At 37.5% G+C, this 72,089-nt stretch overlaps 1 pseudogene; it reads right to left on the bottom strand.

The window, feature by feature from the left end:
- Positions 1 to 49,833: 49,833 nt before the first annotated feature.
- On the bottom strand, positions 49,834 to 54,494 carry LOC138828788 (14-3-3 protein zeta/delta pseudogene; annotated as a pseudogene).
- Between the last annotated feature and the right edge of the window lie 17,595 nt (positions 54,495 to 72,089).

Genomic DNA, 72,089 nt, shown 5'->3' with positions numbered 1-72,089 from the left:
ATTGGAGAGATCTTAAATCAACAATTTAATGAGGCAATTAAAGTTCCTTGAAAAAGAGCAACAAGCTAAACCCCAACACAGTAGATGGAAACAAAGAATTAAAATTTAATCAGAATTAAATGAAATAAAGTCCAAAATCACTCTATAAAAAGAATCAACAAAACAAAGAGTTGGTTCTTTGAAAAAATTAATAAAATTGACAGACACTTAGCAAATCTTACCAGAAAAAAGAGAAAACACCCAAATAAATAAACTAAGAGATGAAAATATAAATATCACTAGAGAAACAACCACAATTCAGAATATAATAAGGAGATACTTCTCAAACCCTTATGCTAAATGTTCGAGAATCTGAAAAATATGAACGATTTTTAGCACTTATTGACATGCCCAAATTAAACCACGATGACTTAAACCAGACCCATATCAAGCATCAAAATAGAAACATCAATAAAACTCCTCCAACCCAAGAGAAGCCCAGGACCGGATGGATTTACAGTGGCATTCTACAAAGCCTTTAAATCAGAGCTCACACCAATACTCCTCCAACTCCTCAATGAAAATAAAAGCGAAAATGCGCTACAGAACTCTTTATATGAAGCAAGCATAGCCCTCATCTACAAACCTGGCAGGGACTCATCAAATAAAAAGAGCTGTACACCCATTTCTTTGATGAACATTGACACAAAACTTCTCAACAAAATTTTGGCCAAACGACCACAACTGATCAAAAAAATCATACACCACGATCAAACAGGATGCATTTCAGGGATGCAAAGCTGGTTCAATATACAAAAATCAATTAATATAGTTCATCACATCAAAAAGAACAAGGATAAAAACCACATGATTATCTCAATAGAGGCAGAAAAAGCAGTTGACAAGATCCAACACCCCTTTATGATGAAAACTATGAAAACTAGGAATCCATGGAACATTTCCCAATATAATAAAGGGTGTGTATGACAAACCTACAGCCAGCACTATATTTAATGCAAAATTTTGAAGCCATTTCCTCTAAATTCAGGAACAAGACACGGATGTCCACTCTCTCCACTCCTCTTCAACTTAGTATTAGCATGCCTTGCTAGGACAATAAGATGAGATGCAAACATAAAGTGGATCCAATATGGGAATGATGCAGTAAATTGCTCCCTCTTTGCAGATGATATGGTCTTGAATTTAAAGAACCCCAAGGACCCCACAACTAGTTTCCTTGAGCTGATAGGAAACTTTGGCAAAGTAGCAGCGTATAAAATTAACCATCAAAAATCAATGGCTTTTCTGTATGCCCATAACCAGAAAAGCCTACCTGAAATTAGGGAAGTAGCCACTTTTTTAAAAGCCCCCCCCCAAAACTATAATATTTAGGAGTTAACTTCCAAAAGTGGTGAGGGACCTCTACGACAAAAAATTTAAAAACCTGAAAAAGGAAATGGAATGGGTGGATTAACATCATGAAAATGGCAATACTGCCAAAGGCTATCTACAAATTCAATGTGATACTTATCAAAATACCAACCTCACTCTTCAACAAAATAGAAGCAATCCAAAAATTCATAGGGAACAATATAATGACCCCAAATAGCAAAAACACTCCATCCTAGAAAGAATAGCACTGGAGTTATATCAATTCCAAATTTCAAACTCTACTACAAACCCAAAGTAATCAAATCAGCTTGGTACTGGCACAAGAACAGACCTGAGGACTGATGGAATTGGACAGAAGGCCCAGAAATGAACCCACATGCCTATAACCATCTAATCTTTGAGAAGAGGCCGAAAGAAATACAATGGAAGAAAGACAGCCTTTTCAGTAAATGGAGCTGACAAAACTCCTGTAGAAAACTAAACTACATCAGAATATATCGCCCTACACCAGAATCAACTGTAAATGAATCAAAGACCTTGAAATAAAACCAGTCAACTGAAAACAGTACAGGAAGGAATAGGAGAAACTCTAGAGCGCCTTAGCACTGAATGAACTTTTATTAATAGTGACCCAGAAATACAACCAATCAAAGAAAGGTTGGACAAATGGGATTGCATCAGACTGCAGGGCTTCTGCATGGCATAGGACATAGCTAGCAAGATCAATAGAAAACCCACCCACTGGGAGAAGTTCTTCACTAGCCATGTAATGGACAAAGGTCTCATATCTAAAATATACGTTCAATTCAAAATATTAAATCTCCCAACAAAAATCCTCAAAGAAAAACTGCCCAATTAATAAGAGGGCTAAAGACTTAAAGAGAAACTTTTCTGAAGAGGAAATAAGAATGGCCAATAGACACATTAAGAAATGCACAACTAAAGAAATGCAAATCCCAACAACATTGAGATTCCATCTCACCCCAGTTTGAATGGCTATAATCAAGAAATATAGTAACAACAGATGTTGGAGGGGATATGGCCAAAAGGGAACCCTACTGCATTGTTGGTGGGAGTGTAAACTTGTTCACCCACTTCGGAAAGCAGTATGGAGTTTCTTCAAAAGATTCCACATAGATGTGCCCTACTAACCAGCAATCTTAATATTGGGGTATGTACTCAAATGATCACAAAGAAGGTCATAACAAAGCTACCAGCATAACCATGTGTTCGGAAGCATTATTCACCATAGCTAAGATATGGAACCAAACATGATGTCCTTCAGCAGATGAGTGGACCAAGAAAATGTTGTACGAGGAGTATGTATTAATTATATGCCTCCATCAGAATGAATGACGTTGCCCCATTTCTTATGAAATGAAAAGACTTGGAGAAAATTATACTAAGTGAAATAAACCAGGCCCCAAGAAACATAAGTCCTGTGTTTCCCTTATTTGCAATAGCTAGTAAATATCTAGGAGAAGCAGAAATTGTCAAAAGCTGTGTTCATATGACCATATAAGATGATGTTAAGAGAAATGAGCACAAGAAACGGACACAAGTGTTACTTTTCTTGCTAGCTATTGTTAACATCCTTGTAATGCATTATGTGATTCTTTTTTCTGTTGTATGTTCTTCCCCATGGTAAAACACCTGTTTTCATTGCATCTGATTCCAGTGTCCTGAATCTTGTATATACAATTTTTATAATTTGTGGTGGGGAAGGGATATAATAAAATACTTAAATAAGGACACAGGTTGTAGAAGACAATAGGGTGAAAATGAACTTTACAATTTCATGGCAGGGAGGGAGGAATGGAGGAGGTGGTGAGGGAAGAGATATTAAAGGAAAATCAAAGGAGGATGTAACAATGCTCGATAGGAAATGTACTCTTTACACTACTCATGTAACTGTCTTCCCGACATACAGGATGTTTACAATAAAAATATATAGGGAAAAATAGAATGGAAGAATCCTCTTCATTAAACAATGCTGGCAAAGTTGATTAAACACCTTCGAACACTAAAGCTAGATATTTATATATCACCCTGCACCAGGATCAACTCCAAATGGATCAAAGACCTGGAAGTAAAAGCTCACACCATGAAAACATTACAGGACGGAATAGGAGAAACTCTAGGGTTCCTTGCCACAGGTTGAAATTTTTTTTTTTTTTTGGGTCCGGTCGTGGGGCCTGAACTCTGGGCCTGGGCGCTGTCCCTCAGCTCTTCAGCTCAAGGCTAGTTCTCTACCACTTGAGCCACAGCGCCACTTCCGGCTTTTTTCTTTTTGCTTATGTGGTGCTGAAGAATCGAACCCAGGGCCTTGAGCATGCAAGGCAAGCGCTCTACCACTGAGCCGCCTTCCCAGCCCCAGGTCGAAATTTTTTTATACAGACACAGAAACATAAGAAATCAAAGAAAGGTTGTACAAATGGTATTGCATGAAACCACAGAGCTTATTCATGGTAAAGGACATAGCCATCAAGATTAATAGTGAGCCCACAAATTGGGTGAAGATCTTCAGTAGCCATACAACAGCAAGGGCCTCAGATCTATTCCAATGCAGACAACAGTCTCACAATGTGCTGTTCCACCCTGCAGGAAGTGAGCTTGTTCCAAGTGTTCGACCAATGCCAAACCCTTGGTCCCAGGAGTGTGTGGATATATGGGGACCCTGCTCTCCCAGCTGCAGAAGCCAAGGTGAGTTCCTGTGATAAACCCCACCAAAAATTCAAGTATCTAAGTTAGTATTCACTGGCAGAAAATTCCTTCTATTGTCTGGTCTCCTCAGAAGTTAGCCTCTTGAATAGTTAGGATTACAGGAATGAGCCACCAACACCTGACTAACTAAACATTTTTTAGTCTATAGTTTTCTTAATGTTTTTTCCTCATATTTAGTTAGTTAGAATGTATTAATTCAACAAAGAAGTTCATATATAATTATTTGTGTGTGTGTGTGTGTATCTATAAAGTTAAAGTTTTTGTAACATATTCACCTTACTTTCCCATATCTATTCCCCCTCAGTGCACCAACTGGTACCTACATCCTCAACAGAACTTATTTTATGTTCCTATTATTTGTTTTTTTTTTTAATTGTGAAAAATACCGTACAGAGGAGTTACAATTACATGGGCAAGATAATGAGTACATTTCTTATCAATCATTGTTACCTCCTCGTTGTTTCCCATTTCCATCCCTTCCCATATTCCTCCCCTGCCCCCACCCTATCCTCCCCCCAACCACCACAAAATGGTTAAGTTCGTTTTTCTACATAAGGACTTGTACATCTCATTGTTGAAATAGGTCCACATGTATCCCTACTTAAACGATTTGTTTTTGCCCTTCCCCTCCACAAATTATACCAACATAAAATACAGTGAAAGTATAGGTTTTACTGTGGGGGAGGGTCATACAAAGCAACATAGAAATCATCTTGTAAATATGATAAAAACAATTACATGAAAGGAAAAAAAACAAATAAATCATTTGAATCCTTATCTTGGGTTTCATTCCACTAACATCAACTTATCTGACCATTTCTGCCTAATTCAGACAGATATTAGTTATTGCAAATAAGGGAAACCATGTTTCTTTTGGCCTGGCTTACTTCACTTAATATAAATTTTTCCAAGTCTTTACATTTCCTAACGAATGGGGCAATGCCATTCTTTCTGGTAAAGGCATAGAATTCCATTGTGTATATATACCACATTTTCTTGTTCCATTCATCTCCTGAGGGGCATCAGGGTTGGTTCCCTATCTTAGCTATGGTAAATAAGGCTGCAATAAATATAGTCATGCTGGTAGCTTTAGTTGGTCTAGTTTGTGATCATTTGTGTAAATGCTCAACAGTGAGATTGCTGGGTCATAGGGGAGCTGTATGTGGAGTGTTTTGAGGAACATCCATACTGCTTTCCAAAATGGTTGAACAAGTTTACACTCCCACCAACAATGCAGTAGGATTCCCTTCTGTCCACATCGCCTCCAGCATCTGTTGTTATTAGAATTCATTTTTTTCCCATAGCTTGAATTTTTTATTTATTTTGGGATATAACAAGTCAAGACATCTAATTTTTCAACCATATCACTCAGATATAGTTTTATTTTACTGAAAACTTTTGGTAGAATTTTTTTTATGGTAAACATACTGTACAGAAGGGTTACAATTGCATGGGCAAAATAACGAGTACATTTCTTATCAAGCATTGCAGCCCCCTACTTTGTTTACCCTTCACATCCCTTCCCAGCCTCCCCTCGCCTCCACATCCAATATTTCCCCCCCACCAAAGTTGTAAAGTTCGTTTTCGACATGACAACTTGTACTTCTCATTGTCGCAACGGATCCTTAAACGACTTGTTTTTCCCTTTCTCCTCCACAAATTATATATCAAATAATGTGAAAGCAGGGGTTATACTGTGGGGGAGGAACATACAAAGCAACAAAGAAATAATCTTATAAATGCGTGAGAAAACAAATGCATGAAAGAAAAAAAACATTTAAATACATATCTTTGTTATTAGAATTCTTGATTTTTGCCATTCTAACTGGAGTGAAGTTGTATCTCAATGTTGTTTTGATTGGCATTTCTTTTATGGCTAGGGAGGTTGAGCATTTCTTCATGTGTCTATTGGCCATCCTGCTTTCTTCTTCAGAGAAATTTCTCTTTAAGTTTTTAGCCCACTTATTTATTGTACAGTTGTTTCTTTGAAGATTTGTTGTTGGGGGATTTAATTTTTTGAGTTCCAAGTATATTTTAGATATGAGACCCTTGTCCGTTGTATGGCTAGTGATGATCTTCTGCCAATCCGTGGGCTTTCTATTCATCTTGTTGGCTTTGTCTTTTGACATGCAGAAGCTCTGCAATTTCATGCAATCCCATTTGTCCAACCTTTCTTTGATTTGTTGTGTTTCTGGGTCTCTATTAATAAAATTTTGGCCTGTGGCAAGGATACCTAGAGTTTCTCCTATTCCATCCTGTAATGTTTTCAGAGTGTCTTCTTTGACTGCGAGGTCTTTGATCCATTTGGAGTTCATTCTGTTGTAAGGTGATATATAAGGATCTACCTTTAGTTTTCTACAAGTAGTTAACCAATTTTGCCAGCATCATTTACTGAAGAGGCTATCTTTCTTCCATTCTATCTTTTTTTAGCTCCCTTATCAAAGGCTAGGTGGCTATAGATCTTTAGGTTCGTTTCTGGGTTTTCAATTCTATTCCATTGGTCCTGATGTCTGTTCTTTTCCCAGTACCAAGCTGTTTTTATTATTAGGGCTTTGTAGTAGAGTTTGAAATTTGGTATTTATATTCCTCCAGCACGGTTCTTTCTGTTTAGGATTGTTTTCACTATTTGGGGTCTTTTATTGTTCCATAAGAATTTTTGGATTGCTTCTTCTATTTCCTTTAAGAACGAGGTTGGAATATTGATAGGCATTGCATTGAATTTGTAGATAGCCCTGGGAATTATTGCCATTTTCACGATGTTGATCTTTCCAATCCAGGAGCATGGGAGTTTTTGCCACTTTCTATGTTCTGTTTTGATTTCCTTTTTCAGGTTTTTAAAGTTTTCATAATAAAGGTCCTTCACTTCTTTGGTTAAGTTATTTCCTAGGTAGTTTATTTTTGTGGGACTATTACGAATGGAGTTGCTTTCCTGACTTCAGGCACACTTTTCTCATTTTTGGCATATAGAAAAGCCATTGATTTTTGAGGGTGAATTTTACGCTACTTTGTCAAAGTTTTGATCACCTTCAGTAATTTGGGAGCAGAGTCCATGGTATTCTTTAAATACAAGATCATGTCATCTGCAAATAGGGAGAGTTTTACTTCTTCTTCCCCTATTTGGATCCCCTTTCTGTTTGCACCTTGTCTTACTGCTGTAAGTTTTACTTCTTCTTCCCCTATTTGGATCCCCTTTCTGTTTGCACCTTGTCTTACTGCTGTAGATGGCATTCTAATACTAGATTGAAGAGCAGTGAAGAGAGTGGACATCCTTATCTCATTCCCGAGTTTAGAGGAAATGGCTTTAGTTTTTCACCATTGAGTATATTACTTTTGCTGTAGGTTTGTCAGATACAGCCTTTATAGTATTGAGGAAGGTTCCATGGATTCCTAGTTTTTCCAGAACCTTCATCATAAAGGGGTGTTGGATCTTGTCAAATGCTTTTTCTGCATCTATTGACAAACCTTGTGGTTCTTATCCTTGCTCTTATTGATGTGATGAATTATGTTAATTGATTTGTGTATATTGAATCAGCTTTTCATCACTGAAATCAATACAGTTCAATAGTAGTGTATGATTTTTTGGATGAATTGTTGAAGTCGATTGGCTAAAATTTTGTTGAGAAGTTTTGCATCAACGTTTATCAAAGATATGGGTCTATAGTTCTCTTTCTTTGATGAGTTCCTTCCTGGTTTAAGGATGAGGGTTATTATAGCTTCATAGAATGAATTTGGTAGTGAACTTTCTCTTTCAATTCCATTGAAGAGTTGAAGGAGCATTGGTGTGCGTTCTGCTTTGAAGGCCTTGTAGGATTCCGCTGTAAAACCATCTGGTTCTGGGCTTTTCTTAGAAGGGAGGTCTCTTATTGCTGTTTCTATTTCAATGCTTGATGTGGGCCTGTTAACATGGTTTAACTCATCTGGGTTTAGTTTCGGCATGTCAATATTTGCTAGGAAAACATCCATTTCTGCCAAGTTCTCAAACTTATTAGCATAAAGGTTTGGGAAGTATTTCCTTATAATGTTCTGAATCTTAGTTGTTTCTGTGGTGATATTTCCATTCTCATCTTTGAGTTTATTTATCTGGGTGTGTTCTCTTCTTGTTCTGGTAAGATTTGCTAAGGTTCTGTCTATTTTGTTAATTTTTTCGAAGAACCAACTCTTTGCTTTGTTGATTCTTTCTATAGTTTTTTTTTTTTTGGATTCAAATTCATTTAACTCTGTTTTAATTTTAATTATTTCTTTCTGTCTACTGGATTGGGATTTATCTTGTTGCTCTTTTTCAAGGAGGCTCAGCTGACTCATTAAATTGTTGGTATCTGATCTCTCCAATTTGTTGATGTAGGAACTCAGAGCTATAAACTTGCCTCTGAGTACTGCCTTTGCTGTTTCCCAGAGGAGCTGGTAGTTTGTGTGTTCACATTTGTTGAATATCGTGAACACTTGAATTTCATTTCTAATCTCTTCCATGACCCACTGGTGGTTCAAAGTGTGTTGTTCAGCTTTCATGTGTTACAGGACTTTCTTTTGTGGCTTTTCGTGTTGAGTTCTAATTTTATTCCCTTGTGGTCTTAGAGAATGCAAGATATAATTTCAATGTTTCTGAATTTGGACAAGTTTGCTTTGTGACCTAACATGTGTTCTATTTTAGAAAATATTCCATGTGCTGCTGAAAAAAACATGTATTCTGATAATGTTGGGTAAAGTATTCAGTAGATGTCTGTTAACTCTAGTTGATCTATGCAGATGTTTCGGTGTGTGGTTTCTCTGTTGAGTTTTTCTATCTAGTGGAGAAAGTGGTGTGTTAAAGTCCCCCACAATTAGTGTCTTTGGAGCTACACGAGATTTGAGAGAAAATAGTGTTTCTTGGATTAATTTGTGTGCTCTGTTGTTTGGTGAATAGAGATTTAGAATGGTAATATCCTCCTGAAGGAGAGATCCCTTAGTTAGTATGTAGCGACTTTCTTTATCTCTTCTCACAAATTTTAATTTGAAGTCTATTTTATCTGATATTAGGATTGCAATCCCTGCCTGTTTCTGGGCCCGTTTGCTTGGTAGATTTTGTTCCAGCCTTTCACAATCAAAATGTGTTTGTTTTTATAGGCAAGTTGTGACTCCTGAAGGCAACAGATAGAAGGATCTTGCTTTTTAATCCAGCTAGACAGTCTATGTCGTTTAATTGGAGAGTTAAGCCTGTTAATGTTAAGAGATAGGACTGTGAGGTATTTGGGGGTTCCTGCCATTTTATCCACCTTCTTGGGGACTGCCACAACTGGGGTCTTCCTATGGTTCTTGTATTCTCAATTTGGGTGCGTTTTCTTGGCATTTATTGTGGTCTTGTTGGTTTTCAAAGTGTATGACATCTTGAAGTATCTTTTGTAGGGCTGGTTTGGTGGTGGAGATATATTGTTTCAATTTTTCTTTGCTATGGAAGGTTTTCATTTGACCTTCGGTTATGAAGGAGAGTTTAGCTGGGTACAGTATTCTTGGTTGATAGCTGTTTGTCTTTAGGGAATGGCATACATCATTCCAGGCTCTTCTTGCTTTAATTGTCTTTGCTGAGAAATCTGAGGTGATTCTAATTGGTTTCCCTTTATAGGTGATTGATCGTTTCTCCTTGACAGCTTGAAGGATCTTTTTCTTGGTCTGAATTGATCCTGTGTGGATTATAATGTGACAGTAGGATGTCCTGTTCTGGTCTGGTCTATTTGGAATTCTAAAAGCTTCTGAATAAGCCTATCTTTTTGCATGTTTGGAAAGCTCTATGCTAGGATCCTGTTAAACAAATTTCCTAGACCATTAACTTCTGTCTCTATGTGTTCCTCTAAACCCATTATCCTCAGATTCGGCCTTCTGATGGTGTGTGTTGATTAGATCTATCATATTTCTTGGAGTTGTCTTGGATGGTTGTATGTTCTTTCTCTATAATATCCAGGCTGTCTTCAATCCCCAAGATTTGGTCTTCCTCATGTTCTAACCTGCTATCAAGCCTTTCTACTTTGTTTGTTATTTCTTTTCCTTCTAGTTTGTTGGTTTTGATGGCTTCAAATTCTTTGTTGAAGCTTTGTTTTAGATCTTTTTTTTTATGAACTTCCTTACTTAATTTGGTGTTCAGTGTTTATTCTTAAATCACTTAGTTGATTGGTTATGGTTTCCTTGGACTCCCATTCCTTCTGTTGGACTCCACTGAGCATTCCCTTTGTGGTCTCGCTGATTTCTTTCAGCTCTCTCTTTATGTATTCCATGAATGCCTCCATTGATCTTTGTCTATTCTCATCCTGATCTCTCAGTTCCTGTAGTTGTCTTTGATTAGCATCCTCACGTTCACGCATTTCCTGTATTTTTCTTTGAGTGTTCTCAGCCTGTTCACGTCATTCCTTACTTTCTCTTTGTCTGTTCAGCCAACTCACGCAAGCCCTGTGTATCTCTTTGACTGATCTCAGCCTACTCACACAATTCCTTTATTTCTCTTTGAGTGTTCTCAATCTGCTCACGAAATTCCTGCATCAATCTTTGAGTAGCTTCCTCATGCTCATGAGACTCCTGTATTGATTTTTGGTTTGCCTCCTCTCTCTCCCTATAATGCTCACACTGACACCTTTGCAGATTTTCACGGTTTTCATTTACCCTGTTTACCTGTAATGTTTGTAGAGCTTTTTGGGAACTCTTTTCTGGATTATTCATTATCTGCTCTGTACCCTGATTGTCATAAATAGGAGTTGAGATCTCCAGGCTTGCCATTTTTCTTGTTTTTCTGGCTTATTCTGCCCATTTGGGATGAGAATAACATAAGTTTTGTAGAACACTATTTTAAGGTAAGCATCAACCAAAGTCCATAGTTGCACAGTCAAAAGTCTGCAGATACAATCTGGTTCAAGAGATACAATCTATTTAAAATCAAACAACGATGTCTTAATTGCCTAAGAACAGCAAAGGAGAATTTGGCAACCAGATATTATTAGGTTTAGGGAAAACTTGGGGAAAAATAGGATTAGATGGAGGTTGGAAGGTGAGGGAGATTGGAATTAACCATGTCCTAATCTCAAAAAGGGAAATGAATTGTACAGAATGATAGCAGAAATAGAAAAATGAAAGAAAAAAGAGAGAAGAAAAAATGGAAAAAAATTAAAATTAAAAAGTGAAACCCTAAAAAACTGCACTTTTGAAGGAGTTGTATTCAGAGAAGAATGGGTATGAAATGAGAGGAGGGGAGAGATAGAAAGGAGACATGAAAAACAAGAAAAATAAAAATGTCTTAACATATTATATGAGTATAAAGAGGTAATGCTGCTATTAAGGAATTTAAGTCTAAGAGGTTTTGAACTGAGTAATAAATTTCTAGATTAGGTGTGTTCACAATGGAGGATAAGATCTAGTAATCGACGAAGGGTATATTTGAGGGTGAGAAGAACAGCAATTAAGTCACACAGAAAAGAATGAAAAAGAAGTGAAAAGAATGAGAAAAGAAAAAGAAAAGAAAAAAGTATCAAAAGTTTAGTAGATATAAAAACACAAACACACATATACACCTAAAATAAAAATAATATGAGGAAGAAAAAAATAATAGAAAAAAATTTAAAAATTAAAAAAAATTAGAAATAAGGTAAAAAAAAAAAAGAAAGTTTTTTTTTTTTTTTATTTTTGGCGGGCGTGGGGGGGGGGGGATGTTAGGATTCTGTATCTCCCTTGTGTCTGAAACCAGTCTCTTGGAGGAGTCTCTGGTCTGCTTGTGGTGTTTGGTTTTCCTGTGGCTTGATTTGTTACTTAAGTCAATTTGTTTGGGAAAGCAGAAAAATGCTCTGTTTTACCCAGGATTTTGTGATCCTCCTCCCAGACTAGTTCAGTGGGAGAGGGATCTGTTTTGAGTATTGCAAAAGTGGGAGATGGCTATTTCCTCTAGTTTGGAGATGATGACATGAGGCTGGGTTCTGGGTCGAGTTGACGCCTTTCAGCAAAGTAGCTTTTCTCTGAGGAGCTAGCTTCTGAGACACCCACAGAGCTCAGCTAGGAGCCTTTCTGATGGTTTCTGTTCACTGAATTTCAATTGATTGTCAAGGCACTAAAGGGAGGGGCAGACTCTGGCTCTGTTTGCCCAGTGAAGAAAGCCACTCTTGGGGGCAGATTTTCCTGTGCCTGGGGTATGTGACTTCTTCCTGGGTTGAATTGAGCCTGGAAGGACTGGGCAGGTTCCTGTGACCTGCTAAATGACTGTTTTGTTTTCTCCCATGGCCTGAGTAGGAGCTGGCAGCTCAGCTGAACCTTTGTCAATATCAAAGATGGAGATCTCCGGTAGCCGGGAGGGGAATGTGTGCCTTCCTTCCTCTGCTCCCTGAGAAGGAGTGAGGATGTCAGTCTTCTACTCACACCGCTGCAGTCTTGGTTCCTGTGTAGTCTCTGGTCTGCAATCTGCAGGGTGAAAATATCTGCTCCTTGTCAGTTCTTGCTGGTGATAAGTAGAATCCACTATCCCACTGCAGCTGGTGCCTTTGTCCCAGACTCCCTGTGTTGCAGGTATAGCAGCTATGGCTGCCCCCGCCGCTGCCACCACTGGTGCTGCCACCAAGTCCACCAGCAAGTGTTCAGATCTGTCTCTTTGCCTAGATTTTCCCTCTCTAGCCACACTCTCTGTACTGTGATGGCACACTGGGTGTAATTATCTGACCTAGGACTATTCACAGGAACTGCTTTCTATGGGAAAGCTTGTTTAGCCTCCAGCTTCTCCTCCACCATCTTCTTCCAGATCCTCCGTGTTATTTGTTTTTGTCTTTTGTTAATAAAAATTCATCATTGAGGTGATGTACGGAGGGGTCACAGTTACACAAGTCAGGTATTTTGAACAGTGATGCTTTCTGTTTTTTGTTCATTTTAGTTTTGCAGTTTGGTTTCACTGTGGTATTACACAATGTATATATTTACTTTAAACAGATGATCCAACTCAGATGTCCTCTATTCCCTTATCTATACCTTCCCCACTTCTATTTCTCAACACCTTTCCATTAGTTTCATTATGCACTCTTTATAAATATACACAAGGGACATCAATATTATTCAATATTTGTCTTTCTCATTGCCTGTAGTACTTCCTCCTTGTATCTCCATACACACATACTATTAAAAAGTTGGTTTAAGAATAATATTAAAGAGAGTTCTGGGAAGATGGCGGAGGAGAAGCTGGAATCTAAACAATCTCTCACATAGAAAGCAGTTTTAGAGTTCCAGTGAACAGTCCTAAGCCAGAGAGTCACACCAAGTGTGCCATCACAGGACAGAGAGTTAGACAAGAGAGGGAAGCCAAGGCAAAAAGACATATCTGAGCACTCGCCAGCAGCCGCTGCGGCGGCGGGAGGGTCACAAGCGGTGGAGACTGCAGGAGGGGCCATTCCTGAGCGCTCACACAGAGAGTCCGGGACGAAGGAGCCAGACGCAGCAGGCGAGCAGATTCTACTCAACACCAGCAAGAACCAACAAGGAGCAGACGTCTTCATCCTGAAGCTTGCAGACCAGAGACGACCTAGGATCCAAGACTCAGTGTGAGTAGAAGCCCGACATCCTCAAACCTTCTCAGGGAGCAGAGGAGGGAAGGCCGCCCCTCCCCCCCAGCACCGGTGATCTCCATCTTGGATAACGAAAAAGTTCGGAGGAGCTGCCAGCCCCAACCCAGGCCTTGGAATAAAATGAGTCATTTAGCAGGTCACAAGAACTGAACAGCGAAGTGACCTGCTAGACTCGGCTCCTTCGAGGGAAAAGCCACCCAGCTCTGGCGCCAGCCATTGGAGTGGCTTTCCTCACTGGGTAACCAGAGCCAGAGGCTGCCACTCCCTCTAGCAGCCTCAACAATCAATTGAAAAAAAACAGAATCCCTGAGAACGGCTCCAGGCTGGGCTCTGTGAGATTTTTTTAAGCACAAAACAGCCCCAGGAAAAAGCTACTGATTGTTGAAAGGCCTCAACTCTACCCAGAACCTAGCCTCACCACTGCATCCCTTTCTTTTGTGATTCTCAAAGCAGATCACCCTCCCAGTAAACTAATCTGGGAGGGGGATCTCAAAAATCTTGGGTAAAGCAGAGCATTTTTCTGCCTGTTCGAACAAACTGACTTAAGAAACCAATCAAGCCACAGGAACTCAAGCTGACCAGAGACTCCAACAAGAGACTGGTTACAGACAAAAGGGAGATACAGGATTCTTCCCACCCCTCCCCCCCAAAAAAAATATCAAAGAACTTTTTTTCTTTCTTCCTCTTCTTTTTTTTTCTTTTTTTTCTCTTTTTTTGGTACCTTTTATATATATATATATATATATATATATATATATATATATATATATATATATATATATAAATTTCTTTTCCTTTTCCAAAAATTTTATTAATCTTTAATTTTTGCCTTTTTTGAAAAAAATAATTGTTTTCCAGTAACTTTTTTTTTCCTGTTATAATTTTTATTTTAGGAATACATGAATGTGTGTATTTCTTTCTTTTCTTGTCTTCTTTCTCTTTTTCCTTCTTTTTAACTATCTTTTTGTTTTTTGTCTAGCTCTATTGAACTTCTGATCTTTTTTTCTCTCCCTTTCTAATATTTTTCACCTTTTCCTCTCTTTTGATCTTCTGTATGTGACTTAACTCTTGTCCTGCACATCCTCAGATAAACCTGTAGTTAACTAGTAGACCCTATCCACCATTGTGTACACACTTAATCCACAAATTTATTACTCAATTCAAAACCTCTGAGACTTAAATTCCTTAATAGCAGTACTACCTCTTTATACCTATATAATATTTTAAGCACTTTTTAAAGTTTTTCACTTCTCCTCTATGTCCCTTCACTTCTATTTATATACTCACATTCCTCTCTAAAAAGATGGTCTTTTAATCTCCATAATAATATTAATTTTTATGTTTCTATTTTTTTCTGGTCTTTTTTCATTTCCCTTTCCCTTTCTGCTTTTTTTCTCTCTACTTGCATCCTACCCAACCTATTCCCTGCATTGGAATTAGGACATAGTCAACTCTCCCTGTGCCTCCCCACACCAATCTATTCCTATTTTTTTACCCACATCTCTCCCTAACCCTAATAATTTCTGGTTTTCCAAATTCTTCTCTGCGGTTCGAAGCCCATTAACATATAGTTGTTTGATGTTGAATAGATGTATCTGTTGAACTAGATTGTATCTGTAGACTATTGACTGTACAAAAGCAAACTTTGATTGATGGTTGCCTTAAGATAGTGTTCTAGCACAAAACTGGTGCTATTTTCATCTCAAATGGGCAGAGTAAGCCAGAAAAACACAAGAAAAATGGCAAATCCGGATATCTCAAATCCCAATCTTGACAATCAGGGGTCAGAACAGATAATGAATAATCCAGAGAAGAGTTCCCAAATAACTCTACAAACACAGATGGCAACAATGATAAATGAGAAGTTTGACAGTCTACAAAGGACTCTGTATGAGCGTGAAAGGGAGAGAGAGGAGGCATCCCAAAAGCTTATACAGGAATATTATAAGCATGAGGAAGCTTCTCAAAAACTGATACAGGATTTGTGTGAACAACTTGAGAATACAAAAAGAGAAAGGGAGGAATGGCATGAGCAGTCTGAGAACACTCAAAGAGAACTGCAGGAATCCCATGAACGAGGGGAAAGAGAACTACAGAAGTCCCATGAACAGGAGGAAGCTAATCAAATAGTAATACAGGAATTGAGAGACCCGGTAGAGAACACACAAAGATCACTAAAGGCATTCATGGAATCCACTAACAAAGAGCTGAAGGAAGTCAGGGAGACCACAAAGGGAATGCTGAATGGAACCCAACAGAAGGAATGGGAGTCCAAAGAAACCATAACCAATCAACTAAGTGATCTGAGAACAAACACTGAACACCAAATTAAGGAAGTAAAGAAATTCATACAAGACCTAAAACAGAGCTTCAACAAAGAACTTGAAGCCATCAAAGCTGACCAATTAGAAGGAAAAGAGATAAAAAACAAAGTAGAGTGTCTTGATGGCAGGTTAGACCATGCAGAAGATCGAATCTCAGGGATTGAAGACAGCCTAGATATTATACAGAAAGAACATACAACCATCCAAGACAAGTCCATGAAATATGATAGATCTATCCAACAACTGGAAGACACCATCAGAAGGCCTAATCTAAGGATAATGGGTGTAGAGGAGCACCTAGAAACAGAAGTTAATGGTCTAGGAAATTTGTTTAACAGCATCCTAGCAGAGAACTTCCGAAACATAAAAAAAGATAGGCTTATTCAGATACAAGAAGCTTTTAGAACCCCAAATAGACCAGACCAGAAGAGGACATCAAACCGTCACATTATAATCCACATAGGATCAACTCAGACCAAGGAAAAGATCCTTCAAGCTGTCAAGGAGAAAAGGGTAATCACCTATAAAGGGAAACCAATCAGAATCACCTCAGATTTCTCAGCAGAGACAATCAAAGCAAGAAGAGCCTGGAATGAAGTATGCCATGCCCTAAAAACAAACAACTATCAACCAAGAATACTGTACCCAGCTAAACTCTCCTTCATAACTGAAGGCCAAATAAAAACCTTCCATAGCAAAGAAAAATTGAAACAATACATCTCTACCAAACCAGACCTACAAAAGATTCTTAAAGATGTCCTACACATAGAAAACCAACAAGACCACAATAAAGGCCAAGAAACTGCATCCAAACTGAGAATCCAAGAACCATAGGAAGAATCCAGTTTTTACAGCCCCAAGAAGGTGGATAACATGGCAGGAACTCCCAAAGACCTCTCAGTCCTATCTCTTAACGTTAACGGACTGAACTCTCCAATTAAGCGACATAGACTGTCTAGTTGGATTAAAAACCAAGACCCTTCTATCTGCTGCCTTCAGGAGTCACATCTTGCCCATAAAAACAATCACATTTTCAGTGTTAAAGGCTGGAACAAAATCTACCAAGCAAACGGCCCCCATAAACAGGCGGGGGTTGCAATCCTAATATCAGATAAAATAGACTTCAAATTAAAATTCGTGAGAAGAGATAAAGAAGGCCGCTACATACTGATTAAAGGATCTCTCCTTCAGGAGGATATTACAATTCTAAATATCTATTCGACAACAATGGAGCACCCAAATTTATCAAAGAAACACTACTTTCCCTCAAATCCCATATAGATCCAAAGACATTAATTGTTGGGGATTTTAACACACCACTCTCCCCACTAGATAGATCAACTCGGCAAAAACTCAACAGATAAACCGCAGATGTAAACAGCTGCATAGATCAACTAGACTTAACAGACATTTACCGAACATTTCACCCAGCAGCATCAGAATACACGTTCTTCTCAGCAGCACATGGAACGTTTTCTAAAATAGACCACATTTTAGGCCACAAAGCATACTTGTCTAAATTCAGAAACATTGAAGTTATACCTTGCATTCTCTCTGACCACAAGGGAATAAAATTAGAACTCAACACCAAAAGCCACCAAAGAAAGTCCGGTATCACATGGAGGCTGAACAACACACTGCTGAATCATGAGTGGGTCATGGAAGAGATTAGAAAGGAAATTCAAATGTTCATGCTATTCAACAAAAATGAACACACAAATTACCAGCTCCTCTGGGACACAGCAAAGGCAGTACTCAGAGGCAAGTTTATAGCTCTGAGCTCCTACATCAACAAATTGGAGAGATCTGAAACTAACAATTTAATGACACATCTAAACCTCCTTGAAAAAGAGCAGCAAGATAAACCCCAATCCAATAGACAGAAAGAAATAATCAAAATTAAATCAGAATTAAATGAATTAGAATAAAAAAAAACTATAGACAGAATCAACAAAACAAAGAGTTGGTTCTTCGAAAAACTTAACAAAATTGACAGACCCTTAGCAAATCTTATCAGAAAAAGAAGATTGGGAGAAGATCTTTACTAGCCATACAATGGACAAGGGTCTCATATCTAAAATATACTTGCAACTCAAAAAATTAAACCATCCAACAACAAATCCTCAAAGAAACAACTGCCCAATACATAAGTGGGCAAAAGACTTAAAGAGAAAGTTCTCTGAAGACGAAAGAAGGATGGCCAATAAACACCTGAAGAAATGTTCAACACCCCTAGCCATAAAAGAAATGCAAATCAAAACAACACTGAGATATCACCTCACCCCAGTTAGAATGGCAAAAATCAAGAACTCTAACAACAACAGATGCTGGAGGGGATGTGGACAGAAAGGAACCTTACTTCATTGTTGGTGGGAATGTAAACTTGTTCAAGCACTTTGGAAAGCAGTATGGAGGTTCCTCAACAGACTTCACATAGAACTCCCCTATGACCCAGCAGTCCCACTATTAGGCATTTACCCAAATGTTTACAAACAAGACCACACTAAAGCTACCAGCACAACTATGTTTATTGCAGCATTATTTACCATAGCTAAGATCTGGAACCAACCCAGATGCCCCTCAGTAGATGAATGGATCAAGAAAATGTGGTATATATACACAATGGAATTCTATGCCTCCATCAGAAAGAATGACATTGCCCCATTTGTTAGGAAATGGAAAAATTTGGATAAAATTATATTAAGTGAAGTAAGCCAGGCCCAAAGAAACATAGGTCCCATGGTTTCCCTTATTTGCAATATCTAGTATATCTATGAGTCAAGCGGAAAAGGTCAGTTAATGTGATGTCAGGAAAATGAACCCTTAGATATGTATCTTAATGTTTTTTTCTTTCATGCATGTGTTTCTAATGCACTTATAAGATTATTTTTTGTTGCTTTGTGTGTCCCTCCCCCACAGTATAACCCCTGCTTTCACTATATTTGATGTCAGTATAACTTGAGGATGAGATGGGGAAAAGATACAGGTTTAAAGATACAGGTGGACCTGTTGCAACAATGAGAAGTACAAGTTGTCATTTCCAAAACGAGCTTTACAACGTTGGTGCGGGGGGGGGTGGGAGGGAGGGGAAAGAGAAATATTGGGATTGGGGGGAGGGGGAGGCTGGGAACGGATGTGAAGGGTAAACAAAAGGAGGAGGCTGCAATGCTTGGTAAGAAATGTACGCATTATGCTGCCCATGTAATTGTAACCCCTCTGTACAGTATCTTCACAAATAAAATAATTTAAAAAAAAAAGAAATACAAAGGATGACCCATTGCAACAATGATACTCACAAGATACTCTGTCTAAAATGAACTTTACAACTTGGGGGAGTGGGAGAGGAGGGAAGGGATACTGTGAGAACAACAATGGAGTGGGGAACATGTTCAACAAGAAATGTACCTTACTCATGTAACTGTAGCCCCTCTGTACAGCATATTAACAGTAAAATAAATATTAACAAAATTAAAAAAAGAATTATATTAAACATATTGCATATGTAGGTATGCATTTGAATTTTTTTGTGAAAATACTGTAGAAAGGGGTTACAATTACATGAGCACGGTAAGGAGTCCATTTCTTATCAATCATTGTTGCTGCGTCTTTTGTATCCCATTCCTATCCCTTCCCATATTCACCCGCTCTCCCCTACCCTCCTCTCCCACAGCACCAAAGTTGTAAAGTTCATTTTTCGACATAATGTCTTATACCTCTCATTTTTTCAGTGGGTCCACCGGTATCCCTATTTAAACAAACTGTTTTTTTCCCATCCCCTCCACAAACTACACCAACATCAAATACACTGAAAACAAGGGTTATACTGTGGGGGAAGGACACACAAAGCAATAAAGAACTTATAAATGTGTTAGAAACAATAGCAATAATGAAAAACACTTTGAATTCTTATTGGAATTCATTTCGCCTAACATCAATTCTCTGAGTGTTTCTTCTTGTCTCAGACAGACTAGTTATTGCAAATAAGACAAACAATGGGATCTACGTTTCGTTGGACCTGCCTTACTTTACTTATGATAAATTTTTCCAAGTCTTTCCATTTCCTAACAAATGGGGCAATGTCATTCTTTCTGATGGAGGCATTTTCTTGACCCATTCGGCTACTGAGGGGCATCTGGATTGGTTCCATATCTTAGTTATGGTAAATAATGCTGCAATAAACATCGCTGTGCTGGTAGCGTTAGTATGGTATTCTTTGTGATCATTTAGGTGTCTGCCCAAAGTGGGATTGCTGGGTCATAGGGAAGTTCTATATGCAGTCTTTTGAGAAACCTCCATACTATTCCCACTCTCACCAACAATGCAGTTGGGTTCCCTTCTGTCCACATCCCCTCCAGGATTTGCTCTTATTAGAGTACTTCTTTATAGCCATTCTAATTGGGGTGAGGTGATATCTCAATGGTGTTTTGGTTTGCATTTCTTTTATGGCTAGGGAAGTTGAGCATTTCTTCATGTGTCTATTGGCCATGACCAACAGGCATGTGAATATTTTTAAGATTCAATTACTTAGAAGAGCAAAAACACATAACTGTTGCACATATAAACCTAACTTATTTGAAGTAAGAAGTTGATAGCCATTTGTAGACTTTTGACAATAAATGAAAAGTGTCTTTCTTGTTTATAGCTGAATAAATGTACACTATGTATGTATGCCTCATTTTCATTTTTTGGTTTAATTTTCCTTAAGCAGTTGAATAAAACAGTTGCTATTTAATAAATCAGTTAATGAATACAATGTAGTCAATATTCTCATAATCTTTCCTTTATGACCCTTCTCTCTTATTCACTTTGCAAGTTATACATTGGATTCCTGACTGTATTCACAACCCTTTTCTTCTCTTCATTTCTTCACCAATTTCCCCAGAACCCTACTTAACCTCTCTTAAGTATCCACTTCCTGGTATTTTGAAAATCTAATTTCCAATCTCCTGTAAATGTAGTCTTTAGTTTTTTCATTTCATCCTCGTGCCAACCAGGATGAGAATTACCACAAAACCATAATACCGACAAGGAAGTTGAGTTGTGATTCTTTGCATTCAAGTGACCAAGACAAGCAGAGATAGCCTAATCAGGAAATGTCCAACTTCTCAAGTTGTGTCAGAGGTATGGTCTCCAGGATATATACCTTACATTCAGTAATAAAATCTGCTCATTCAAATAACAACTATACATGGATTGCCTGTAATTTTGTGAAATATTCTAGAGTACTCAATCATTTCCACTGTTTAAAAACTTCACATTCACCTCTGCTAACTGTATAGATTGCAGTTTCCTGAGACAAGTTGTCTGTTTTTGTATCTCACTAACACTAGGCTCAGACATATTTCAAAACCCTTGGGCCCTGGTTTCTTCTATTTGATGAGAGACACATCGTATGCCTCTGCAACCTGGATATTGATAGTTCTGAAATCATATTATTGTTAGCAGAAGGAATAAGATACAAGATATAAATTACCTGAAGGTCTAAGCCCCATTTTTTTATCTACTCATCTAGTGTTTCTAGACTCCTTCCAGTTTGGCTATTAGGAGTAGTGCAGCAATACAAATAGGCACCTCTATTCTATCATTACATAAATTCTTTCACATGCATGGTTAGTATTGCTGGATCCTCTAGGAATTCTATTTTTTTGATATTTGAGGGACTTCAGTGCCAGTTTTTTCCCCTAGTGGTTACACTAAATTATACTCAAACAAATAGGAACCTTATGGTTCCTTTTCCTGCGATCCTCACTAGCAGTTGTTCTTGTTTACTTGCTGATTGTCACTCTGACTGGAATGAGATGAAATGACAATGTCCTTTTGATTTCCATTTTCTTATGGCCAGGAATGCTGAGCACTGCTTCATCTACTTTGTACTCATTTGTACTTCTTTTGGAGCTCAGTTCTCTCTTGTCTCTTCCATTCTTTTGCCGGTTCATTAATTGGATGATTGGTTCTTTGAGAGTTTAGCTATTTGTGCTCTCTTTGTATCTAGGTTATCAGATATGCAACAGGCAAAGATGTTGTCCCATCCTGCAGTCTGTTAGGCCATGTTTTAATCCTACATTTAGTGGAATCTGTAATAACATTCAAATAATTAAAGTCCTTATACTGTTACTGAACACCTAAATGCTGGAGAATTTTTATGATACAAAAATCTGTGCAAACTTTCTGTTGCAGATATCGTTTTTTAAAATTTACTTTGCTTTAATGGTAGGTTCTTTCCTCTTTTTTTTAAACCAGTTTTGTGCTTGGTGAATTTCCTTGCTCATAACTAGCTCTCCAAGTCTTAACCCATGCCTCCTACTCATATTTTTGCTGGATAATTGGAACTAAAGTCTTGTAGGCTTTTCTATCTCAGCGTCCCCTATTCCTTGATCCTCACATGTCAGTTTCATGAGTATCTAGACTTAGAGGCAAAAGCCACTGTTAAGTATCTGTTTCTTTCTTTCATGTGTGTTGCAGTGCAAAATAAGTTTAATTTTCAAATGCTCAGTTTCATAAAAACATGTCTACTTCTATTTGGACCAATATGTATTGAAAGAGAAAGAAGAAGATACTAAGCACTATCCTGGTTCACCATGGCTGTGAACATTCTTTTCACGAATCTAGCAGTACATTACTTGTGTATATATGTAAGTGTATATGCTTATATATATGGATATATATTATATAAACATAAATATATACACACATCCATACAAAAACTCAGGAACACACACATATAAAGAAACAGACAAAAGATTGATAGATAGACAGTAGATATAGATAGATAGAAAGATAGATAGATAGATAGATAGATAGATAGATAGATAGATAGATAGATAGATAGATAGATAGATACATAGATAGATGAAGAATTTGGAGGCAAGGCCTTAGTATGCAGCCTGAGTTGCTGTCAAACTAGGGAAATTCTTGTCTTACCTCGTAAGTTATTATGTATAAGTTTCTCAAACAAACTTGGCTTACTAAAGTTATTTAAAATGAGTTCTCTGTTGTCCTCAAATCAAATGAAGTGGAATATTTAGTAAAAAAAATTTAAAGTGAGAAATACCTACACAGCCCCATCACAAAAATCTCATTTATTGCATCTATTAGCATTTATTAATAGTGTACCTCTTGCACAACTATGCACATTTACTACAACTGGTATACATGTGCATACATCACAGTTAAATATCCAATATGAGGGATTGAACTCATTCTCTGGGTGCTATTCCTGAGCTTCTTTTCCCATGTTTACTGCTCTATGACTTGAGCCACATCACAAATTCCATTTCCCACATTTTGATGATTACTTGTTGATAAGTTCGCCTGGGATATTTTGTCCTGGCTGCCTTTAAAGCTCAATGCTCAGATATCAGGTTTACAGGCATGAACCACCTGTGATCAACAGCTTTAGATATATTTTATTTACATGTATTGTTTTTTCTGGTACTTAGTAAGCGTTTTTGTTTGTGTTAATGCTGATCCTGAGGCTTGAACTAAAGGCCTTTGTGTTATTCTGAACTTTTGCTCAAGATGAGCAATCTAGCACTTGAGCCTCATTTCCTCCTCAGGCGTTTTCATGATGAGTTAAAAAATTTATCTCAATAACCTCCCTATCTCAGGCTCACTTCGAACCCTCAGAATCAGAACTCAGCCTCCAGATTGGATAGGAGGACAGGTCTGAACCACAGGTGTCTGGACAAATACTATGTCCTGAGGCTTCCTTGAATAATTCACAATGAGCAGCATTTGTTTTCCATTTTGTGGGTTACATATTTGGAGTTTATAAGGGAGGAAGAAGCTGAATAAAAGAATCAGGAATCCTTGCTGAGGGCGCTGATATGTCAGAGAAACTATTCACATCAAGGTGAACTGTGCTTTTAGTTTTTGAATGAACTAAATTCCTTTCTATTTACTCCCCTTCTTTGTAGAGATTTTCATTTATTCGTTTTTCAGTCCCGAATAATTTAATAATCTTATTGATATCCCTCCTTTGGAAATGGATCTCACCACCTCCTTTGTGTTTATGTTTAAGGCCCTGATATGGGCCTTGTGACCTGTTCCCTCATGGCTTCTTCTGAGATGAGCTTAGTCAGAAGGGGCAAAACTTGTGCAAAAGATCTGATAAGTTTACAGGTGTTATGAAGGAGTCTGGGTGAATTCAATTAACTGGATGAGTTTGTATTGATTTGTACATAGCATTGATTTTTATATTTCAAATTATGTAAATGTAATCTTACAGCTAACCCCAAAGCAATATATTTGTGTGTTTATATCAAACTCAAGAATAGTAATTGGTATGGCTGATAATTCAAATAAAGAAAGCAGATTTTTTCCCTCAGATCATCACTCTTTATTGAGCATTTATAGTGTACTAGACACAATATAACATACAGAAAATATTGTCCCTGCTCTGGAAGAACTTACAGGAAAGACTTAAAGGCAAAAATGACAAACAGCTCATTCAGGATAGAATTTATAGGAGATACAAAATCGCATCAACTAAGGAGACATGTGCCGCAGTAGAGGATGTTGGAAATAGTTTGTGGGAGGCAAGAAAAGGAAGCAAGTGTTTTTAGACTGTGAGTAGAGCCAGAAAGTTCATGTGGCCTTTTCCCAAGTACATGGCCATCAATGAGGAATGGTTGGTGACAAGACAGAAGGCTACAAAAAGGAAGATAATCCCATGCACCTGACAAACAGAATGACCAAAATTGAAGGCAAACTGTATCAAGAAATTCTCAAAAGCCAAAACTGTCTTGGAAGCACAGAAGTTAAAGTTAATATGCACTGTCATGATTGGCCAAGAACATTGTGGGTTCTTAATTTAGAAAATGACTGATACTAAAGTGTTAACTTGAATATATTACTTTTCCAATCAATTTTCCCTGCTTCAAAGGGAAAATAATGTTTTTGAGTTGGGGGGAAGAGTTGGAATATGGGAGGTTGCCAGTAGTTAGATTTTTCTTTTTATGTATTTCTGTTATGTTTATGTTATGTTTTGTAGTTATGATAAACTTTGCACTTTAACTTGGTAAAAGTCCAATGTCATCCAAAAGGGATTAAGGAGCAACTTTTTAATAATGTACAATTTCTTTAGAGGAGATTCAAAACTAAAAGATTGTTTATATAAAAAGTTGTAGAAAAAGTAGTTGAAAAAATCTATTCAAAAAAATTTTTATTCCACTTACATGAACTTAATATATGTGTTCTTAACAATTATGCTTGGATTGTTCATGAAAATTTCAAAAAACATTAAACAAAGCTAGCCATCAGCTCAAGTTATTTCTCTGTTCACTACTTTTTTTAAGAGTATTTGTATTTGAGGCACGTATCAGAAAAGAAAAAAAATTACAAAAGCAAAAAACAAATTCCAAAAACCAATTCAATACATAGGGTTTTTTGTTTAATGCTCTGCTTGATATACATTAGTAATGAATATCAAGGAGTTCATATTTACTGCACTTTTATTTCTACATTTGTTCTTAGGTTGGCTAAAACATTTATATACAAATAAAATGTGTAGCAAAAATAATGAGAGCAAACAGCAGTTCACTTTACAAATAATGGAATGTGAGCCATTTTTGCCCTTACCTGGAATTAATTGGGTCAAAACTTTGTCTCAAGAGCAGACCTGGTGCTGAAATCAAAGGTGTGAACACTGAGATCGACTGTTCCACAGAAATACATGATTCCAACATAAAATATCCATGGAATATCTGTGAGGCAGGCTAAGACTCTGTCCCTGGATCTCCCAGCTAACAGGCTCCCACGGCTCTGCAGACATGGAGTTTCCTCTAATACAATTTTATTTTGTTACATGTCACCTATATCCTTAATTTACGTTGAAATTTTCATAATCAGTGAAAGTATAATTTGATTGCTGCTTAATTTTTGTCATTTTAAAATAATTGTATAATTAGACATTCTAGTAACATGAGATTGTGGGATTCACGTTTTGAAAAAATAGTCTATGGAATTGTGTCTGGTATCAGGAGCTCAATGTGAACATTCTATGATGACCATGTACCATGATGATGAGATGATGAATAAAATTTTGACTTCTACTCAAACTGTCACTCAGCGCCAATAGGTTCATATTTGTGAACAGTTGGGACATGCTCAGCTCGCATGTCCAAAGTCCTGAGAATTTTGAACGCTGCTTTTACACATGAGACTGCTCATTGTTACTTAATCTATATTCCTCATCTTTTAAAAAATTCTGCAATGTTTTACTCATTTTTAATGTGCAACTAAATTCCATTAAATTACTAAGTTTTTATTTAAGGATCTGCGATGAAACTATTTTTTAAAACATTTTTATAGGGCTGGGAAGGTGGCTCAATGGTAGAGTGCTTGCCTCACATACATGAAGCCCTGGGTTTGATTTCTCAATACTACATAAATAAAAATACAGAAGTGGTGCTGTGGCTCAGGTGTTAGAGTGCTAACCTTGAGATGAACAGCTGAGGGACAAAGCCCAGGCCCAGAGTCCATGCCCCACAATTGACAAAAATATATACATATATATTTTTTTCTATTTAAAATATCATAGTTATTCCAATGTAGTTTTTGTAAACATCTCGGAAGAATAAATATAACAGGGGCCACCCCTTCACTGCCTTTATTAGACAAGGGGACTCGTGATACAATATGTGGCATGAGTAGAGTGTCAAGCTTGAACATAAAAGCCAAGAATTAAAGCACCATGAGTTTAAAGCTAACTACCAACATAAACAAAAGGAAAGGTAAATATAGTGATAGAATTTCATGAAACCGAAATTATGCATTATCTTTTTATTTATATTGATGTCCAAATAGAGAATGTTAGCCATGGAAATCCAGAAATTATTGATGGGTTTTCAGAGTACAGTGAGAGAGAAAGAGCATACTGATATTTTTGTCCCTTTGATTTGGAGGATCCTGGGGAAGTGGTCATAAGAAGTGATGTCATCAGGACAGTGAAGTGGACAGAGTGTGTTGAAGCTTGTGTGGTTCTCAGTGAGTTAGGGACTGTGGCAGGGAATCGGTCTCTATAAGGTGAAAGGATCCTTCACATTCATCCCAGGTGACCACACATAGGAAGGCAGGCACTGGAGAAAGATTATTATAAGGTTTATTAAAGAAGCCATATTGTCCTGGGAGATGGAGCACATGGCATCTGTCCCTATCCAGGTATGAGGTGGGTCTGTGGCAGGAAGTGAGGTAGGTGGGTGCTTAGATGGGTCTGGGCAGAGAGAGGGAGGGGGCAGTCCTATGGTGGGAACTTCAGGGTTGGGAGGAACTCAGGTCTGGGTGGATCTGAGGACCATAAGAAGGCATAATGCTTACATTCCACAATTGTTGTTTAATAAAATAGTGGTACCAGGCCGGGGGATATGGGTGGAGGTAGTTTCTTCTAGAGTGTCTTCCTGCTGTAAATGGGCAAAGTAGTAAGGGGTTCCTGCTTTATTGCTTGGCCAAATAATGTCTCCAGTTGTCTGTAGTAACAGGATGGCCTTGACTTGTTCCCAGGTGGTGTGCTGGGTGAGGGCTGTTATCCTGTTAAAAGAGACTTTTGGAAAGATCTGGCAAAAATCGACAAGGTAACAAGTTAGCAAGGTAACAAGTTAAACGTTAACACAAATGGCATAGGAGAACACATATTAGCCTTGGGCTGGAAAAGTTCTATTTGGAGCATAATCCCAGTTGTGGCCCATCACCGAGGAGGAGAAATACTTGGGCAGAAAAGCAGAAAGAGGGTGCCTAAGGTCTTTTGGGCAACCAGTTAGCAGAGAACATAATGGACTGCTTGAAAGTACCAGTCAGAGGCTACTATAAATACAAATAGCAGGGAACAAAGCAAGACTGGAACTTTCTGTCCACTAACAAGTTAGACAGGTATGGACATTAGGTGGACAAGCAACTATTTCTCTTGATCTCCCTGCTCTGATTAATTTTGAAAGGGCAAGCATAAAGTAACTCCATTTAGGAAGTAATCTCCTCTTACTCCTCTACATATTTTTCCATTATCTGGACTAAATTTGTCCTGGGGGGTCTCAATGTCTGTTGCTGGGATAGGTTGTCCTAGTTGGCATTTACTGGGTTTGAACTCAAGGTCTGGGCACTTTTCCTGAGCCCTTCTGCTCAAGGCTAATGCTCTACCACCTAATAGTTCCTTGGAGGTGAGAGTTTCTTGAGCCATGTCTCCAGCCTGGCTCTTGGTTGAGTAGCTGGGAAATACTGTTTTAGACAGATTCTTTGTGCCCAGGATGGCTCTGAGTTGAGGCAAAAGGAATCTTTGTCATAAAAGCCCTTTATAATTCCAATTCAAGAAACAAGGAGATCAATGATATAGAGGTTACCTATAACTTGTTAATAATTGACTAACAATTGCTTGTCAGAATTTTGTAGGAAAACCCAGTAGATATTTTAAACTACAATTGATTCACATTCTAAATACTGGCCGTTGCCTGTGGGCAGCATGTTTAAAGTCATACAACATGTAACTTTTTATAAATGTACAGACCCTTTCTTGGGCTATAGCAGCATATCTTGTTTAACATCTTGGTTTGTAAATGCATTTTTCTGGTTGACTGAGGAGCCTGATCTGCAATGGTTCCAAAAATGACTGCCCCTGTAGGCCTTTAGACAAATCTCATTAGGGACCTAATCTCAGGTCACAACCACTTTTCCTTAACGGATAAATTAATGTGGCTGGGCCAGCTCAAAAGTGATTGTCATTTAGGACTTTGAGCAGATACAGAGCATTTGGGATTTCAATTATCTCTCACATTTTACAACTTTAGTTTTTATAACCCAGTACCATAGATGACTGGCAAGTCCCTGCCAAGTCAGACAGACATGGGCATTAGGCATGCCTAAAAATTATCTTCCCATGACTTCCAGACTCTGATCAAGCTTTGAAGGTCCATGCAGAAGCGACTCCAGGATATGATACCATTTCTGCCATCCAATGAGCAGTGGCTTACTGCCTCTGAATGTTCCAACATTGATGGGGTTCCAGGAATGCTTTTCTCGATGGTGGGATAAATACTTGTTTAGTAGTTTCTTTTATTGCTTGCTGGACTTTAACTCTCCAGATCAAGAGTAGCCCTCTGCCACTTGGAACTCCAAACCTACTCCGCTTTTGAGCACTCTGCTGGAATATTAGAGATGTCAATCTCACAGGTACCTTTGTCTGCCCAGCCTGGCTTCACACCAATTTTCAGCTTAATGAGTCTTTACTTATGGCCACAATTGTTCCAAATAAAAGCAACAACGATGGGCACTGGAAGGAGATTTAAAAGCATGGTCTTACCTTGAACTCATTCCGGGCCAACATTCGACCTGACAAACTTGTCCTCTGTCCTTAATTGTGGGCCTTTGGGAACGTGATATAAAAATCGTATAATGGCAAAGTAGGTTAAAAAATCATTTTGGTAATCCTAATTTTTATTTTCTACTTTGAAATCAACCTTTAGGACAATTTTTCCTTTTAAACTTTCCTTTTTCTGGGAGGCCTGCTTCTCCCCACAACGTCACAAATTTCTGACAATAGGGAGGCTATTTTTAAATCTTTTTGAAAAGTCATTTTCTTTTTGCATTAAATTTTTCATTGAAACACTGGGCAACACTCTTTACCTCTTGGCTGAAGGTTTAAACTGGCCATTTTTTACTACAGTATGAGTTACATTTAGCAAATTAGCACTTTATTTTGATGCAGTACCTCTGTACCAAGAATCAAGACTTAGTATCTCTTGCCCGTTAGAGGTAAGTCAATTTACATTTTTTTACTCATACACCGTTAATGGTCTAACATGGTGGTGGTTAACATTATAGAAACAAATACCTTTTTTTTCGATCCAGAAACAAATATCTTAAATAGCTTGTTTTTTATTCTTTTTACCGCAAATTCGCAGGATTTTCATCATGTGTGATTCAGCAAGGCTGGAGTCTAGGCAAGGATGTGGCATCTCCCAGTGTGTATGGACTGTCACATCTCTTGCTGGTTACCTGCAAAATTCTATATGCACTAGTTAAAGACCACTGGGGAAAGACCACACTGGCTTTTGCAGGCTGGTGTCACTGGTTTAGGCAGCTGTGACAACTTTGTTCTATTACATGGGTATTTCCCATGCATAGGAGCAAACTGCATCTTGACACACTGTGGTCCCTTGATTATAAAGGGAGTTGATCAGTGTACAGGGGAGGAAACAGAGAATTAAAACCTTAGGATTAGTTTACCAGTCATGGTCAGAGGTACAATATTTAATCTTAGCATAGATAGACATAAGAAATAACATAAATCACAGCCAACTTAATTACCAATTTCATTGAATTTGGAAAGGAAACCATCTTTTCTAACTCCTTTCCCATGGCCTTTTAAAACTGCCTGCTTTTTTATTTGGCTTATAGTCAGGTCACAAAGCAATTCAGATTGAACGACAGCTTCCACTGACAAAGATTTTTAGCAAGCAGAATACTTGGTAACTTTGGAACCATTACTATTTACATATTTTTCATATACACAGACAGAGACGTTTGTACACAGATTATAGAGCACTCTTAAATGCTAAAATTGGCCATTTAAAGGTTTTGTAATTTTAGCAGTAATACTTTGCCTAATCATGGTAGAAACACATAGTCAGTTCAAAACAAAAAAAACTGCCAACAAGAAGAAACTTTTTTGTAAACAGGAGTCCAGACATGAACAGACATATAGCATGATGTAGTGTCCCCTATCCTGGACACGTAAGGGGGGGATGTTTATAGGACTCAAAAAACATCTAAGGAAATTTATTGTGAAAGCCACCTTCATGCCCCCCCTCTTCACTGGGCTTCCCTCAGAGCACCTGGACCAATTCTTTCCAACCAGACACCCCTGTCATGTGACACCAGGCAGCCCACAAGGATCATTTTTGCCTGTATTTTACCCTACCAAATATCTAGCACAGTCCTACATCTTTCTGCTTATCTCTATAATCACATGGATATCTGTAAGTATTCTAGCTAGCTTTTGTCCATCATTTTTTCCATGAGTCTAGTTTTTTACTTGCTTGAGAATTAAATTTAGCAAAACCATAACTCATAATTTGTTATAGAACTAGGAATTTCGAACTAGAAAAAACTATATTCTCCTCTTGAGAAATTCACTTTCACCCTCCATAACAGTGAGAAAGCACAGACTCTCCACAATATCCACACTAGTTTTATTACTCAGAAGAACAATAGCATGATTTACAAGTGAAAAATTCACAACAAACTCATCAGTAGTAAATAGAAAACAGCATGTAGTAAAATCATTTTGGCTTTACTCATCCAAACCCAATTGCTTCAGAATCATGTCTTCATTTTTCCACCAAAGAAACTAGAAATGGAACTGTGATTCTAGTGCTAGAATTTAGCCTTGAGAAAAAGAAGTTAAGGAATGTGGCTAGGCTTTGAGTTCAATCTACAAGACTTGTACCCACACACAAAGAAAATGTATTCCCAAATATGAATTCTTTCTGGTTTTCGGAATGTTTTAAACTTGGGGATGAAAGATGATGAGACAGATTTTATTCTTGTGCACATTTTGTAATAAACAAAGAGTATTATCTTCCAACAGACCTTCCATTAAAAAATGAACTGGAATAGTAATAGTGTTATAATACATACATAGACCACACATATACTGGAAAACTTTTGGGGAGCAGTGGAGAAATTGATGCTCTCATGTCCTTGGATTAAAGCATGATATTTCTTCCCCATCTATCACTACCAAACCAGTCAGGATGATTTGAGTTCAATCTCAAAGGTCCAGAGCTCCTATTTCTGAGAAGTGTTTATTAAATTTCCTTGAACATCCATTCCTCAATATAAAAGACACAAGTCAACAATTTTACTATCTTAATTCTTTGTCAAGCTTGGAAGTAATTTATACCCATCCCTTTGGTCCAACCCCTGAATAATATGAAGGGGCATACTCTACACAATGAGAGGATGAGAAATGTTGGCTCAGTGAGTGGTTTCCCCTTACAACTAGCTTAATTCTGCCATGAGGGATTTCTCTATAATTTACAGAGTTTTCTGCCAAAGGTTTCCCTATGTTTAATTTTTGTGTGAGTGCTCTAATGCTGGCTGAAGGTTCATTTCTTCTTGAAAGACGTCCTCTAATGTTCACTCCACAGTCTGTCTTGTCTCTAGGTCTCTGAAATATGTAGAGAAACCGCTGAAACTTCTGGCTAAATATTTGTCTACATTTATTATACTCATATTTTCTCTCCTTATTACATTCTTGGATGTGCTGAGGACTGACTTCTATTAAAATTGCATATTTGTTAGACCTGTAAGTTTTCTTTTCTCCTATGAGATTCAGTTCTCTGATAAACACTGTGCTATGCTGCCGAAGTGGGATTTTCTACATTGGTATTATTCATACCTTGTCTTTCTTGTCTGTGCTCTATAAACACTCATCCTTGCATGATTACTAAGTGAAGGACTTTTTTGATACTTGTTTCATTTTCTCCTGTGTGTTTTCCGATGAAAATTTAACTATAACTTCTCGAAAATTTCAACATTTTTTATTCATAAGATTTTTCTCCTGTGTACATTCAATTTGGAACCATAAGTTATGCCTTCTTGCTAAAAGGCTCAACATTTGCTACACTCACAAGGCTTCTATCAGGTTTTTGTTCTATCATGCAAACTTATTTTCCTTCCAGGTGAGTCTTTCCATAGTTATCACATTCCTAAGGTTTCTCATGTGGGTGGATTCTCTTATGCTTCCTGAGGTATGAACTCCGGATTAAGGACTTTCCACATTTGTTACATTCATAAGGTCTCTCTCCTGTGCGTATTCTCTGATGAACAGTAAGGTGAAATTTCTGTCTGAAATACTTTCCACATTTGTTACATTCATAAAGTTTCTCTCCTGTGTGTGTTCTTTGATGGACCGTAACCTTAAATACGTGACATTAATCTTAAATACGTCCCTCATTTGTTACATTCATAGGGTTTCTCTCCTGTGTGTGTTCTCTGATGAACAGTAAGGTTTGACTTACATGTGAAAGATTTTTCACACACATTACATTCATAAGGTTTCTCCCCTGTATGTTTTCTTTGATGGACAGTAAGGTGTGATTTTAATCTGAAATACTTTCCACATTTGTTACATTCATAAGGTTTCTCTCCTGTGTGTGTTCTCTGATGAACAGTAAGGTCTGACTTACTGGTGAAAGACTTTTCACACACATTACATTCATAAAGTTTCTCTCCTGTGTGTGTTCTCTGATGGAGAGTAAGGTGAAACTTCTGTCTGAAATACTTTCCACATTTGTTACATTCATAAGGTTTCTCTCCTGTGTGTGTTCTCTGATGAACAGTAAGGTGTGACTTATGGGTGAAAGACTTTTCACACACATTACATTCATAAGGTTTCTCTCCTGTGTGTGTTCTCTGATGGAGAGTAAGGTGAAACTTCTGTCTGAAATACTTTCCACATTTGTTACATTCATAAGGTTTCTCTCCTGTGTGTGTTCTCTGATGAACAGTAAGGTCTGACTTATGGGTGAAAGACTTTTTACACACATTACATTCATAAGGTTTCTCTCCTGTGTGTGTTCTCTGATGAACAGTAAGGATTGACTTACGGGTGAAAGACTTTTCACACACATTGCATTCATAAGGTTTCTCCCCTGTATGTTTTCTTTGATGAACAGTAAGGTGTGATTTTAATCTGAAATACTTTCCACATTTGTTACATTCATAAGGTTTCTCTCCTGTGTGTGTTCTCTGATGAACAGTAAGGTCTGACTTATGGGTGAAAGACTTTTCACACACATTACATTCATAAGGTTTCTCTCCTGTGTGTGTTCTCTGATGGAGAGTAAGGTGAAACTTCTGTCTGAAATACTTTCCACATTTGTTACATTCATAAGGTTTCTCTCCTGTGTGTGTTCTCTGATGAACAGTAAGGTGTGACTTATGGGTGAAAGACTTTTCACACACATTACATTCATAAGGTTTCTCTCCTGTGTGTGTTCTCTGATGAACAGTAAGGATTGACTTACGGGTGAAAGACTTTTCACACACATTGCATTCATAAGGTTTCTCCCCTGTATGTTTTCTTTGATGAACAGTAAGGTGTGATTTTAATCTGAAATACTTTCCACATTTGTTACATTCATAAGGTTTCTCTCCTGTGTGTGTTCTCTGATGAACAGTAAGGTCTGACTTATGAGTGAAAGATTTTTCACACACATTACATTCATAAGGTTTCTCCCCTCTATGTTTTCTTTGATGAACAGTAAGGCGTGATTTTAATCTGAAATACTTTCCACATTTGTTACATTCATAAGGTTTATCTTCTGTGTGTGTTCTCTGATGAACAGTAAGGTGTGACTTACAGGTGGAAGACTTTTCACACACATTACATTCATAAGGTTTCTCTCCTGTATGAGTTCTCTGATGAACAGTAAGGTCTGACTTCTGTCTGAAATAATTTCCACATTTGTCACATTCATAAGATTTCTCTCCTGTGTATGTTCTCTGATGCGAAGTGATGTATGACTTCATTCTAAATGATTTTCCACATTTGTTGCATTCGTCAAACTTCAGTTCTTTGTCAGTTCTGTGATGCCTTCTGAGACCTGACTTTTGAGTGGAAAATTTCCTACGTTCTTTGTATTCATAGGGTTTCAATTCTGCTGTTGTTTTAGGTTGGTCAGAATTTAGTTCTGATTTCTTAAAGATAGATTTTGCAAATCGCTTATGCACATCAGGCTTCTCTGGATATTTCCTCTCAGGTTTTGTAAGGTATAAATCCTTACTGAATGATTTCTCACATTCACTACTTCTATACGGACTCTCTCCTGTGTCTCTTTTCTGATGCATAGTGACTGGAAACCTCCCTCCCTGACAAAGTTCTTGGGCAAGAAGAGCAGACTTATCATATTCTTCTCTGTATTCATTATGGTTAGAGGCAGGATCTCTGACACAAAACCAATTATGGGGAAAGAATATCATATCTGAATTTAATATCTTCTCTCCTCCATATTCAAAATATGGACCATAATAATTTTGACTAAAAGCCTCTGAATATCTAAGTGATTGTTTAACTACAGGAGAACCACCAGACATATATGCAGCCGGCATCTTACCAGGCTCACTGTAGTCGAGCATGTTCTGACACTGAATGAACTCGTCTGTCGTCATCCTTAAGGAGTTCTCACCATTCCTATTCAGATATGGCTTCTGTTTTGAGGTCAAGTTAGAATTCGTCACTAATCTCACTCTTTGCTCTATTGTGTTAATATTTGTGACAGCTACGTCATGCAGACATTCATCTGAACCTTCCTGGTAAGTCTTTATCACAAGCTCCATTTTTTGAACATCTAAAATGAGTCATATAAAGGAGAAAAAACATAAATAAGATCCAAATACTCCTTAATGTAAAGGTAAAGACATTTTTCCATCTTAACTATTACATATTTTAAAATATTAAAGTAGGAATTAATTTATGAGAAATAAATTTCTTTCACTACAATGTATTGATTAAGAAAGTAATACTCTTCCTTACACCCTTAAACCTGGGAAGAACTCCAGGCCTAGTGTTGTCCTTCAGCTCTTCAGCTCAATGCTAACTCTCTACCACTTGAGCCAAAGCACCACTCCCAGTTTTTTCTGCTTATGTGGTGCTGAAGAATCAAACCCAGAGCCTTATGCATGCAAGGCAAACACTCTACCACTGGTCTACTATAATCAAGAACTCTAATAACAACAGATGCTGGAGGGGATATAGACAGAAGGGAACACTATTGCATTGTTGGGAGTGTAAACTTGTTCAACTACTTTGGAAAATAGAATGGAGGCTTCTCAAAAGACTCCACATAGAGCTCCCCTATGACCTAGCAATCCCATTTCTATGCATTTACCCAAATGATCATAAACAAGACCATACTAAGGGTATGCTGAGCAGCACAACTATGTTTATTGCAGCATTGTTTACCATAGCTAAGATAAGGAAGCAACACAAATGCCCCTCAGTAGATGAATGGATCAAGAAAATGTGGTATATATACATAATGGAATTCCATGCATTCATCGGAAAGAATGATCTGGCTCCATTTGTTTGGAAATGGAAAGACTTGGAAAAATTATATTGAGTGAAGAAAGCCAGGCCCAAAGAAATATGGGTCCCATGGTTCCCCTTATTTGCAATAACTAGTATATATCTGAGACAAGCAGAAATGGTCAATAAGTTGATGTTAGGCAAAACGAACCCCAAGATAAGGACTCAAATGCTTTTTTTTTCTTGCTTGCTATTGTTTCTAACATATATATATATTTCTTTGTTGCCTTATTTGTCCCTCACCCATGGTATAACCCCTGTTTTTACTGTATTTGATGTAGATATAATTTGTGGAGGGGAGGGTGGACCCATTTCAACAATGAGCTGTACAAGATGTTATGTCGAAAAATGAACTTTACACCTTTGGCTGGGGGCGGGGACTGGAGAGGAATGATGGGAAGGGATGATAACGGGAAACAAAGGGGGAGGCAACAATGCTTCATAAGAAATGTACTCATTAACTTGCCCAAGTAATTATAACCCCTCTGTACAGTATTTTCACAATAAAAAAAAGAGTAACACTGACAGTTTATGATGGAAAATGTTTTTCTGTGTTTCAGATTTTTCTTCTTTTTGATGTCAGAGGAATTATTTACACAAATCACGAAACTATTTACTGCTAGCTTTTTAACCTGTATAATTTAATATGTAGCATTCTTCGTTTTTTTTCCCAAAAAATTGCTCTGTTTGATCTTAGGGGAATAGATACTTTGTATTGTTTATTTTCTTAAAATAATTTATATGTCTACTTTACTTCTCAAACATTAGGAGAACATTAGTTTCTAACTTTGGAGATTGTACGTTTTTTATACAAACCTTTTCCTTTCACCTGAGAATAAAGTTTATTTCCACATTTCTTCAGTTATAAGTTCTCCCTGTGAATTATTTTAAGTATCTTTAGAAATTTTCAAATTTGTTTCCCTCCATCTTAGACAGAATCTCATCACACTTTTAAACACTCAGACTAATGAACTAAAGCCACATCAGCTCACCACCTAGGTAATCATTCTCTCTAGACTGAAAGCTTTGGTTCTGTATCCTGGCCTCTACCCTCCTCATTCTTATCAGAGGATAGCAGCCTTGGCATATTCATTTGCTATACCTGCCTACTACTAGTTTCAAAGAAAACTAAATCTCATTTTTCACATTTCTAATTTTCGTTTTTCAAAATAATTTCCACGAGAAAGAAATGCTAACTTTACTTTTACTGCCCTACACAGTTCAGTGTGCATCTACATGCATTTTTGATTCACAAATCTAACACAAAGATCACCTAGTCCTCTGCTACACATGGGACTCAAGGGAATTAGGAATATTATTGGTCAGTACATAGCAAGACAAGTTTACCAATTTGGTTCTGGATCCAAGATAATTTTGCAAGATGCTTTAACTCACCTAAGAAATTCTTGTCTGAGGCTTCTCTAATATATGGCTCTTCATCTTGCTCCAGCTTGACAATCAATTGAGGTTTAGGACCAGTGTGCCCTGTTAATAAGAGTAAAGACCTATTGCTCATGCTGTGTCAAAATTGTTTTAAGATTTCAGATATCCTGTTAACAAGGTTTCTCCTAAATCTTCTTTCATTTCTCACTGGCTGCATGGTTGAATCTCCCTGAGGTTTGAATTAATTTTGCAGGTTGTGTGATTTGAATGCAATTCTTTTCATCAAGGTTAGCATTCTATTAGTTTGAGTCCTAGCTCCACTTCCAGTTTAAGAGTAGTTATCTTGAGATAAGAGTCTCATGGAGACTTCACTGGCATTTTTTGCTTCAAACTGAAAGCCTCAGATTTCAGACTCCTAAGAATTACAGGCATGAACCACTACATATAGTACTAGGTTTGGATTATAAATACTCCCTCTAAATTGATTTCCAGTTCATACTTCCAATAATAATAAATAGGTGTGTATGTATGTATGTATGTATGTATGTATGTATGTATGTATGTATGTATGTGTTTTCTAGATTGTATATCCACCCACAATAATCACCTCAAGTTTGGGAAGACAGTCTCCTCTTTACGGAAGATAGTTTGGAACTTTTGTCAAACTGCTGATTTGGATTCTTGAACAATGAAAATAAAATTGCCTCAGAATATGTATAATTTTCTGGGCACCACTGGTTCACACCTGTAATCCTAGCTACTCAGTAGGCTGTGATCTGAGGTTTGCCATACAAAGGCAGCCCTAGTAGGAAAGCTGTGAGATACTTATCTCCAATTTAACCACCAGAAAGTTTCAAAAGGCACTGATGCTCAAGTGATAGAGTGCTCACCTTGAACTGAAGAGCTGAGGCACTGTACCAACCACCAGAGGTCAAGCCCTACTTAACTTTTCAAGTTAATGTGATATTTTTGGCTCACCTAAGGACACCAGCATGCTATAGGTTTCCTGCATCACATCTCTATACAGGGTCCTCTGAGAAATATCCAATTCTTGCCACTCCTCCCAGCTGAATTCCACAGCCACATCATCAAATGACAGCAATTTCTGTAAGGGTGCATTCCATCAATCTCTGAGTCATGAGAACACCAAAGCTAGAATTTCATTCTTCAACATGTATGCTTTTGTATTACAGAATGTGGTTGGAACTTTCTGTGTTATTTATAAAATGAGAGAATATATAATCAAAGTAGAAATATTTGCCTCCATAGTAACTTGGTAATTACACATACAAAGTTTTTCTAACACATGAGAACACATTTCTGGTTCCAGCAATAAAGACAAGAAAACAGTTCTAATAAGCTAATAACCTAGCAAGACAACAATAAGTATGAGTAGGAGTCTGAAAGTCTGTGTTTAGCATATTTTGGTAATATTACTACATATCTGGGTAACAATGAGTAAATAAATATATTTTCTGCATTTTCATATTCTGCTTCACTGACAATACTATTTAGATTTTCTATTAAATAGTGCTCTCATAAAGAGTCACAACATGGTCATTACATCATATGGAATACATAACACATTAATAGAGCTATGTAAAGCACTGTATTCAGGTGAATGTTAGAAGGAGTAAAATTATTCAAAAAATAGTAAATGAATTATTTGGCTCTCATAAGATTTGACTTAGTTCTCCCAATAAAACATCCGATGTTAATCATTTTTGTTATTAAATTTCTAGATATAAAAGTATGGTCATAGATAGCCATATGTTTCCTTCGTATGTAAAAACGAACTGCCAGCATGAACGTCTGTGAACATTGACTACTTCCTACCACAACAAATACTTACTTATTACCATAAAATGTTTCTTAATCAACTTTGCATTTTAATAGGCCTTCATTGAAGGATGGATGTAAATGGATAGAGGCTTAAGGAACGCTCAAGATGATCCCCAAAAATGTGAAATATGACCACCACAAGAAGGATAGGGAATAAAAACTATGAATTGGGACATGATCTAAAAAATATAGTAGTTTTAAGATTTAGAATAAATTACTGCACTAATTTGTTGAACACTGTCTAAAAGGAATGCAGTCATTCTTGACAATATCAGAGGTGAATGATGACTAACACACAAAAAGAAAAAAAATATATATATACACACACACACATATATATATGTATATATATATATATATATATATATATATATATATATATATATATATATATACAGTGTTTAAAGAAAATAGACTTCAATACACAATCCATTGGACAAAAGGCCTCTTCTAACAATATAGCTTGAAGGTATTCCTAGGGAAAGATAATGCATTATTAACACATGTTCATTTTAAGTGCTATAAAAATTATTCTGAGGGGCTGGGAAGGTGGCTGGCTCAGTGGTAGAGCACTTGCCTTGAATGCTTGAGGCCCAGGGTTCGATTCCTCAGCACCACATAAGCAAAAAAGAAAAAAGCCAGAAGTGGCACTGTGGCTCAAGTGATAAGGGCCTAGCCTTGAGCTGAAGAGTTGAGGGAAAGGGCGCAGGGTCAGAGATCAGGCCCGACAACCGTACCAAAAAAATTTATTCTGCATCAAGAGAAAAAAAAATTGCTAACATAGATCTACACAGAGGACAAGATTATTAAAAAGCTAAATGTGTAGTTAAAGGAATGGTACATGTGTAGGTAAAAGAATGTATAGAATAGTATCATATTCATAATTCATAAGGAATGCAAATTCAATATACAAACACATAAGTGTATTACAAACAAAGTTTGTGAATCCTGCATGTAGATCAATGAATTTGCCTCGCAAATAAGGGGGTCTGAGTTTAAAGAATTATTTCTACAAAAATTTAAAAGGGGAATAGAAAGGTTATACATTCCATTCAATTCCATTGAAAAGTAACTATATTATGCTATATGTTACTAGTATGATAATATTGTAAAGTTTAATGTTACTAGTAAAAATGCATCCAGCAAGTGAATTTCCTTTGTGTTCCCAACAAAGAAGCCTACAGGGTAGAAAGTTCATTTTCTTGCAGTTCTAAAGTATAACAATTTTCTTGCACATTTTACTTCTGCTGAAGCTCTATGCTTCCGACAGAGTATGGCCTTTGTTCTTTACATGAAATGTCTGCTTATTTTTGTATGAAGAATATTAATAAGACCCTTTGTAAAAACCTTGCAGTCCTTGCATATTTTGAGTTGCACAAATTCAATGGAACATAGAACCAAATCTTTGAAAAAGTAGGGCAACTGTATTAAGCATGCAGTCTTATTTTTATCCTAAGAACAATGCAGTATAACAACTATTTACATCAGATTTAATTTGTAATGGTATCAGAGGTAATTCACAGTGTACAGGACAATGCCTGCAGCTTATATGAGAGGTGATTTACGGTGAATTTGAGGTGTGTGCAGGTTACATAGAAGCGAAATAAGAAATAAATATCAGATGAGACAAACAGATATTAAATAGCAAAATGTCGATCAAAATAAGACCATATTTATATTGTAAAATATAGTAAATATATAAGGCACTGTCTGACATGAACAGAAGAAAGAAAACTTAATGAGCAATCCAAAGTCATGGACTAGAGAGAAATAAAAATTTTAAAAACTATACAAAGATACCATGAGCAAAAGTTAATGATGATAAATACAAATAGTGATAATATGTAGGAAATAAGCATCAGCCCAAAATATTTGACCACTGATACAGATTGATAATAACAGACAGATTATACATTATGATAATAAAAATTTATACTGAAAAGCAAAGTGTAGAAAGACATGTTTAAAAGACCATGCAGGTTTAATACTTTAATCTACCATTACTATTGCAGAACTAATACTCCTCTTACTACCTGATATAACAACCAGACAAAAAAATCAGCACAAACACACACATGGATGACATTATCTTAAACTTAAAAAACAAAACACGATAGTGTTACGTTTATCAAGACACATATTCCAAGATTACTAGTAAATCAGAAGACAAAGGGTGTAGAAACCAATATGAAAAATTAAAATTATGTTATAAATACATGAAAATTAAAAGATATATTTGTAGTATTCTATGAGTGAAATAAATACAGGGACATTAAAATGGATCTCAAAGAAATGTATTCCTTCATTGTGATTTATAGGATATTAAATGTAGCCTCTTTCTTACTTCACCTTTGAAATCAAAAAAATACTTTGGGGCTGGGAATATGGCTAAGTGTTAGAGTACTTGCCTGCCATGCATGAAGCTCTAGGTTCCATTCCTCAGCACTACATAAACAGAAAAATTAGGAAATGGCACTGTGGCTCAGGTGGTAGAGTTGTAGACTTGACCAAACCAAGATCAGGAATGGTGCCCAGGACAGGCTCCAAATTCAAGCCCCAGGTTTGGCAAAAAAAAAAAGTTTAAATATATGTATGGTGTATTCACAGGGATCTCTTCTGGAGAGTGGGGGAAAGCTAGAGAACTAGAAGGAAATGGGGCAAAAAGCGCATCTGTGGAGGTCATTAGGCAATGATGAGTGTAAGCTATACAAATCATGAGTCAAGATGGAAGGGAAACATTGGGAGAGAGTGAGGATATGGAAGACACAGCATGAAAGGAAATGTACTCAATACCTGGCCCAGGAAATGGTAGTCTCCCCATACATCACCACTATAACAATAAATTCAATTAAATTTGAAACAATTTCTTCATGGAGTTGTGTGATCATAAAGTTAGTGAAGAAAATGTAGCACAGTTAGAAGAACAGCTACAATTATTAAAAATAAAATACATCACTTAATTGAAACATGAAATACTGGAGCTTAGGTTGAATATTAATTTTACATATGCTGTTAACAATAATCTAACTTTATTGTAGTATCCAATTAACTGTTAATGATAAATATTCATGCAATTAAAACAAGTGCTTCTGGCTCAAGATGCTGATCCTCCCCTAGTTACTAAGGAGGCTGGAAACCAGGCAACTGGGTAGACAACTCAAATTAAGCAGCTAATCAACAGATTGGAGGAGGTGTGGCTCAAATGATAATGCCAAAAAGGAAATTAAAGCACAACTTAGGAAGTGGGAAAACCTACCATGCTCCCAGAATGGGAGAATCAAAATTGTGAAAATGACAATACTTCCAAAGGCTATCTACACCTATCAATTGTCCAACCTCATTCTTCAATGAAATATTAAAAGCAATCCAGAAATATATATGGAACAATAAAAGTCCCCAGATAGCAAAAACGATCCATACCAGAAAAAACAATGCTGGTAGAATATCACTAACAAATTTCATACAGTACTACAAAGCGATAGTAATCAAAACAGCTTGGTAATTGCACAAGAACAAACTTGAGGACCAATGGAATAGGACTGAAGTCCCAGAAATGAACACACAGACCTATATCCACCTAAACTTTGAGAAGGGAGCTAAAATATAGAATGGAGGAAAGACAACTTCGTCAGTAAATGGTGGTAGCAAAGTTGGTTCATAACCTGCAGAAAACTAAAGCTAGATCTGTATATATAACCCTGCACAAAGAATCAAATCCAAAAGGATCAAAAACCGCACGTTCAAAGCAAACACCCTAATAAACATTACAGAAAAGAATAGGAAAAACTCTAGTGATACTTGTAACCAGCCAAAATTTTCTTAATAGAGACCCAGAAACACAACAAATCAAAGAAAGGTTGGACAAATAGGATTGCATGAAACCGCAGAGCTTCTGCATGGCAAAGGACATTGCTAACAAGATCAATACAAAGCCCAGAGATTGGGAGAAGATCTTCACTAGACATAAAATGAACATGGGTCTCATATCTAAAATATACTTAGAACTCAAGAAATTAAATCCCCAACAACAAATCCTCAGAGAAACAACTGCCCAATAAATAAGTGGGCTAAAGACTTAACAAGAATCTAATCTGAAGAGGAGATAAGAATGGCCAAAATACATATTTTTTAAAAAAAGGCTCAACTTATAAATATGTTAGAAACAATTACAAGAAAGAAAATATATTCGAATCCTTAACGGGGTTCATTTCGCCTAAAATCAACTTATCTGACAGTTTCTGCTTGTCTCAGCCATATACTAGTTATTGCAAGTAAGGGAAAACATAGGACCTACGTTTCTTTGGGCCTTGCTTACTTCACTTAGTATAATTTTTTCCAAGTCTTTCCATTTCCTAACAAATGGAGCAATTTCATTCTTTAAAAAAAAAACTAAAAAACCAAAAAAAAGCCTCAACTTCTCTAGCCAAAAAGAAATGCAAATTAAGACAACCTTGAAATTCCACGTCACCCAAGATAGAATGGCTATAATGAAGGACACTAATAACAACAGATGCTGGAGGGGATGCGGACAGAAAAGTGAACCCTATTGCATTGTTGGTGGGAGTGTAAACTTGTTCAATCACTTTGGAAAGTAGTTTGGAGGTTCCTCAAAAGACTGCACATAGTGATCCCCTTTGACCCAGCAATCACACTTTAGGGTATTTACCCAAAGATTACAAACAAGGGAATACTAAAGCCACCAGCACACCTATGTTTATTGCAACTTTATTTACCATAGCTAAGATATGGAACCAACCTCGATGCCCCTCAGTAGATGAGTGAATCAAGAAAATATGATATGTATATATCCATATATACATAATATGTATTTATACATATATGTATGTATATATACGCACAAACACACACACACACACACACACACACACACACACCTACACACTCACACAATCCTTTTCTATGCCTCCATCAGAAATAATGGCATCACCCCATTTATTAGGATATGGAAAGACTTGGAAAACCTTGTATTAAGTGAAGTAAGCCAGGCCCAAAGAATCACAGGTCCCATGGTATCCCTTATTTGAAATAACTAATACATGTGTAGGACAAGCAGAAATAGTCAACAGCAAATATATAACCATATAAGATGATATGAAGTGAAATGAGCACTAAGACAGGAACCCGGGTGGTTTTTGTTTCTTGCTATTGTTTTTAATGTACTTATAATGTACTATGTGATTTTCTTTGTTCCTTTGGTATGTTCTTCCCCCACGGTATAACCTCTGTTATCACTGTATTTTTTTTTTGCAGTGCCATGCATCTTGTATATACATTTTTATAATTTGGGGATAGGAAGGAAAGAAAAACAAAAGGTTTAATTATAACAATGACCCATTGTAACAATGAGATGTACAAGACACTAGGTTGGGGGCTGGGAAAGTGGATCAGTGGTAGAGCGCTTGCCTTGCATGCATGAGGCCCAGGGTTCGATTCCTCAGCACCACATAAGCAAAAACAAAAAAAAGCTGGAAGTGGCTCTGTGGCTCAAGTGGGAAGAGCTGAGGGACAAGTCCCAGTCCCAGAGTTCAGGCCCCACAACCGGACCAAAAAAAAAAAAAAGGCACTAGGTTGAAAACAAACTTTACCATTTGTGTGAGGGAGGGTGGGAGGGATTGCAGAGGTTAGGAGGAAAGAAATGGTAGAGGAAAGACAAAGGCGCAGGTAACAATGCTCCCTAGGAAATATAATCACTTAACTGTAACCCCTCTGTAAACTATTTTACAATGCAAAAAGATTTTTTTTAAGAACAAGTAGTTCCAACAGTGAAGGAGGAAGCTGACAGGATGTGAGGCCTGTGAGTTCCTGTTTCAACACTAGCACAAGAAAGGCACAGTGGAGAATTAGGTAGGTGTATCCCATTAGTTTTGAATTTAGACACCAACATGCATCACAACAAACCTTCATCTCAGACATAAAAAAAAAGGGGGTAAGAAAATTTCAATTCAAAGAACTATGTCAGCAAAGGAAAATTGATCAGTAAAACAAGTTCCCAGATACAGCATTTGCAAAATGGTGAGAGACAGATGGAGAGAAGGGGGACTGAAATAGATGAACACACAGGCAGGAAAATATATAAAAAGTGAGAGAAAGAGAGAAATGATGAAAGCTTATGAGTAGGAAACAGAATGAAGAGAGTAAATAGAGAAAAATATCTTGTGATGACACCTTAAGAAAAATACAGAGGGTTTTCTAGGAAGACAACACACTATATCATCAAATATCATCAAGTTTTATGTAGTCAAAGACCAGGAAGCAGTCCAAGAAATATTGGAGGGTAATTTAATTACATATATCTTACTAAGTAATATCTAACATTGGAAGGTGTGTGTGTGACCACAATATTTCAGAAACTCCAGTAAAACCTCTTTAACATAATTCAACATTAGTCATAAGGAGGTGATCTCTGACAAATTGTCAGCAAATGTCCACTGTACATAACAAGTGACTCCCTCAATGGCATTGAATCACAAAACAAGTGTGACTATTTTTTCTCACATCAGAAAACTCTAAGCAAGTCTGCCCTCAACTAAGACAGGCTGTAACATTTTATAATCTACTCATTCTAAAAACCATCTTTATCTTATTTAGGAACATGTTCTTGAAGGTGAATATTTTTTTTTCTGTTTTAAATCTTGGATAAACATAGCTTCCTAAAATGGAATGTGAAAAATGAGAAATAAAAAACAACTCACCAGAGATCTTCTCATTCTTTCTTCCTGTTGCCAATGAAGAGAAGATTCTGGAAGCATGGCTTAGAGAAAAGGCAATTGACATAGTCAGGAAAGAACCTGTGTGATTATGCCTCAGATTTTCCTGCTCAAAACATTATACATGGAGTGAAAAAGCACAAAGCCTTCTTATGGGAGAAGAATCTTTGATGTCTCAAGTAGAGTATTAAATGCTCCACTGAAGATGACTCCACAGTCCATTAGTTGGTAGAAAAACAGTATTCTAGGTTAATATACATACAGAATTCATAAAAACTAAGGTTCCTAAAAATAATTGAATAATTAAAACAAATATCCAAACTTTCAATACCACTAGTTATTAATGAAATACATTTATGGTTGTATGAACTATTTTTCTATTAATTAAAATGGATCCTAGGACTCCATTGAGCTTTTTTACTCTATCTTATTCATTTATACATTTAAACTCCATGGAAAGAATATAGGTTATAACTCAATACTTTTTCCACTAAATTATACAAGAAAATATATACAATACATATTACTTGTATTATAATATTTCAGTAATGGTTTTCAAATGGCACATTTCCCTGCATCCAAGTACTTGGAGCACCCTTGAGCAATAACTTGAAATTTGTCAGTTAGCCTACTTTACATAATCAGTAAGGATTATGTAAATAAAGTTTTGAGAAGTCCCTAATGCTCACTTTCCTAAACAATCATATGAAGAATTGTGGCCATTCTCCTTGAAATAAAGGGCTTAATGAAGATGTAACAAGAAATATTAAGCATAGGAGTGACAGAACATCACAGCTAAAGAACCAGAAGATTAAAATCTTATGTTGCACAAATAATACTAACACAAAATTCTAAGCTGAGGATACCCCAAAATGCAGACTTATAAAAATAAAAAGATAAAAACTCATATGCTTTTTCTTATATTGATTGTTTGGCTTTTACACAGGAAATGCTACTATCCAGAGTTTTTCTTTTTTACACAACTACATGGATTAGAAACTCTTAATATAAAATAACATAAACTTTACAGTGATATGTATGAAATATGAAAACCTACTCTGTAAACTTCAGTTAGGTCGTTTGTGCTAAGGAACAGTATGAATCACTGAAAAGCAATATTTGCACATTCATTTTGGATTGTTCCACATCACAAGAATGGCTTCTTACTTTTAAAAAGATACATAGAAATTTCTGTAGGCTAATTATCCACATTCAAATACTCAAAACGACAATTGTTCTAGAATTCAGGTTGGGATATTTTCTTCTTGTTTTGGGATTTAGACTATCATCCTTTAAATTTAAAGTCTTCTATTTCATATTATTTTATTACAAACATAATCTATATTTAAAAGAGTTTATTTTGTAACTGGGCTCTGGTGGCTCATGGTTGTAATCTTAGCTACTCAGAAGTCTGAGATCTGAGCACCACAGATTGAAGCCAGCTGGGGCAGAAAAGTCACTGATCTCCAATAAACTACTAAAATACCTAAAAGTGGAGATATGGCTTAAGTGGTGGAACATTAGGCTGGAACAAAAGAAGCTCAGGATCAATGTCCAGTGCTTGAGCCCAAGAACCAGGTCTAGCACACAAAAAAGAGCATTTTATTGTATTGTATTTAAATTCTATTGAACAATTGTTTTGGAATACATATTTAGGCAGTCTCTCATTTTAAATGATGTAAAATAGGCTCATTAATCTAGTGGAGAAATTGTAACTTGTCAAGAACAGATAAAGTGGAGAATATCCATGTTAGTAAAATTTTATGCTAGGAAAATCCATAAGAAGTGCAAAGGATAAAAAGGTATCAACATGTTTCACTAACATATTTTAAAGGAATGTTCAAGCTTCATTGACTTCAATTCCCATGAAGATTTTCTTAAGTGAAATAATACTTCTTTGACAAGATTGAGATAAAATGGAGAACACTACCTAAAACTATGTTATATGTTACATTTAAAAAACATACCACTTTGAGTAAGACACAGAACTTTAATTTCCTTCTGTAACACTCGATGACACTTTCTTAACTGCAGGTAAAAACCAACGCTATAAGGCTACTATCAGTATATCCACAGGTGAGACATTTGAGAGATCATGTACAAGAATTGATCGTGTGAACAGGCTGAATAAATTAGTAAGAACAGAGATAGATACATTCACTTGTGACAATAATTCCTCCTCCACAAACCACAGCTCCATGTCCCTTCTGAGAACTAGGTTCTGACTGATTCCTCAGGCAAGTTCATTTCCCCTCCTACTAGTTAGTATAAACCTTCCAACAGCATCAAGTGATTGAGAGTGTTAGAGCAAATAGTACCACCTGACTCTTGTGCTCTAGGGAGTAGAACTAATCTTTGCTTAAAGCAAGGAATCTGAAAACCTTTTGCCCTTCCTTTGCCTTTCTGCCTCTGCTCTGTAGGGCTTGTCAGAGTTGACAACGTATCCTCCTTCAAATATTGCTAGGCTTCATTGCTTAACAGAAAGAAAAAAAAAACAGGACCATCACACACTACTGTAATATCTCATGTATACCTGTTCCTAGTAAAAAGGTCTAGTACAAACATTTGTGAACTAAAGCCAGGAGTACTAAGAAAGCTAACATTGTAGGAGAAGAGCAGAGACACCTCTAGGAGAAACAACACAGAACCCCAAAAAACAACTGCAATATAAACGTACAGAAATCAGGCACAGACCTCACAATTTTACTACAATTGTTACCATGCTCATCTTACACCTGGGCAAAGATAATAAAATCACGTGTTAACTGAAGAATTTCACCGTCATGGAAATATAAATGCACATTTTCTCCTATTCTGGAGAACCACCCAACTTGCTGTCAGAACATTGCAAGCCAGTTTCTGGCACCTGGAGGCACAAGGGCTGTGGCAGCACAAACTCTTGAGCTCTGAACATATCATTAGCCTCATGCTGGAGGAACATGTGGAGGATCAATTTTGCCTTGTGTTTTGCATCCAGCTCACAGTTCCTACCTGTTATTGGTTCTGCAGCCTGAGATCCTTTCAAGTTACACCTCCCAAGCTTCACAGAAGAGAAAACTCCCAGCAGCAAGGCAAAGGGAATGAAACTGGAATTTGCAGGCTGAAAATACCCACAGTGGGTGGGGAGGCACATGCGCAGAAGGATCTTTGCCCTGCTTTGAAAAAAAATAAAAACCCTGCACTTTCAAAGGATCTGTGCTGTAACATAGACTACAATTCCCACAATGCATCTTGCCACTCTAAGAGGAAGTAGGTTTCCACCAGTTCTAGGCCCTTTCTCTGAGGATTGCAATCATGCATGGGGAGGTTTTCTCCAGCTTCACATGAGCATAGGTGAGTTTTTTTTTTTTAAATGAAAATCACTGTGTGTCTCCTGAAACATTGTTAGACTATCTGAGAAATGGACAAGTATTGGAAGCATGAAATACGTTGGCTTTTTAATTCTTAGATCTACTAATGTAGCAGAAGTTATGAAACTTTTCTTTCTGTTTCTGTTTAAAAGATAAGTTCTGTTGAATGTAAATTATATCTGATTTCTTTACATTTTGGAATAGCTCCCTGTTCAATATAAAAAGGTATTGGCAGGCACTAAACGGATTCTTGGATCATTTTTCATGATTAATGTATACACTGCAATAAAGTAACAGAAATTGCTATATATACAGCAAAATCCTTGCACCAATTAAATTTTTAAAAAAATCTAACAATTTCCCAGAAATGCCCAAATTCCATTTTTGAAATCTTAAGTAGTTTTTGGCTGTTTCCCAAGTTTTCCTTTCCTTTAAGGTTCTTTACTTTTCTTTGATGTGCATTGTTGCTATTGTGGCTTCAACTCATGGTGTTCCCATTAACTTTTCTTTAAAAATTTGTTCAGCTAAATAGTGAAAAAAATCCTGTGGGTGGGAGGAGTGGTTTTAGGGCAGGCACCTCACCACCATTACTGTTCAAACTGATGATGGATTGGGGAGATCGGGGGAATGTGGGTGAGGTGCAAGTGTAAAGTGAAGGATGAGTCTCTGTGAAGCTTGATGGCTTGGGCCAAACCAGTGTGTTTTTGTCTTTCTGTTTGCATGCCCTATTCCAGTGTGAATTCCTCCCTCTTCTATGATCCTAAAAGTTCCTCTCAATCACTCTAAGCTAAGTCATATTGTCTTCCCAGGTGTTACCCATTAGACTTTGGAATAAATCTTTGTTATCCCAGGTCCTGAGTGTGGGAAGAGTCAGGGCTACTTCTAGAAACCAGGCTTGTGTCCTGACCTCTGGCATTTGCCACAGTCAGGAATTCTCAGGCATCATTTGGGACAACACAGTTCCTTTACTGATAATGCAGCATCACCAGAGAATTCCTAACTTCCTAAGCTCCCTAGCAGCTCTTCTCAAAATAAATGTGTAGGCCTAATCTTTCTAGGCCCAGTGATACAACTGTAGTCCAGCAACTTCTAAGCCTGAGCAGGGAGGATCATTCAAGCTCTCAAGTCCTGCAAGAGGAATTAAAAACAGGAAGCTCCATTATTACCCCAATTCCTTTCATTTTTTTTTTCAATTCCAGTCCTACAAATGCATTATTTCTTTACCAAAAATAGGTCCATGCCTCTAAATGATTTTTGTAATTGAAAAATTCTCATCGTCCTATGACTTAACACAATTTTATAGGGAAAGGCTAAAAATTGAAAAAAGACCCTACAAGCATATTTTCAATGTGTTAGTTGTTACTTTCTTAATGCAATGGCCTCTCTAATTTCTCTCCTTCCTAACTTACTTGAGACCCTACAAATGGATGGAACTCAGTTTGATTACCTATAAGAACATCAGTCTTGTTATTTATATTACATCTGGGGCCTAGTGACCACAAAAGGTCCTTTGGAAAACTATTAACACTCACTGCATAGATAGTGAAGTAAAAGAGATTATTTTGTTACATAAATAACCTCCCCATGTTTTTCAGAGAGAAGCCCATATACCAAATGTGGAACTAGGAATAACTACTGACAGTGCTGATATGTCAGAGAAGCTATTCCTATCAAGGTGAACTGTGTTTTCAGTTTATGACTGAACTAAATTCCTTTCTTTTTAGTCCCCTTCTTTGTAGAGATCTTCATTTCTTTGGTTTTCAATCCCAAATAATTTAATAATTTTACTGATATCCCTTCTTTGAAAATAGATCTAACTTCTTTTATGTGCCTTATATCGCTCTTGGGTTCTTTTTCATCATGGCTTCTTCTGAGATGAGCTTAGTTAGAAGGGCTAACACTTGTGCAAAAGATCTGATAAGTTTACGGGTTTTATGAAGGAATCTGGGTGGATTCAATTGACTGGGTGAGTTTGTACTGATTTATATATAGCATTGATTTTATATTTTAAGTTAGGTAAATGTAATCTTACTGCTTACACCAAAGCAATATATGTGTGTGTTTATATAAATAAATATAAATGTATGTTTCTATGTCTGACTATCTTCAACATAACTGCAAACTTTTATTTTAAAGCAATATCAAACTCAAGAATAGTAATTGGTTTAGCTGGTATTTCAAATAAAGAAGGAAGATTTTTTTTCTTGCCTCAAACCATCAGTATTTATTGAGCATTTATATTGTACTAGGCACAATAGAACATACAGAAAATATTGCCCCTACTCTAGAGGATCTTACATTTTATAAGAAAAAACAACTGTACCTTTTCAAATGGCATTTTTGTTCGCTGTTTTTTGTTAAGTACCAAGGAAATATTCTGTAGGATGATATTTAGGTTTAACAGCCTCATCATTATTGGGAGAAGAAACATTTAATGACAAAAATGACAGACAGACCATTTGGGATAGAGTTTATAAGATATACACAATCTCATCAAGTAAGGTAAGATGTGCTGCAGTAGAGGATGTTGGAAATAGTTTATAGTATGCAAGCAAAGGACCAAAGGATCTTAGAGAGTATGTAGAGCCAGAAAGATCATGTTTCCATTTCCAAAGTACACAGCCACCAAGAAAAGTGACAAGGCAGAAGGCTAAAAAAAGAAGGAAATCTTATGCACCTGACAAACAGAATGATAAAAATCGAAGGCAAACTGTACCAAGAAGTTCTGAAAAACCAAAACTGATTAGGAAGCATAGAATTTACAGTTAATGCTATTCAATGTCATATGGCCAATTTTCCACTCCTCAAAGGAGAAAAAAAAAACACTTTTGTTTTTGAGGTGCGAGGAGAATGGGGAATATGGGAGGTGTTTGGTAGTTACATAAGTAATTTTTTTGTTATGATAAACTTTGTACTTTAACTCGGTAAAAGCCTATTCCCTGCCAAAAGGGACTAATGAACAATGTTCTAATAATGTACAATTTCCTTAGAGGAGATTCAAACTCAAAAGAATGATTTACATGAAAAATAATAGAGAAAGTAGTTGAAAAGTCCATTCAAAAATGTTTTATTCCACTTAAATGAATTAATACATGTGTTCTTAAAAATTATGCTTGGATTGTTCATGAAAATTTCAAAAGACATTAAACAAAGAAGGCCATCATATTATTTCCCTTTAATCTTGGTTTTTTTTTTTTAACAACACATGTGTTTGAGGCACATAGCAAAAAAGAAAAAAATCACAGAAGGAAAAAGAATCTAAAATCAAGTTAAATACATAGGATTTTTTTATTGTGAAAATAGCGTACAGAGGGGTTCAATTACATGGGCAAGATAAGGAGTACATTTCTTATCAAGCATTGTAGCCTCCTCTTTTGTTTCCCCTTCCCATCCCTTCCCATCCTCCCCCCGCCCCTCAACCCAATCCTGCTCTCCCCCTACCAAAGTTGTAAAGTTCATTTTTCCACCTAACTTCTTCCACATAACATCTCATTGTTGCAATGGATCCACCAATATCCCTATTTAAACTATTTGTTTTTTCCCTTCCCCTCCACAAATTATACCAATCTCAAATAGCAGAGGATATAACATGGGGGAGGGACATACAAAGCAACAAAGAAATAATATTGTAAATGTGTTAGAAACAATCACATGAAGGAAAAAAAAAACATTTGAATACATATCTTAGGGTTCAATTCCCTAACATCAATTTATCTGACCTTTTCTGCTTGACTCAGACATATACTAGTTATTGCAAATAAGGGAAATTATCGGACCTAAGTTTCTTTGGGCTTAATATAAATTTTAATATAATAATTTAATATAATTTTTTCCAAGTCTTTCCATTTCCTAAACATACGGATTTTTGTTTATGGCTTTGCTGAATATACATGAATTGTCAATACCAAGCAGTTCATTTTTTCTACACCTTTACTTTTAAATCAGTTTTAGGTTGTCTAAAACATTGAAATACAAATAAAATGTGTAGCAAAAATAGTTTGAGCAAATACCAGTAACTTCACAAATAATGGAATGTGAACCGTTTCTGCCCTTATCCAGAGTTAATTGGGTCACAACTTTGTCTGAAAGAAAACTTCTGGTGCTGTAGTCAAAGGTGTGCTCACTGAAATAGACTCTTCCACAGAAATACATGATTGTAACTTGGAAAAGCCATGGAATATCTGTTTGAGTGACAGCCCCACCAGTGCTCCAAAACTTTATAATACCCACAATAACTACACCTTGACTGGAACCATTTTCCCTCTTATTCTCCACCAGTACAAACCAATATGTAGGAAGATTTCCTCACTTAGACATGGAATTAGTTTCAACACTGGCACTTGTGAAGTCACCATGAACCAAAGCACATGCCAAACATTTATAACTTGTTTAAAAATTCCACATCGTCATACTGGCCAACTCATGATAAAAACGGATAACTCACTAAATGTTAACAGGCTCTACTCTCCTAATCTGAAACAAGCAAACAGAAAACACATGGGAAATACAGAAATTAAAATAGAAGTAACATAACCCACATAAAGTATAAAGTTCAGCAATGACTTCATCAAAAGCTGTCTTTTCAAGAAAGGAAACTTCCTCTGGGGAGTTCAGAATTTCATAATAGAACCCTGAGAAGTTAAGGGCCAGACACAATCTGATAGGATGCATTGGTTGCATTTACTTTTTGCTGATCTCAAAAACTTCTTGGTATGCTTGGAGTGACTGATTCACAATTCCTTTCTTGTCATCACCAGCAGCAACCTCAGACATGATGTGGTAGTAGTCTTTCTTCATTTTCAAATAAAAGACTTTGCTCTCTGCTTGTGGAGCATTAGGGATCAAGAACTTTTCCAAAAGAGACAGTATATCATTGCAGATATCTCTTAGCTTGTTCTCAATTCTTCCTGTGTTCTCACACGATTTGCTGCTTTTTCTCAGCACCTTCTGTCTTTTGCTCAATACTTGAAACTACCCTCCAAGATGACCTATGGGTTCCAATAAGCAGCTGAGAGTTGATTCCTTTCCTCATTAGGTAATTCAACTTCTTGCTCACTTCCAGACTTGATGCAGGCTGCCATGTCACCATATTGCTCAGCTTGCTTGGCCACTTCGGCCCTCAGCACCATCTCATTTCTATCCATGACTGGATGTTCTGTGTCCTGAATAGGTGGTGGAGGAAAGACAGGGAGTCATTGGTCTCTAGGACGTCTTGGTGGCATAAGCAGGGGTGAGGCTGAGATTTTGTACCTGGATCTCACAGCTCACAGGCTCTAGCAACTCTGCAGCCATGGGGCTTCTGCACATCCAATTTTATTATTTTTCCATGTCACCAATATCCTTAAATCTCCCTGAAAATTTCACAATCAGTTAAAGTACATTTTGCTTGCTTCTCATTTTTGTCATTTTAAAATGATTTCATATGCAGCATTATAATAACTTGTGATTGTGGGATTTATTTGTTGAAACAATACGGCCTATGGCAGTGTGTATGGTGCCAGGTGTTCAATGTGCCCATTCTAGGATGGCCTCGCACCATGATGATATGATGAACAAAATCTTGCCTTCTACTCCAAGTGTCACTCAGAGCCAAGAGATTCACAATTTTGAACAGTTGGGACATGCTCAAGTTTCTGTCTAAAGTCTTGAGAAATGGGAAAAAAGAGCTATTGGTATAGAGATACCTTCATACAGAGTTTCTGAATGCTACTTTTACACAGGAGACTGCTCAATGTTACTTCATCTATATTCCTCATCTTTTAAAAAATTCTGCAATTTTTTTAATGTTGTTTAAATGTACAAGAAAATTCCATTAAATTACTAAGTTTTTATTTAAGTTTTGTGATGAAACCATTTTTTAAAACATTTTCTACGGCTTGGACTATGGTTCATTGGTAGACTGCTTGTCTCACATACATGAGGCCATGGGTTTGATTCCTCAGCATTACATGAACAGAAAAAGCCAGAAGCAGTGCTGTGGATCAAATGGTAGAGCACTAGCCTTGAGCTGAACAGCTGAAGGATAGCACCCAGGCCCAGAGTTCATGCCCCATGATCTACAAAAATATATATGCATATTTTTTACCACTGAGCCACATTCCGAGCCCTATATGCATATTTTGTAAAGTTAAAATATCAAGACACATTTAATAAAAAGCAAAGTTGCTGTTCAGGCAAAAAATTGTTATTATCAGCCAAGAGAGAAATAAGCCAGGAAGGTTTGATTACCAGAAGAGACATGGCATGGTACCTGGCTCCTGACATCCTGGAGGGGGGAAGTAAGACTTTTTCCACTTTAGGATTACAGTAGCCAGAGGAGGTAGCAGAGATATTTAAAGGTACCAGAGTCAACAGGTGTCATGGACTCTTTTGGCTACTTCCTGTTGGGGAGGTGAAGGAGTCACTGGCGCTGGGGACATTAGGGTCCAGCAGGGCAACGTAAATGATGTCTCCAGTTGCCTGTAGTAGCAGAATAGCCATGACTTGCTCCCAGGTGGTGTCCTGGGTGGGGATTGTTATCCAGTTAAAGGAGACTTTTGAATAGATCAGGCAAAAATATGACAAGGTACCAAGGTCAGTTAACATGAATGGCATAGGAGAACACACATTAGCCATGGGCCAGAAAAGTAATATTTGAAGCATAAGCCCCTAATAAGGTAAGTAGGGAGAAAGGGGGTGTCTAGTGTCTTTTGGACAACTAGGAAAGGGAGAAGATAATGGACTAGGAGGAGAATACCATTCAGAGTCTACTATAAATACCAATAGCAAGTAACAAAAACAATAGTGGAACTTTCTGTCCCCTTAGAAGATAGACAGGTATGGAAATTTAGGTGGGCAAGCAACTGTTTCTATTGTTTTCCCAGCTCTGATTAATTTTGAAAGGGCAAGCCTAAAGTGACTCAATTTAGGATGTCATCTCCTCTTACTGCTCTCCATGGTTTTCCAATGTCGGACTAATTTTGTCCTAGATGGTACAGGGTGGGGGGAGTGAAAGGGGGTTTCTTAGTCTCTGTTGCTGGGATAGCTTGTCCTAATTGGCATTGAATGGTTTGAACTCAAGGTCTGGGCACTCTCCCTGAGCACTTCTGCAACGCTAGTATTCTACCACCTAAGAGAGTTCCTTGGAGGTGAGATTCCTTGAGCCATGCCTCCAGACTGGCGCATGGCTTATTAGCTGGGAAATTGAGTCTTAGAGAGATTCTTTGTGCTCAGGATGGCTTTGAACTGTGGCAAAAGGAGTCTTTGCCACAAAAGCCCTTTTTATTTCCAATTAAAGCAACAAGGAAATCAACAAGATTGAGGTTACCTAAAACTTATAAACAATTGAGTAACAATTATTTGCCAGAGTTTTGTAGTAAATCCAAGTAGATGTTTTTAAACTGCATCTGATTGGCATTCTAAGTACCATCCCTTGGATCTGGGTAGCCTGTTTAGAGTCACTTATATACAACATTTAACCTTTAACAGATGTACAGACCCTTTTTGGGGCTGTAGCATCATATCTTGTTTAACATTTTGGTTTGTAAAAACATTTTTCTGGCTGGATGAGGAACCTGATCTGTACTGGTTGCAGCAATGTCTGCCTCTGTAGGCAGTTAGATCTCAAAGGGGACCTAATCTCAAGTACACACAACTTTCTTTCCTTAGCAGATGAATTAATGTATCTGGGCCAGCTCAAAACTCACTGCCAATTGGGACTTTGAACAGATACAGGTGGGTTGGTATTTAAATTATCCCTCATATTTTACAACTTTAGCTTTTACTACACACTATCTTAGATGACTGGGAATTCCATGCTGAGTTAGCCAAACATGAGCATTAAGCATGCCTACAAACTATCTTCCCATGACCTCCGTACTCTGTTCAAGCTTTGAAGAGACAAGCACAAGTGACTTCAGGATCTGATTCCATCTCTGCCATCCAATGAGAAGTGGCTTACTGCCTCTGCATATTCCATTTTCAGGGTTCCAGGAATGCCTTTGTCTATGTGGAAATAAATGAATCTTTGGCAGTTTCCTTGGTCGGTTGGTGGACTTGAACTCAGGGTTTGAGCATTGTCCCTCAGCTCTCCAGATCAAGGCTAGTACTTTGCCACTTTGAACTCCAAACCAACTCTGCTTTTGAACACTCTGCTGGCAGGTTAGAGATGACAATCTCACAGGGATCTTTCTCTGCCAAGCCTGGCTTGACACCAGTTTTCAGATCAATGAATCTTTACTTGTGGGCATATTTACTCCAACTAAAAGCAAAAAGATGGTCATTGGAAGTGGATTTATACGCATGGTTTTACCTTTAACTTATTAAGGGCCAACATTCCATGTGACAAACTAGTCCTCTCTCCTTTATTGTGGGCCTTTTGGAAACTATTACAAAAAACCTATAATGGCAAACTAGGTTAAACAATCATTTGGTGATCCTAATTTATCTTTTCTGCTTTGAAATAAACTTTAGGATAATTTTCCCTTTTAAACTTTTCTTTGTCTGGGAGGCCTGCCACTACCCACAAGTTACCAAATTTTTCACAAAGTGTAGGCCATTTTTAATCCCTTTTCAAAAGCCAGTTTAATTTGCATTTAAGTGCTTCATTGAAACACTGGGCAACATCCTTTTTGTCTTGGCTGAAAGTTTGAACATACTCTATGTACCTACAAATGCATTAGACAGCCACAAGGATCATTTTTACCTGTAATTTACCCTGCAAAATATCTAGCGGAGTACTGTTTTTGCTTATCTCTGTAATCCCATACATATCTGTAAGTATTCTGCAAGCTCTTGTTCCTCATTTTTTTAAGTCTAGATTTTTAAAATTGCTACAGAATTAAATTTAGCAAAACCATAACTTAATTGTCATCTTCGTGGAACTGGAAAAAGCAATATTAGTGAGGGTAGAGAAATATTCATCCTCATGAGAAATTCACTTTCAGCCTCCATAACAGTGAGAAAACACAGGCTCTCCACATTATCAACACTAGTGTTTTATTATAACTCACTCAGAACAACATCATAATGGACTAAAAGTGAATCAGTCACAATTGACGCATCAGCAGTAATTAATTAAATATATAAAGAATGTACTAAAGTCATTTTGGGGTTACTCATACAAAGCCAAATGCTTATGAATCATGTTTTCATTTCCCCACCAAAGAAACTAGAAATGGAGCTGTGATTCAAGTGGTACTTGAGCAAAAGTACTTAAGGAGAGGGGCTAGGCTTTGAGTTCAAGCTATAAGACTTCTACCCACACACAAAGAAAATGTATTCCCAAATATGTGTTCTTTCATTTTTTCTGAATGTTTCAGGAACTTGGGGATGAAAGATGATGAGACAGATTTTACTCCTGTACACATTTTGTAATAAACCAGGGACAACATCCAGGCCCAGAATTCAAGACCCACGATGGAAAAAGAAAGAATGAAAGAAAGAAAGGAAGAAAGAAAGGAAGAAAGAAAGAAAGAAAGAAAGAAAGAAAGAAAGAAAGAAAGAAAGAAAGAAAGAAAGAAAGAGAAAGAAAGAAAGAAAGAAAGAAAGGAAGAAAGGAAGAAAGGAAGAAAGAAAGAAAGAAAGAAAGAAAGAAAGAAAGAAAGAAAGAAAGAAAGAAAGAAAGAAAGAAAGAAAGAAAGAAACAAGGAAAAGAAAATATAGGGAAGGAAACATACAATAATTCAACACTTTAACCCAGGAAATTAGAAGGGTTCCTGTAGTTTATGGAAGGTTTTAAATACATAATAATTACTCATGAAGTAGACTAGGGAATGGTGTACTTGGTAAGCAGCATCAAAAATCTACTGAAGAGTAATCTTTGTTTTAATAAGACCAAGAAAACACAGGATGAGCAATTTCCATCTGTAATGTACTGCTCAGAGTAGAACTCAGAAAGAAATCAGATTTAAATGAGATAAGACTTTGTAAAGCAATTACACCAAAGAAAGCAAGAGCAAATCTGGGTGCTGGTGGTTTACACCATCTATCCTAACTATTCAGGAGGCTGAGATCTGAGGATCAATGATTAGCTTCAAACCATTATCCAAACCATAATCATCAGAGTTCAGGGCCATAGAAGTCCAGCTTTAGAGATTTATTTTTAATCCACATGTAATGTCCAAGAGTTAGGGTTCATTCACAGATATGAGATGTCACCGGTGCTGCCCCAGCCCCCACCTTGTTGTAGCTGAGTAGCAGGACAATCATATTCCCTCACAGGGTGCCTCACCATCCCAGAGAATGAAGATTGCAGACTATCCCCCAGAATGCTCCAGTGTCAAAACAAAATAGTAAAATATTAACCCAGATAGAATAGACACACAGAAGTAAAGGAGATCTCACCAAGGCAGTTTAGATCTGTGAGGAAGGGAGCCCTCTACCCAGAATCAAGCAGGCATGCCAGGCAGGGTGGCCCTTGAGCTTTTTATCCTAACATAAGGATTTGTGATGTCTCTGAGCCACAGTAGGGGTTGGGCTCACATTCTTTGATTGACTCTCAGGGACTGATTTAAGGAATGTGGTAAGCATTCTGTCTGAAAAAGAGTCTGTTCTTTTAACTCCATTGGTAAGGAATCATACCCTTGACTCAGCTGATGGTTACAGTTTGAAGTTAAGCTGTGAATTATTCCAGTAAATGTGTGTTAACAAATGGTAACTTGCTGCAAGTTGGAGACACTTTGGTTTGACAGCATAGATTGCTATTTGTAAAAATAGCTACAAGAAAATGCAGATTACAAATGCTCTATAACTTAAGAACTGTGCAACTTTATTTCACAAAATTTTCGGAGAGTCTATTTCTGGTAATCAAACGCCCATTAACAAAAAAGACCAGAATTAAATGAGATATTATTCTATGCAAACTACTCACAGATTATTTTTTGTATTTTTGTTGTTCTTGTTTGTGAGGCTTGAATTTAGAGCCTGGACATTATCCCTGGGTTCATTTTGCGCAAGGAAGGTGCTCTACAACCAAAGCAGTGGTTTTCTGGTGGGTTATTGGAGATAAGAGTGTCTTGGAATTTCCTGTCTGTGCTGGCTTTGAACTGAGATCCTCAGAATTCAGCCTCCTGAGTAGCTAGGATTATTAGGTATGAGCCACCAGTACCTATCTTACTTTTGTATTTTCTAACTTACACTCAAACCTGCAACAAGAACATGCATTTTAGTGTCAGCTAATTGTGCTTAACCATCCTTTAATTGAGAGTAAGAAATTAATGGAATGTCTAAGCCTGCTCAATATGATAGTCACTAGTGAATCATACATAGTTATTAGACATGTAAACATGTGGTTAGTACACAGGACTAACAGTACACAGTTGGCTGCAGTTGGGGCCAGGTGAGATAGAGGAGCACAAACAAACTGTGTATTAGAGAAGGGCCCTGGCAACTTTACTATTCTAATATCAAGACAAAGGCTCGTTCAATCCCTGTTCTCTCTTATGGGAACATGGTACACTAGGTGTGGGATAGAGACCTGGGAGGTAGGGGGGACAGATTCAGAACCAGATTAGAAACTTGCAGTAAGGAGTGAGTGAATTGTGAGACTAGCACAGTCTGGCAGTCTGGAGGACTGGATGGATTATTTGGAGGGTATTTTTGTGATGTAAAAATATGTGGACCAAGTTGTAATATGAGGAAAGAGACCAGAAAATGATGCAGTATCCAGTATCCCTGCTGTCTGTCACTCATTCATCCCCTAAGCTCTGTGGTCTGATCCCTCCATAGTCCCAGCAAAAGATAGACTATGACAGTGGTCTGTCAAGTGATCCACTTAGGATCACTTGGTGATTGTAATTGTGTGATGGAAGGTGTTGTCTTGAGCTGTCTCCAGTACAATTGTGGAGGCACCCAACTAGAGCTAATCCTCCTTATCAGCTCAAGTAGGCAGGTTAGATGGGGAGGGCAAAAAGGAGCTGGTGCTGCCCTTCTCCCCAAGTAGGTATGTAGATGGAGGAGGACTGTAAGAGCAGGTCTCATGGTGACTCCACCCACTGTGTCTGGATCACAATGATCGCACAATACATTCCTGTTTCTAGCTGACTAATAAGATACAAGAATCAAGGCCACTCCCACATTCTGTGCTGCCTAGCACCACTGGCATTTCCCTCTATTGGCTCATACCACTACAAGCAAGTGAAGGAAGTAAAGGTGCTGTGGTGACTGGGTGAATTTCAGAGATCCTGTAGGAAGTGAGTGATTGCAAGAATAGAGGTGATTTCATAAAGCCTGGGAATATGGCCATCTACCTTCCCCATCCCAGTGCTGGGATATCTAACCAAACCAGACACGCATGCACATTAAAATTTTCTTTAGGCAAGAAACTACAGAAAGAGTATCTGGAGAGGAATTGTCCTGGTGGACCCACGAAACCAACAAAAAGAAAACTGAAAACAGAGGTAACCTCAAAACAAACACTACTGGGGACTGTAAATCTACCAAGGGTGAGACCAAAGACTATGCAGGCCCAGAATCTTCCTCTGGTTCCTTTTCTGCTAGTGTCCTTTCCTCTGACACTGGAATCACTAACAATATGTCAGAAGTCCTATTCACCCCAAGAGAGCAACAAATAAATAAACAAAGGTAATAGGAGAGCAGGCCTGGCTGGAGAGAAAGCTAGAGACCATGAAAGAATTAATGAACAAATTAAGGCTGGAGAGAGACCATGTTACAGAGGACTTGAAGGTGGAGAGGTCCATGAGGAAAGACAAAGATGAACCAACTGAGAGATGAGAGATGAGAATGAGCAATGGGTGCGATAAGTGTTTGACCTAGAGACAAACATGGTAGAACTTCAAAGGCAGTGGGCAGAGCTGCCCTCCCAGCAGCAGTCTGCAGGACCACCTCAGACCAAGCTACAGCTGCCAGGCAGGATCTATTAGTTGCAGAAGTAGCAAGAGAAATGGGAGAAGCAGTGTTACAGTCAAAGGCAGGAAAACTAGATCCTCAGTCTCCAGTATCTTTAGCAGCAGGAGTGGCTGTGTTAACTGGAGCAGCAGGGAAAGGCCTGGGATCTGCATGAGCTCTTCAAGACAATGGGAAGTTTACACATACATGAGGCATGAGATGCACAATTTTGCATAACCTAGAGATCAAAAAGCAGCTGGGCCAGCTGCAGGATGCCTTCCACAGGCTAAGAAAGCGAAGGAGGAGCTCTAGTGTGCTGCACTCAGAGCTGCAGGTGGAGGAAGAAGCTGGACCAGCAAAAGGAGAAGTTAGAAGAATGGAAAAAGATGGCTGAGTTAAGGAGCCAAGTGGCTCAGAATCTCAGGAGCTTCATGAACAGCTTCAGGAGCTCAGAGTTACCAGTGAACAGCACAGGGCCTACAATTTGCAGCTGACCTTAAAGAATGAGGCCTTGCTGCAACACTTGCAGAAGCAGACCCAGCTGCTGGACAAAGTTGGAGGACCAAGAAGGTCCATCAAAAATTACACAACACTTTTGATGTGCCTTAAAACCACCAGACAGAATCAGGAGCAGCTATGGGCCCCAGCTGAGCTTTCTGGCTTTCACTAGAGAAGGAGGAGTTAGCAAAATGAAAAGGGGGTGACTATTTGTTGTGACTGTCCTAGAAGACAGACAACCCAAAGACCAGATGGGATTTTTATCTTTATCCATTGATGAATTAAAGGAGGTGAAGCTCAGCCAGCAGCTGAAGGAGCGACAGACCTACTGTGGGTGCCTGGCCAATCTAGTAGTCAAGAGCCAGAGAAAACTGAAGCAGTAGGGTTTCTTCTCCAGGAGTTGAAGCCATGGGATAGGAAGCAGGACACACAAGTGCCCAAGAAGACCCTGAAATTCTTTATCCACAAGCTGCCTTGAAATGGTGGGCTACCAGATGCAAGTGGATAAACTCCAACATGGATGCAGCCAGCTGTCAAAACCTCTCAGCACCATTGAAAATCCATAGATTTTTATAAAGAACAGAATGAAGTACTGGATGAGCTATATCAGAAGAAAAATGAGTGTGTCAACCAGCTCTTCCAGGAGGATAGGGAGAAGAAGATGGAGCTGCAGGAGCTGCTATTGCTTCCTGCAGATGAAGGTACCTGAGTTTCAGGACAAGATGCTGGGAGCCATCCAGACCCCTGCTGATGAGGGTCCCTCAGACCTATCAGGCTTCAGGAAGGGGGAAGTTATGAAGGAGCAACAAGATTTTGAAGAGTTGAAGTTGAAGACTATGTGGAGCCCGCCCGAGGAGAGGCTGGGGTACCTTGGTATCTCAAGGACCCCTACTACAGAGCAGATAGTGCTACAACAGCTTGTTTTTCAAACACCTACCTGAGTTTACAGGCTTGAGCAATGATGGCTGCAGGACTGAGGCAAGTGACAACTTGGAGATCATTTTTGCATGAAGACCTGGAGGCCTTCCCGAAGGAACTGAGCTGTGCCATCTCTATGAGTACTTTCATAGAGCCAGTCACCCTAGAGTGCGGGCACAGTTTTTGTCGACCTTGTCTCTGTCTCTGCTTGGAAGAGACCCAGACTCCAGCCAGGTGCCCTGGGTGCAGGGGACCCTGCCAGCAGAGAGACCTCAAAACCAATGTGGTTCTGAGGAGCCTGGTGGCCATTGCCAGAAGAGCCAGACTCAGGGGTTTTCTGAGCTCTGAGGAATATATGTGTGGGACACACAGGGAGACCAAGCAGATGTTCTGTGAGGTAGACAGGGCCCTGATCTGTAGGAGCTGCTCCCAGTCTCAGGAGCACAGGGCTCACAAACACCATCCCATAGAAAGGGCTGCTGAGGAGCAGAGGGAGATGATTTCAAAGCAGATGCATGCTCTATGGGAAAAGACTCAAGAAAACCAGCACAATTTACAGGAGGAGACTCATCCACCTATGGATTAGGTATGTGAAGCTATTCCGAGGCATGACTAAGGATGTTTTTAGAGTGCTGTTTTTAGAGCTGGAGATTGCCTTCAATGAAGCTATGCAGAATCAAGATCATGGTAGCAATGTTAGACACGACCATCCCTATGCAGTTTTGAATTCTGAAGAGTCCCTCTACCAAGTCTTCAGCTCTGGGAAACATTACTGGGAAGTTAGTGTAGATAACTCTTCCAACTGGGCCCTGGGAGTTATTAAGGAATCCGCCATAGGGAGCAACCTCACTGAATCTGAGGATCTTTTCCTCCTTTTGTTTGTGAAAGAGAACACACTTTTCACCATTTTTACCACCTCCCCATTGCTGCCTCAATATGTAGAGAAGCCTCTGGGCCGGGTTGGTGTGTTTCTTGATCTTGACGATGGCAATGTGAGTTTTTGGAATGTGGCTAAGAGTTCACTTATTTGGAGATACCCCACTGGCGCTCTCCAATTTCCTGTCAGGGCCCTTTTTTCTAGTGGTATCCTGGTGTCCTAAGTCAAGAGACTATGTATGTGTTGGGAACTCTATGGCAGAGAACCTTAATCAAATGAGGCAAACCACTAATACTGTACCAATTTGAATTTCTCAGTGCAGTAATCCAATCTTTTCATGACATATGTTGGTAACAATAAAATGTAAAATGTAAAAACCAATATTAAATGAAGATAAGATAGAGTAGCAACAATGCAACAAGAAAGCAAAGAAATATTTTAAAATTGCTATAAAAATAAACCCATGCAAAACTGAGTCCCCAGTGACTGCTTTCCACCCTGAAAGGAGTTGGATCTCAGAATAACAATAAAAACAACACGTAAAGCAGTGGACACTGTTGTTTTATTAATAATCTTTGCTACTCAGCAGACTGAGTTCTGAGGTTAATGCATAGCCAGGATGAACAGAAAAATCCAAGCGACTCTTATCTCCAATTAACCACCAAAGTGGGGTTGCAGTCAAGTGGTAGAAGAAAAAAAATTCCCACAAGAACAGGGCTCATGCCCTAAGTTCAAGTCCCAGGAACAGCTAGAACAAAAAAGCAGTACTAGTTTTAGTGACACAAAGTTCTAGAGCAGCCTTTTTATTAATAGATCCTGTCATCCATCCTGGGAGGAAAAAAACAAACACCTATCTCCTAGAGCATAGGGGTGTTTACACTTTCTATTAGATTGGATTCTTTAACTTTCAGTACCAATTCGTAAACAAGGGGAAAAAAAAAACGTATACTCAGAGAAAGAGCTGGTAATAATGGAGAACACTGAAAATGCATGGTAAAACACTAAAGCTGTAGGCATGTCTTTAAATAAGTCATCTTTTTGGGGGCTACAAATGAACAGAATCCTATGGTAGGCTAAGAGATTCAAAATAATAACTATGGCAAAGCTAAATTTATATATTAGGCATACTGAGAGGTTAACAAGAGCCACCAATTATAACAATATAACAGGATGCTTTGCAGGTGTGATGGCTCTTTTTGGGATAATTAATTGTAGTTCTTTCATCCCCTGTGACATTATCATATGGAGTTTAAAAATGTTTACTTTTGGGGCTGGGAAGGCGGATCAGTGGTAGAGCACTTGCCTTTCATGCATGAGGCCCTGCGTTCAATTCCTCAGCCCCACATAAGCAGAAAAAAAAAAAAACCCGGAGGTCGTGCTATGGCTCAAGTGGCAGTGTGCTAGCCTTGACCTGAAGATCTGAGGGACAGCGCCCAGGTCCAGGGTTCAGGCCCCACGACCGTACCCGCCTCTAAAAAATAGCTTAATTTTGTTTCCCTTTCACTCTAGATACTTAATTGTTGTGTTTTCATCCCTTCTGTAATTATCTTATTGATGTGAAAAAACTATTAATTTGAGATTCAATTATATGAATGTAGTCTAAGACTGCTACTTCCCTGTTGGCAATTGAGATATAAGAGCATTGGCTTTCAAAGCTCATGGTTCAACAAACAAGAATGGAAAATGTTCAAGATTGATTCATAGTAATAAATCCTGGAATGTGAAAGCTTATGTCATAGATACTACAGAACTTACTACCCTAAAAATAATATCCTACATAATTTTCTAAAGTTTATAGTGAATAGAGTATTAACAATGTGCTCTTATAAAACACACACACACACACACACACACAAGGGAATTAGTAGGTTCTCTTATCAGTTTATCATATATATTAATTTACCATTTCATTTTATTATAAGCTTAAGTCATATATGGTGTTTATTAGCCTTTTGCTCCAACATAAAACTCAGGGACAATGCATAGATCCTTAGTTTAAGCCCCTGGACTATTTCAAGAAAAAAAATTAAAATGTATAAGTCACAATAGAAAATAGACTTGTAGGAAGTAACCTCAGATCCTTTTCTGTCTCACAGTTAGGTGATGGACAGTCAGGTGATTACTTGGTTCAGGCTGGTGAAGGAGATGGGTGTAGGGGGTAGATTCCCTGCAGACTTAACAATGATCACATCTCATCCAATAGCTAGTCAATTTGGCATATGTCTGTCATCTCAGCTATGTACAAAGCTTTGATAGGAAGAACACAGTCCAGGAAAACCTAAGCATAAACACAAGATCATACTCCAAAAATAAACTAAAAAATGGTATGTTGTATACAGTTCTGGTACTGTACTGTTGAATTCATACTATTTGCTTAAACTCTACAAACCAATTTACTTAACGCTAAATTAATCTTTGTAAAAATGCAATGATGTTGGTCCAGTTTTTCAATTTAGAAAACCATAGGCAGGGGTTAATAAACATAAGGTGGTGCTGAGTTTATTAGAAGAATGTTTGTGTGGTATGCTTCACTGTATAAATGTGAGTATAAAGAATTCAGAGCAGTCTTTGTTTACCTTCCCACACATGATTTTTAGGGTGACCTCACCTTCCTATTATAGGATTAAAAGTAGTATTTGTGACTTTGACCACTATTGGTAGTTTTTGAATGTTGGCCTTTGCACTACTGTTTTTATTTTTCCCTCATTTCTGGAAAAAAAGATAAATTACTAAATTTCATGCGTTAATCATGCTGTATTTCCCTGGCTTATACATTTAAATTTCTATGGTTTATTTCTGTGATATCTATGTTACATTCTGACATCATTTTGATATTTTATCTAATCATACAGACATATACTATTCCATCTTTCTGCAATAAAATATTTGCATTAGTATTTAGTAATATCCTGGATACTGTGTTGTTCATTTCAGAAGTTCATGATTATTTTTACTACTGGCATAATTAATGCCATTGACAAAAGAACTCAATAAATTAGATGTAGTCAAAATTTTCTACCTTATATATCTAGAAGCACCAACAAAACTACTTTATTCTTGTTTGTGTTATAAATTTGTGGCATATATTGTTATAGATCTATAGTTTATTTTTTATTGTATTTCATTTAACTATTCATTATTTTTGTTTAATTAATTAATTTATTTTATTTGCTAGTTTTTAAAATATTTTATTTGTAGAGTTGAAGAAAGGAGTTGCAATTCAATAAAATAGTTTGTGAATACAATGCATCTTGATCACTTTAATCCCTTTTTAACATTTCCACTCATATCTCCCAACTGCTTATTCTCTGATTTTTCTTAATTTTGTAGGATATGCATTGAATTTTTGTTACTTTCTCCTGCTTTCTACAAATTTGCTATATTCTATGTCTACTTTCATGGTAGAACACTTTAATTTTATGTAAAGCAGGAGAGAGACTGTGCAACTCCCAAATTCTAGAACATTTATTTATTTTTACCTATGCTGGTTAAAGATTATCTAGTATTCCATTTAAAAATCATTTTATGCGTAATTGAAAAATGTTATATTTGTTAAATTAATTCTATAAAATTTAGGGATTCTTTGTATTTTGAAAGTATATTCAATCATACTCACCTTGGAATATTCTCAAATATTCATCATTCACAAAGAAATCTCATACCTGTCTGCAGCTATTCTGAATTCTCTTTAGACTTCCAACACCAAAGAAACTAATGTTATGCCTGATTTTGATAATTCAAAAATTTCATGAAAATTAAATGATTTTATGTGTTATTTTGTGTTTGTTTCTTTCCATCTGTTGTCAGTGTTTCAACTAATATGAATTCTCCATTTACTTGATAATGGGATATTTCATGAGTATAACATGTTCTGTGATCTGTTTTCCTATTGGTCAGCCTGATTTTTTTTCAATTCTTTGGCTGTCATAGATAATATTGCTGTGATGATACACAAGTTTTGAACTTAAGTATATAAAAACGGTAGACAAAGTTTCTAGGCTGTACAAAGTTTCTAGGCTGTTTGGTATTTCTGTAACTAACTTTGTGAGGAAATTTTACACTAATTTTCAAGATGAATGTGCTATTTTACAATGTATGAGAGCTTCAATTTCTTTACATCCTTTTCAAACCTACTAATGCATATGTATTACCCATTCTGGTGAGTATGAAATGACATCTCATTTCTATTTTATATGTGATTTTACAGTTGCTAATGCTATTAACCTCCTTTTGTCTATTTTCACATTGTTTGATTAAGAAATTTCAAGCCCAAGTATATTTTAGATATGAGACCCTTGTCCATTGTATGGCTAGTGAAGATCTTCCCCCAATCCATCGGCTTTCTATTGATGTTGCTAGCTATGTCCTTTGCCATGAAGAAGCTCTGCAACTTCATGCAATCCCATTTGTCCAACCTTTCTTTAATTTGTTGAGTTTCCGAGTCTCTATTAAGACAATTTCAGCCTGCGCCAAGGAGACCTAGCGTTTCTCCTATTCCATCCTGTAATGTTTTCAGAGTGTCTGCTTTGACTCCGAGATCTTTGATCCATTTGGAGTTGATTCGGGTGCAGGGTGAGGAACTTGAAAAATTAAATCCCCCAACAACAAATCCTCAAAGAAACAACTGCCCAATAAATAAGTGGGCTAATGACTTAAAGAAAAACTTCTCTGAAGAAGAAAGAAGGATGGCCAATAGACACATGAAGAAATGCTCAACCGCCCTAGCCATAAAAGAAATGCAAATCAAAACAACATTGAGATATTACCTCACCCCAGTTAGAATGGAAAAAATCAAGAACTCTAATAACAACAGATGCTGGAGGGGATGCGGACAGAAGGGAACATTACTTCATTGTTGGTGGGAATGTAAACTTGTTCAACCACTTTGGATAGCAGTATGGAGGTTCCTCAAAAGATTCCACATAGAGCTCCTCTATGACCCAGCAATCCCACTTTTGGGCAGTTCCCCAACTGTTTACAAACAAGACCACACTAAAGCTACCAGTTAACCATGTTTATTGCAGCATTATTTACCAAAGCTAAGATATGGAACCAACCCAGATGCCCCTCAGTAGATGAATGGATCAAGAAAATGTGGTATATATACACAATGGAAGTCTATTTCTCCATCAGAAAGAATGACATTGCCTCATTTGTTAGGATATGGAAAGACTTGGAAAAAATTATATTAAGTGAAGTAAGCCAAGCCAAAAGCAACATAGGTCCCATGATTTTCCTTATTTGAAATGTCTAGTATATGAATGAGTCAACCAGAAAAGGTAAGATAAGGTGATGTTAGGAAAATGAACCCTAAGATATGTATTTTAATTGTTTTTTTTCTTTCATGCATTTGTTTATAATGCAATTATAAGATTATTTCTTTGTTGCTTTGTATGTCCTTCCCCCACAGTATAAGCCCTGCTTTCATTGTATTTGATGTCGGTATAATTTGTGGAAGGGAAGGGGGAAAAACAAGTCGTTTAAATAAGGATACAGGTGGACCTTTTGCACCAGTGGGAAATACAAGTTGTCATGTCGAAAGGAACTTTACAACTTGGGGGGGGGAGAGATTGGGTGGAGGAGGAGGGAGGATGGGAAGGGATGAGAAGGGTAAACAAAGGAGGAGGCTACAATGCTTGATAAGAAATGTACTCACTATCTATTTTGTCCATGTAATTGTAACCCCTCTGTACATTATTTTCACAATAAAAAAATAAAAATTAAAAAAAAGAATTTTGAGTCAAATTCTTTGTCCATTAATTGAGTTACTGATCCTTTTTTTTCCCCTTGTTCTCCAATTCTTTTCTTTTGGAATAGGAATGTTTACACCATGTTATTATATATTGAAAATATGGCGCTCCTCATCCTCTCTGTCATCCTCTTCCTCTTCTTCCTTTCTCTTCTTTCTCCTCATTGTTCCTCTTTCTATACTTCCTTTTTCTCCTCTTCCTCTTCTTCCTTCCTCTTACTCCACCTCTTTGTTTCCTCTTCTTCTTCTTTTCTTCCTCACTTCTTCTTCTATATTGGACCAAAGCTTCATACTATCCTAGTAAGCACTCTACCACTTAAAACTGGACCATCCTAGTTTGTTTTTCACATAGGGTCTAGTGCTTTTACTCAGTATTCCCTAGAATTGTGATACTCCTGTCTTTACACTGAGTAGCTTTAATTAAAGGCATGTGCCTTTATAGTTGGCATATAATTGGTTTTGATTTTTTAAAAAAAATATTTACTTTTTTTTGTTGGTCATGGGACCAGAACATGGCCTGGGCATGGTCCCTCAGCATTTCACCTGAAGCTATCACTCTACCACTTGAGCCACGGTGCCCACTTCTAGCTTTTTCTGCTTATGTGGTGCTGAGGAATTGAACCCAGGGCCTCATGCATGCAAGGCAAGTACTCAACCACGGAGCCACCTTTCCAGCTTTATTTTCATGGTAACTCTCAGCTAAAAATTATGTTTGAGTCTCTGTGGACATTTTGAACCTCGAATTTTGAATGACGTTGGAAGTCAAAGCTACAAAGAGTTTTGGAGAGAGGCAATGCATTCTGTTACCTCCTCTTTTATGCTAGTGCCAGAAGATGAATGGTCTTTGGGAGACAAAAGTGGAACATTTTTGGATAAGGAAATGTGTTTGGGTGCTGGGTTCAGATGAAACAGTTAAGTCATATTGTCACTTTTATTGGATTGAAAAATATGCAGGAGAGCTATAACATACACAACTATGTGCGTGGGGGACTGAGTTCCCAGAGAAGTTTGCTAAAGTGGAAAAACACATGCTGATTTTGCACTATCCTAAGTCTGAGAACTTAGAATCAAAGGAGGGAAAATGAGAAACACACTTGTTCAGGAGTTCTCTCTCTGCTTCCAAATGACCATAATGTGTTACTTATTCCTCTGCTTGGCTATTTTCTCTCAACCAAGATCAACTACACTCTGAACCATAAACAACATAACCTTCCGGGATTTTTTTTCTTTTTTTATGTGCATTGTTAATTTTTTTATTGTGAAAATACTATACATAGGGGTTACAATTACATGGGCAAGATAATAAGTACATTTCTTGTCAAGCATTGTAGCCTCTTCCTTTGTTTCCCCTTCCCATCCCTTCCCATCCGACCCCACCTCCCCCACGGAATCTTCCTCCCCCCTTTCCCACCCTCCCCAAAGTTGTAAAGTTCGTTTGACGACATGAGGACTTGTACATCTCATTGTTGCAAAGAGTCCACTTGTATCCCTATTTAAAAGGTTTGTTTTTTTCCCTTCCCCTCCACAAATTATACCAACAACAAATACAGTGAAAGCAGGGGTTATACTGTGGGGGTCATACAAAGCAACAAAGAAATCATCTTATAAATAAGTTGGAAACAATCGCAAGAAAGAGAAAAATGCATTTGAATACATATCTTAGGGTTCATTTCCCTAACATCAACTTATCTGACCTTTTAAACTTGACTCAGACATATACTAGTTATTGTAAATAAGGAAAACCATGGGACCAATGTTTCTTTGGGCTTGGCTTACTTCACTTAATATAAATTTTTTCAAGTCTTTGCAATTCCTAACAAATGGGGGAATGTCATTCTTTCTGATGGAGACATAGACTTCCATTGTGTATAT

This window comes from Dipodomys merriami, unplaced genomic scaffold, assembly GCF_024711535.1.
Source record: "Dipodomys merriami isolate MVZ:Mamm:240054 unplaced genomic scaffold, mDipMer1.0.p SCAF_164, whole genome shotgun sequence".
NCBI classification, from domain to species: domain Eukaryota; kingdom Metazoa; phylum Chordata; class Mammalia; order Rodentia; family Heteromyidae; genus Dipodomys; species Dipodomys merriami.
The sequence above is the reverse complement of the archived record's forward strand: the minus strand, read 5'-3'. Positions and strand labels throughout refer to the sequence as shown.